The sequence below is a fragment of the Pseudophryne corroboree genome, chromosome 1, assembly GCF_028390025.1.
Source record: "Pseudophryne corroboree isolate aPseCor3 chromosome 1, aPseCor3.hap2, whole genome shotgun sequence".
Lineage (NCBI taxonomy): Eukaryota > Metazoa > Chordata > Amphibia > Anura > Myobatrachidae > Pseudophryne > Pseudophryne corroboree.
The window spans coordinates 900,208,555-900,280,643 of NC_086444.1; the positions used below are offsets into that span (position 1 = coordinate 900,208,555).

Here is a 72,089-nt window from a genome sequence, read left to right on the forward strand (position 1 = left end):
CGCAGGCACCACAATAGGTTGGTTCACATGAAAACTGATACCACCTTAGGAAGGAATTGGGAACGAGTCCTCAATTCCGCCCTATCAATATAAAAAAATTAGATAGCGGCTTTATCATGCAAAAGCCCTTAATTCTGATACACGCCTGGCCGACGCCAAGGCCAACAGCATGACCACTTTCCACGTGAGGTATTTTAGCTCCACGGATTTAAGTGGCTCAACCCAATGCGACTTCAGGAAATCCAACCCCACGTTGAGATCCCACGGTGCCACTGGAGGCACAAACGGGGGCTGACTATGCAGCACTCCCTTAACAAAAGTCTGAACTTCAGGCAGTGAAGTCAGTTCTATTTTGGAAGAAAATAGATAGAGCCGAAATCTGGACCTTAATGGAACGCCATTTTAGGCCCATAGTCACCCCTGACTGTAGGAAGTGCAGAAATCGACCTAACTGAAATTCCTCCGTTGGGGCCTTCCTGGCCTCACAGCACGCAACATAATTCCGCCATATGCGGTGATAATGGTTTGCGTTCACTTCTTTCCTAGCTTTAATTAGCGTAGGGATAACTTCCTCCAGAAAGCCCTTTTCCTTCAGGATCCGGCGTTCAACCGCCATGCCGTCAAACGCAGCCGCGGTACGTCTTGGAACAGACAGGCCCCCTGCTGCAGTAGGTCCTGTCTGAGCGGCAGAGGCCATGGGTCCTCTGAGATCATTTCTTGGAGTTCTGGGTACCAAGCTCTTCTTGGCCAATCCGGAACAATGAGTATAGTTCTTACTCCTCGCCTTCTTATTATTCTCATTACCCTGGGTATGAGAGGCAGAGAAGGGAACACATACACCGACTGGTACACCCACTGTGTTACCAGAGCATCCACAGCTATCGCCTGAGGGTCCCTTGACCTGGCGCAATATCTTTTTAGCTTTTTGTTGAGGCGGGACGCCATCATGTCCACCTGTGGCCTTTCCCAACGGTGTACAATCATTTGGAAGACTTCTGGATGAAGTCCCCACTCTCCCGGGTGGAGGTCGTGTCTGCTGAGAAAGTCTGCTTCCCAGTTGTCCACTCCGGGAATGAACACTGCTGACAGTGCTAACACATGATTTTCCGCCCATCGGAGAATCCTTGTGGCTTCTGCCATCGCCATCCTGCTTCTTGTGCCGCCCTGTCGGTTTACATGAGCGACCGCCGTGATGTTGTCTGACTGGATCAGCACCGGCCGGTGTTGAAGCAGGGGTCTAGCCTGACTTAGGGCATTGTATATGGCCCTTAGTTCCAGAATATTTATGTGTAGGGAAGTCTCCTGACTTTTCCATAGTCCTTGGAAGTTTCTTCCCTGTGTGACTGCCCCCCAGCCTCGAAGGCTGGCATCCGTGGTCACCAGGACGCAGTCCTGTATGCCGAATCTGCGGCCCCCTAGAGGATGCGCACTCTGCAGCCACCACAACAGCGACACCCTGGCCCTTGGAGACAGGGTTATCCGCCGATGCTTCTGAAGATGCGACCCGGACCACTTGTCCAACAGATCCCACTGGAAGATCCTTGCATGGGACCTGGCGAATGGAATTTCTTCGTAAGAAGCTACCATATTTCCCAGGGCTTGCGTGCATTGATGCACCGACACCTGTATTTGTATTAGGAGGTCTCTGTCTAGAGACGACAACTCCTTGGACTTCTCCTCCGGGAGAAACCCTTTTTTCCTGTTCTGTGTCCAGAACCATACCTAGGAACAGTAGACGCGTCGTAGGAACCAGCTGCGACTTTGGAATATTCAGAATCCAGCCGTGCTGTTGTAGCACTTCCCGAGATAGTGCTACTCTGACTAACAACTGCTTTCTGGACCTCGCCTTTATAAGGAGATCGTCCAAGTACGGGATAATTATTTCGGCCATTACCTTGGTAAATACCCTCGGTGCAAGGGGACAGACCAACGGCAACGTCTGGAATTGGTAATGACAATCCTGTACCACAATTTTGAGGTACTCCTGGTGAAGAGGGTAAATAGGGACATGCAGGTAAGCATCCTTGATGTCCAGTGATACCATGAAATTCTCCAAGCTTGCAATAATCGCCCTGAGCGATTCCATTTTGAACTTGAACCTTCGTATATAAGTGTTCAAGGATTTCAATTTTAGAATGGGTCTCACCGAACCGTCTGGTTTCGGTACCACAACATTCTGGAATAGTAACCCCGGCCTTGTTGAAGGAGGGGTACGTTGATTTCACCTGCTGGAAGTACAGCTTGTGAATTGCCGCCAGTACTACCTCCCTTTCTCCGAGGGCAGCAGGCAAGGCTGATGTGAGGTAACGGCGAGGGGGAGTCGCCTCGAACTCCAGCCTGTATCCCTGTGATACCACTTGCAGAAACTAGGGATCCACCTGTGGGCAAGCCCACTGGTCCCTGAAGTTCCCGAGACGCGCCCCCACCGCACCTGTCTCCACCTGTGGAGCCCCAGCGTCATGCGGTGGACTCAGAGGAAGCGGGGGAAGATGTTTGATCCTGGGAACTGGCTGTCTGGTGCAGCTTTTTCCTTCTTCCCTTGTCTCTGTGCAGAAAGGAAGCGCCTTTGACCCACTTGCTTTTCTGAAGCCGAAAGGACTGTACCTGAAAATACGGTGCTTTCTTAGGCTGTGAGGAAACCGGAGGTAAAAAATTTTCTTCCCAGCTGTTGCTGTGGATACGAGGTCCCAGAGACCATCCCCAAACAATTCCTCACCCTTATAAGGCAGAATCTCCATGTGCCTTTTAAAGGCAGCATCACCTGTCCACTGCCGGGTCTCTAATACCCTCCTGGCAGAATGGACATTGCATTAATTCTGGATGCCAGCCGGCAAATATCCCTCTGTGCATCCTTCATATATATGACGACGTCTTTAATATGCTCTATGTTAGCAAAATATTATCCCTGTCTAGGGTATTAATATTATCTGACAGGGTATCAGACCACGCTGCAGCAGCACTATTTATGCTGAGGCAAATGCAGGTCTCAGTATAGTACCTGAGTGTGTATATACAGACTTCAGGATAGCCTCCTGCTTTTTATCAGCAGGTTCCTTCAAAGTGGCCGTATCCCCAGACGGCAGTGCCACCTTTTTTGACAAACGTGTGAGCGCCTTATCCACCCTAGGGAATATCTCCCAACGTGACCTATCCTCTGGCGGGAAAGGGTACGCCAGCAGTAACTTTTTAGAAATTACCAGTTTCTTATCGGGGGAACCCACGCTTCTTTACACACTTCATTTACTCATCTGATGGGGGAACAAAACACTGGCTGCTTTTTCTCCCCAAACATAAAACCCCTTTTATGTGGTACTTGGGTTAATGTCAGAAATGTGTAACACATTTTTCATTGCCGAGATCATGCAACGGATGTTCCTAGTGGATTGTGTATATGTCTCAACCTCGTCGACACTGGAGTCAGACGCCGTGTCGACATCTGTGTCTGCCATCTGAGGTAACGGGCGTTTTTTGAGCCCCTGATGGCCTTTGAGACGCCTGGGCAGGCGCGGGCTGAGAAGCCGGCTGTCCCACAGCTGTTACGTCATCCAGCCTTTTATGTAAGGAGTTGACATTGTCAGTTAATACCTTCCACCTATCCATCCACTCTGGTGTCGGCCCCGCAGGGGGAGACATCCCATTTATTGGCCTCTGCTCCGCCTCCACGTAACCTTCCTCATCCAACATGTCGACACAGCCGTACCGACACACCGCACACACACAGGGAATGCTCTGACTGAGGACAGGACCCCACAAAGTCCTTTGGGGAGACAGAGAGAGAGTATGCCAGCACACACCAGAGCGCTATACAGGTTGAATATCCCATATCCAAATATTCCGAAATACGGAATATTCCGAAATACGGACTTTTTTGAGTGAGACTTAGATAGTGAAACTTTTGTTTTCTGATGGCTCAATGTACACAAACTTTGTTTAATACACAAAGTTATTAAAAATATTGTATTAAATGTCCTTCAGGCTGTGAATTGTGTGAATGTACACACACTTTGTTTAATGCACAAAGTTATAAAAAATATTGGCTGAAATGACCTTCAGGCTGTGTGTATATGAAACATAAATGCATTCTGAGCTTATATTTAGGTCCCATCACCATGATCTCATTATGGTATGCAATTATTCCAAAATACGGAAAAATCCCATATCCAAAATACCTCTGGTCCCAAGCATTTTGGATAAGGGAGACTCAACCTGTATAATGCAGGGATTAACACTATAACTGAGTGATTTTTCCCCCAATAGCTGCTTGTATACACATATTGCGCCTAAATTTAGTGCCCCCCCTCTCTTTTTAACCCTTTGAGCCTGAAAACTACAAGGGAGAGCCTGGGGAGCTGTCTTTCAGCTGCACTGTGAAGAAAAAATGGCGCCAGTGTGCTGAGGGAGATAGCCCCGCCCCTTTTTCGGCTGACTTTTTTCATGGATTCTGGCAGGGGTAATTTATCACATATATAGCCCTGGGACTATATATTGTGATGATTTGCCAGCCAAGGTGTTTATATTGCCCTCAGGGCGCCCCCCCCCAGCGCCCTGCACCCATCAGTGACCGGAGTGTGAGGTGTGCATGAGGAGCAATGGCGCACAGCTGCAGTGCTGTGCGCTACCTTGTTGAAGACAGAAGTCTTCTGCCGACGATTTTCCGGAACACTTCTTGCTTCTGGCTCTGTAAGGGGGCCGGCGGCGCGGCTCCGGGAACGAACACCAAGGTCGGGTCCTGCGGTCGATCCCTCTGGAGCTAATGGTGTCCAGTAGCCTAAGAAGCCCAAACTACCACCAGTTAGGTAGGTTCGCTTCTTCTCCCCTTAGTCCCTCGCTGCAGTGAGTCTGTTGCCAGCAGATCTCACTGTAAAATAAAAAAACCTAAAATATACTTTCTTTCTAGGAGCTCAGGAGAGCCCCTAGTGTGCATCCAGCTCAGCCGGGCACAAGATTCTAACTGAGGTCTGGAGGAGGGTCATAGTGGGAGGAGCCAGTGCACACCAGGTAGTCCTAAAGCTTTCTTTAGTTGTGCCCAGTCTCCTGCGGAGCCGCTATTCCCCATGGTCCTTACGGAGTCCCAGCATCCACTTAGGACGTCAGAGAAAGTTACATTAATTTTCTTATCTTTACAAAAGTAAGCCTTCTCCTGAGGTAAAGGAGGGGCCTCCGTAACTTCTAACACCTCCTTTATAGCAATCATCATATATTGAATGTTTTCTGCTAACTTTGGATCTATTCCCCTGGAATCACTAGTGTCGGCACAGGAATCAGAGTCTGTGTCGGTATCAGTCTGTACAACTTGTGTAAATGATCTTTTATGTGACCCAGAGGGGTCCCCTGTGGATGAAAAGGCAGAACTATTAAAAATCACATCTACGACAGATTTTCTACAGTTTTCTGCATGAGACTCAGACTTATCCAATCTCTTACTGATATGATTCACACTATCACGTAATTCTATCACCCATTCAGGCTCGTGGTGTGCCGGCAGCGCCACCACATTACAACTGTGTCCCTAAAATGGCTCCCTCAGGGGAAGAGCTCCCTGCCTCAGACATGTCACACACGTGCACAATCACACCACGGACACTCCGGGGCTTAATGGGGACAGACCCACAGTAAAGTCTGTCAGAAGGACACAGAAAGGAACAGCCAGCTCACAACTCAGCGCCAAAAGAAAAAATCCCTGTGTGGCATACTTTGTACACAGAGATCTTCAAGCGCTTTCTATTACGAATAATAGGTTTTAGCACCGAATATTACAACTTCCCCCCCCCTTTTTTTGCACCCCGATACTTGATTCAGAAGTGGAGAGGAGGATCAGCGTTTCTTGCCCTGTAGCTGCTGGGAGAAAATGGCGCTGAGCAGTGTGCTGGCTGCCTGAGGAAGAAGCGCGTTTTTCCTCAGCTTTAGAATAGATATTCATACTGGCAGGGGTGTAGGACAGTGTAAAAACAAAAAGGTATGCTACCTTTTGCCAGCGAGAGTAGGTTTCATGCAGCCCAGGGCGACCCCCCTCCCCCCGCACCCTGCTGTGCACTGCGTTAGGGATAGCATGTTCGCACACCGTTCCTGCTCGCTGCGCGGTACCTTGAGCCATCACGATGACCGGAGATCCCTCTCTGCAGGTCTCCGGTAATAATACTCACGCGTCTTCTGACTTCTGGCTTTGTTAGGGCGGTCACGGCGTGCTGTGGGAGTGAGCGCGTAGCCGCAGCTAGTGTTCAGTACTCTTCAGGAGCTAATGGTGTCCTGTCAGCAAGAAGCAGAGCCATGAAACTATTCAGAAAGTTGGTTCCTACTTCTTCCCCCTAAGTTCCACGAAGCAGGGAGACTGTTGCCAGCAGTCTCCCTGAAAATAAAAAACCTAAAAAAAGTCTTTCAGTGAAACTCAGTAGAGCTCCACTGGAGTGCGACCAGTCTGCCTGGGCACATTTTCTAAACTGAGGTCTGGAGGAGGGGCATAGAGGGAGGAGCCAGTTCACACTCTGAAAACGTCTTAAAGTGCCCATGGCTCCTGCAGAACAGTCTATACCCCATGGTACTGAAGTGGACCCCAGCATCCTCTAGGACGTATGAGAAACTAACTTTACCAAAAATTTTAGGAGGATGAACTTGAAAAGGTCACCCTTCTCAAACAGTACTTGTGATTTCAGTTCACATGTTCTGCTTTCATTATCTAGAGGAAGATGCATCAAACTATCTAAAACATGGAGAAACTGCCCATAGAAAAGGTGCTAAGAACTACTTCTTCACTCTTCAGAAGTTTTGATACATCTTCTCCATAGTCTTCTGTTAAATAAATTCAGATTAAAAGGTTTCACTTTGATCAGGCCTGGTCAACCTTTGCCTATCTAGCAGTTTTGAAACTACACATTCCAGCATACACTTCCACTGATCAGATGGTAAAGCATGCTGGGACATGTAGTTTCTAAACAGCTGGACAGCCACAGGTTGGCCATGCTGGACTTAAGGTGGGTAACACTAGGCGAGATGCTCTATGGGCGACGTGGCCTAGCGTTTCCCCCTCCTGGGCCGGGCGAGAGTACACACTGAGAGATATGACCGTTCATATCACTCAGTGACGTCACGCAGCGTACTGGCCCTTGCAGGCAGCTCCTGGACAACAGTCCAGATTGAGCTGCCTGCACAGCCGACAGCGAGGGTCATTAACGACTCGTGGGGCGCCCACGCATCGATCGTTGCTGGCGGCATACACGTTTGCCGAGAAAATGAGCGACGTCGCTCAGAAAAGGTGAAATGAGTGAGCCGCTCATTTTCTCAGCAAGTGTGTATGCACCTTCAGATCACCACATCATGTAAGGCCTTTGTAAAAAACTTACTTGGTTTGTTTGTAAAAAGTAAATACATGTAGTCATGTTTACACTTTATTTAATAAAAAAAAATGTTTAGAATCAGATAAACATTTGCAGAATAAGTGAAACTGGGGTGCCGAATTAAAGTTTACAGCCACCACAGTACATATAAATAAAATAATGTATACAATAAATGGGAACATGTTAATTCCTATACGGTAAGCAGCAGTAAATACAAACTGAATAAGACAAAATCAGTCTGAATCAGAACATTAATTGAGCATCTTCACACTTGAAATCGCATAAAACACTAGTTCATACTATACAACCATAAAAGGCCCACAAAGACCCCCAACAAATCTACAAATCCCAGCCGAGGGATAGCATATTAAAAGCTGCATCAGAAAAAACTGCGAATGACATTTGCAGTGCAGGAGGGGAAAAAGAAAACTCATCTGTGCACCAATAAAATATCAGTCACTATTAACAGTCTATCTTCTTGTATGCCACCATGCTGTTTACTTTGTGGATTGTAGTAGTGAATGAACGTAGACGGACTTCTTCAGAGTTAGAAACAAACTGAGGTCCAGATTCCTCCCATTTTTCTGGTACTTCCAAGTCTTTATCTGTGTAGATCAGCAAATCAAACGCACCTAGAAAACATATACAATTTTTTTTATTTTTAAATTGGGAAGGTGGGGTTAAGGAGATAAAAAATTAACACTAATACAGCTATAAGACAACAGATTAGCATTCAGGTCATAAGCCTTTTTTATTTTGGTGTACTGGTAACAAAGTACTAAAGTGGCAAAGAGCAGAGAATGGATAAATAAGATTTTTAACCTACCGGTAAATCTTTTTCTCCTAGTCCGTAGAGGATGCTGGGGACTCCGTAAGGACCATGGGGTATAGACGGGCTCCTCAGGAGACATGGGCACTCTAAGACCTTTTAATGGGCGTGAGCTGGCTCCACCCTCTATGCCCCTCCTTCAGACCTCAGTTATAGAACTGTGCCCAGAGGAGACGGACATTGAGGAAAAGGATTTTGTTAATTAAAGGTGAGATACATACCAGCCCACACCACAAACACACCGTATAACATGGTATATAACTAAACCAGTTAACAGCATGAACAACAGAAATCAGCAACAGTCTGATCTCAACCGTACACAACTGTCGTGTAACTACATCAGTAACTATGTACAAGTACTGCAGATTTATTCCGCACTGGGACGGGCGCCCAGCATCCTCTACGGACTAGGAGAAAAAGATTTACCGGTAGGTTTAAAATCTTATTTTCTCTTACGTCCTAGAGGATGCTGGGGACTCCGTAAGGACCATGGGGTTTATATCAAAGCTCCAGACCGGGCGGGAGAGTGCGGATGACTCTGCAGCACCGATTGAGCAAACAGGAGGTCCTCATCAGCCAGGGTATGAAACTTATAGAATTTTGCAAAAGTGTTTGAACCCGACCAAGTAGCTGCTCGGCAAAGCTGTAATGCAGAGACACCTCGGGCAGCCGCCCAAGAAGAGCCCACCTTCCTAGTGGAATGGGCCTTCACCGATTTTGGTAACTGCAATCCTGCCGTAGAATGAGCCTGCTGAATCGTGTTACAGATCCAGCGTGCAATAGTCTGCTTGGAAGCAGGAGCGCCAACCTTGTTGGCCGCATATAGGACAAACAGAGCCTCTGTTTTCCTAACACGAGCCATTCTGGCTACATAGATTTTTAAAGCCCTGACTACATCAAGTGACTTGGACTCCTCAAAGACATCCGTAGCCACCGGCACTACAATAGGTTGGCTCCTGTGAAACGACAAAACCACCTTAGGTAGAAATTGTGGACGAGTTCTCAATTCCGCTCTATCCACATGGAAAATCAGATAGAATTGGCGGCCTTGTCCCATAAGAGCCCTTTCACCCGCCTTACAGATGCCAAGGCCAATAACATGACCACTTTCCACGTGAGAAATTTTAACTCAGTTTGAAGTGGTTCAAACCAATGTGATTTAAGGAACTGCAACACCACGTTCAGGTTCCACGGTGCTACAGGGGGCACAAAAGGAGGTTGGATGTGCAGTACTCCTTTCACAAAGGTCTGTACTTCTGGAAGAGAGGCCAATTCCTTCTGAAAGAATATTGATAAGGCCGAAATCTGCACCTTAATGGAACCTAACTTTAGGCCCATATCCACTCCTGACTGTAGAAAATGGAGAAAACGACCCAGCTGGAATTCTTCCGTAGGAGCATTCTTGGATTCACACCAAGACACATACTTCCTCCAGATACTGTAATAGTGCTTCGTCGTTACTTCCTTCCTAGCTTTAAGTAGAGTAGGGATGACTTCCCCTGGAATACCTTTCCTAGCTAGGATCTGGTGTTCAACCGCCATGCCGTCAAACGGAATCGCGGTAAGTCTTGGAACACACACAGCCCCTGTTGTAACAGGTCCTCTCTGAGGCCAATCTGGGACAATGAGTATCGTCTGAACTTTTGTTCTCCTTATGATTCTCAATATTTTTGAGATGAGCGGAAGCGGAGGGAACACATAGACCGCTTGATACACCCATGGTGTTACTAGTGCGTCCCCTGCTATTGCCTGAGGGTCCCTTGCCCTGGAACAAATATGTCCGAAGCTTCTTGTTGAGGCGCGATGCCATCATGTCTATTTGAGGGAGTACCCAACAACTTGTCACTTCTGCAAAGACCTCTTGATGAAGTCCCCACTCCCCTGAAAGGAGATCGTGTATGCTGAGGAAGTCTGCTTCCCAGTTGTCCACTCCCGGAATGAATACCGCAGACAGAGCGCTTACATGATTTTCTGCCCAGCGAAGAATCCTGGTGGCCTCCGCCATTGCTGCTCTGCTCCTTGTTCCGCCCTGGCGGTTTACATGCGCCACGGCTGTGATATTGTCTGACTGGATCAGAACGGGTAGGTTGCGAAGGAGATGTTCCGCCCGTCTCAGGCCGTTGTATATGGCCCTTAATTCCAGCACGTTTATGTGCAGACAAGCCTCCTGGCTTGACCATATTCCCTGAAAGTTTCTTCCCTGTGTGACTGCTCCCCAACCCCGGAGGCTCGCGTCCATGGTCACGAGAACCCAATCTTGAATTCCAAACCTGCGACCCTCTAGAAGGTGAGCACTCTGTAGCCACCACAGGAGAGAAATCCTGGCCCTGGGGGACAGGCTTATCATCTGATGCATTTGGAGATGGGACCCTGACCACTTGCTCAGTAGGTCCCACTGAAAAGTTCTTGCCCAAAAACGACAGCCGAGTTGTGGGCCCAACTGCGACTTTGGCAAATTTAGAAGCCAGCCGTGTTGATGTAGCACCCTCAAAGAGAGAGCCACGCTCTTCAGTAATTGTACTCTTGATCTCGCTTTTATCAGGAGATCGTCCAGGTACGGGATTATTTTGACACCCTGCTTGCGCAGGAGTACCATCATTTCTGCCATTACCTTGGTGAAAATTCTCGGGGCAGTGGAAAGCCCAAACGGCAACATCTGAAACTGGTAATGACAATCCTGTACAGCGAATCTCAGGAACGCCTGATGAGGAAGGTATATGGGGGACATGAAGGTATGCATCCTTCATGTCTAGCGACACCATAAAATCCACCCCTTCCAGGCTGGAGATCACTGCCCAGAGAGATTCTATTTTGAATTTGAATCTCTTCAAATATAGATTTAGGGATTTTAGGTTCAGAATCGGTCTGACCGAACCGTCCGGCTTCGGGACCACAAACAGGGTTGAATAGAATCCCTTTCCCTGTTGCAACTGGGGAAACGGATAATCACTTACTGTTGACACAGCTTTTGTATAGCCGCCGAAACAATTGCTCTCTCTGGGAGAGAAGCTGGCAAGGCCGATTTGAAAAATCGGCATGGAGGCAACTCTTCTAACTCCAGTTTGTAGCCTTGGGACACAATTCCTATCACCCAAGGATCCAAGTCCGAATAAACCCAGACCTGGCTGAAGAGCTGAAGACGTACCCCCACCGGTGCGGACTCCCGCAGCGGGTCCCCAGCGTCATGCGGTGGATTTGGTAGAGGTCGGGGAGGACTTTTGTTCCTGGGAACTAGCCGAAGCTGGTGTTCTTTTCCCTCTACCTCTGGCGAGGAAGGATGAACCGCGCCGCTTTCTGAATTTATGAGACCGAAAGGACTGCATCTGGTATTGAGGTGTTTTCTTTTGCTGTGGGGGAATGTAAGGCAGGAAAGAAGACTTACCCACGGTAGCTGTGGAAACCAGGTCCGCAAGGCCTTCCCCAAACAGAACTTCACCCTTGTAAGGTAAGCCTCCATAATACCCCTTTCACACCGCAGCTTGAACCCGGTAAATTACAGATTTTTCAGGCTTCCTAAACAGTTCGAGCTGCGATGTGAAAGGGTCACCTTCAACTTACCGTTTTCAAGATTCCAGTATTTTGAAAAGGTAAAAAAGCAGGGTCCTACCCGTTTCAGACCCGTTTCATTGTGCAGTGTGAAAGGGTCTGAAACGGTATTTGCAAGCCCCAGAAGGTGATAGGCTGTCTCCATGTGTGATGTCACCAGAAGCAGGGAAAAAACATTTAAAATGACAACCACTGTTTTGTATGGGTGAAACAGGGTTCAGTGTGAAAGGTACCAAAACGGTAATGAAATGGTAATATACTGGTTACAACATGCAATGTGAAGGGGGTTTAACTGCTCAGACCCGTTTTAAGAACAGTTTCAAAAGCAGGTTTTGCGATGTGAAAGCAGCATAAGTCTCTTGGAGTCGGCATCCCCAGTCCTTTGTCGGGTCCACAGTGACCTCCTAGCTGAAATTGCCATGGCATTTGCTCTTGAACCCCAAGAGCCCAATATCTCTCGCAGCCTCCCTCATATATAACGCTACGTTCTTTGTGTGACCTAATGTCAACAAAACACTGTCTTTATCATGGGTGTCCATGTCAGATGACAAGTTATCTGCCCATGCTGCAATTGCGCTCCCCACCCATGCCGACGCTACCGCCGGTCTGAGCAGGGCTCCCGTAGTCGCATAAATTGATTTTAAGGTAGTTTCCTGCCTGCGATCCGCAGGATCTTTTAAGGTCGCCGTGTCCGGAGACGGTAGGGCCACCTTTTTGGACAAGCGCGTATGGGCCTTGTCCACCGTGGGTGAGGATTCCCACCGTAACCTGTCCCGTGAGGGGAAAATAAGAATTTACTCACCGGTAATTCTATTTCTCGTAGTCCGTAGTGGATGCTGGGGACTCCGTAAGGACCATGGGGAATAGACTGCTCCGCAGGAGACTGGGCACATCTAAAGAAAGATTTAGGTCTATCTGGTGTGCACTGGCTCCTCCCCCTATGACCCTCCTCCAAGCCTCAGTTAGAACACTGTGCCCGGAAGAGCTGACACAATAAGGAAGGATTTTGAATCCCGGGTAAGACTCATACCAGCCACACCGTATAACTCGTGATAGGAACCCCGGTTAACAGTATGAAAACAACGGAGCCTCTGAACAGATGGCTCGCAATAACAACCCGATTTGTGTAACAATAACTATTTACAAGTATTGCAGACAATCCGCACTTGGGATGGGCGCCCAGCATCCACTACGGACTACGAGAAATAGAATTACCAGCGAGTAAATTCTTATTTTCTCCGACGTCCTAGTGGATGCTGGGGACTCCGTAAGGACCATGGGGATTATACCAAAGCTCCCAAACGGGCGGGAGAGTGCGGATGACTCTGCAACACCGAATGAGAGAACTCCAGGTCCTCCTCAGCCAGGGTATCAAATTTGTAGAATTTTGCAAACGTGTTTGCCCCTGACCAAGTAGCAGCTCGGCAAAGTTGTAAAGCCGAGACCCCTCGGGCAGCCGCCCAAGATGAGCCCACCTTCCTTGTGGAATGGGCTTTTACAGATTTAGGCTGCGGTAGTCCCACCGCAGAATGCGCCAGCTGAATAGTGCTACAAATCCAGCGCGCGATAGTCTGCTTAGAAGCAGGAGCACCCAGTTTGTTGGGTGCATAAAGGATAAACAGCGAGTCAGTTTTCCTGACTCCAGCTGTCCTGGAAACAATAAGAATTTACTTACCGATAATTCTATTTCTCGGAGTCCGTAGTGGATGCTGGGGTTCCTGAAAGGACCATGGGGAATAGCGGCTCCGCAGGAGACAGGGCACAAAAGTAAAGCTTTTACAGGTCAGGTGGTGTGTACTGGCTCCTCCCCCTATGACCCTCCTCCAGACTCCAGTTAGGTACTGTGCCCGGACGAGCGTACACCATAAGGGAGGATTTTGAATCCCGGGTAAGACTCATACCAGCCACACCAATCACACCGTACAACTTGTGATCTAAACCCAGTTAACAGTATGATAACAGAGGAGCCTCTGAAAGATGGCTTCCTAAACAATAACCCAACTTAGTTAACAATAACTATGTACAAGTATTGCAGATAATCCGCACTTGGGATGGGCGCCCAGCATCCACTACGGACTCCGAGAAATAGAATTATCGGTAAGTAAATTCTTATTTTCTCTATCGTCCTAAGTGGATGCTGGGGTTCCTGAAAGGACCATGGGGATTATACCAAAGCTCCCAAACGGGCGGGAGAGTGCGGATGACTCTGCAGCACCGAATGAGAGAACTCCAGGTCCTCCTTTGCCAGGGTATCAAATTTGTAAAAATTTACAAACGTGTTCTCCCCTGACCACGTAGCTGCTCGGCAGAGTTGTAATGCCGAGACCCCTCGGGCAGCCGCCCAAGATGAGTCCACCTTCCTTGCGGAATGGGCCTTAACAGATTTAGGCTGTGGCAGGCCTGCCACAGAATGTACAAGTTGAATTTTGTTACAAATCCAACGAGCAATCGACTGCTTAGAAGCAGGTGCACCCAACTTGTTGGGTGCATACAGTATAAACAGCGAGTCAGATTTTCTGACTCCAGCCGTCCTTTAAATGTATATTTTTTAAGGCTCTGACAACGTCCAACAACTTGGAGTCCTTCAAGTCGTCTGTAGCCGCAGGCACTGCAATAGGCTGGTTCAGGTGAAACGCTGATACCACCTTAGGGAGAAAATGCGGACGCGTCCGCAGCTCTGCCCTATGTCGAATGGAAAATTAAATAAGGGCTTTTATAAAACAAAGCCGCCAGTTCAGATACTCTCCCGGCCGAAGCCAGGGCCAGTAACATAGTCACTTTCCATGTGAGATATTTCAAATCCACATTCTTTAGTGGTTCAAACCAATTGGATTTGAGGAAATCTAAAACTACATTTAGATCCCACGGTGCCACCTTAGGCACCACAGGAGGCTGTATATGCAGTACTCCTTTGATAAAAATCTGGACCTCAGGGACTGAGGCCAATTCTTTTTGGAAGAATATTGATAGGGCCGAAATTTGAACCTTAATAGATCCCAATTTGAGACCCATAGACAATCCTGATTGCAGGAAATGTAGGAAAACGACCCAGTTGAAATTCCTCCATCGGAGCACTCCGCTGCTCGCACCACGCAACATATTTTCGCCAAATACGGCGATAATGCTTCGCGGTGACTTCCTTCCTTGCCTTTATCAAGGTAGGAATGACTTCTTCTGGAATGCCTTTTCCTTTTAGGATCTGGCATTCAAACGCCATGCCGTCAAACGCAGCCGCGGTAAGTCTTGAAAAAGACAAGGACCCTGCTGAAGCAGGTCCCTTCTCAGAAGTAGAGGCCACGGATCGTCCGTGACCATCTCTTGAAGTTCCGGGTACCAAGTCCTTCTTGGCCAATCCGGAGCCACTAGTCTTACTCCTCTTTGCCGTATAGTCCTCAATACCTTTGGTATGAGAGGCAGAGGAGGAAACACATATACCGACTGGTACACCCAAGGTGTTACCAGCGCGTCCACAGCTATTGCCTGCGGATCTCTTGACCTGGCGCAATACCTGTCCAGTGTTTTGTTGAGGCGAGACGCCATCATGTCCACCATTGGTTTTACCCAACGGTTTAATAGCATGTGGAAAACTTCTGGATGAAGTCCCCACTCTCCCGGGTGAAGGTCGTGTCTGCTGAGGAAGTCTGCTTCCCAGTTGTCCACGCCCGGGATGAATACTGCGGACAGTGCTATCACGTGATTCTCCGCCCAGCGAAGGATCCTGGCAGCTTCTGCCATTGCCCTCCTGCTTCTTGTGCCGCCCTGTCTGTTTACATGGGCGACTGCCGTGATGTTGTCCGACTGGATCAACACCGGTCTTCCTTGAAGCAGAGGTTCCGCCTGGCTTAGAGCATTGTAGATTGCTCTTAGTTCCAGAATGCTTATGTGAAGAGACTTTTTCAGGCTCGACCACACTCCCTGGAAATTTCTTCCCTGTGTGACTGCTCCCCAGCCTCTCAGGCTGGCATCCGTGGTCACCAGGATCCAATCCTGCATGCCGAATCTGCGGCCCTCCAATAGATGAGCCTCCTGCAACCACCACAGAAGGGATACCCTTGTCCTCGGCGACAGGGTTATCCGCAGGTGCATCTGAAGATGCGACCCTGACCATTTGTCCAACAGATCCCTTTGCATGGAATCTGCCGAAAGGGATTGCTTCGTAAGAAGCTACCATTTTTTCCCAGGACTCTTGTGCATTGATGTACAGACACCTTTCCTGGTTTTAGGAGGTTCCTGACCAGGTCAGATAACTCCTTGGCTTTTTCTTCGGGAAGAAAAACCTTTTTCTGAACTATGTCCAGAATCATCCCCAGGAACAGCAGACGAGTTGTCGGCATTAATTTGGATTTTGGAATATTCAGAATCCATCCGTGCTGCTTTAGCACCTCTTGAGATAGTGCTAAACCCATCTCTAGCTGTTCTCTGGACCTTGCCCTTATTAGGAGATCGTCCAAGTATGGGATAATTAATACGCCTTTTCTTCGAAGAAGAAATATTATCTCGGCCATTACCTTTGTAAAGACCCGAGGTGCCGTGGACAAACCAAACGGCAGCGTCTGAAACTGATAGTGACAGTTTTGTACAACGAACCTGAGGTACCCCTGGTGTGAGGGGTAATTGGAACGTGGAGATACGCATCCGTGATGTCCAAGGATACCATAAAGTCCCCTTCTTCCAGGTTCGCTATCACTGCTCTGAGTGACTCCATCTTGAACTTGAACTTCTTTATGTACAGGTTCAAGGACTTCAGATTTAGAATAGGCCTTACCGAGCCATCCGGCTTCGGTACCACAAAAAGAGTGGAATAATACCCCTTCCCTTGTTGTAGAAGAGGTACCTTGACTATCACCTGCTGAGAATACAGCTTGTGAATGGCTTCCAAAACCGTCTCCCTTTCTGAGGGGGACGTTGGTAAAGCAGACTTCAGGAAACGGCGAGGTGGCTCTGTCTCTAATTTCAACCTGTACCCCTGAGATATTATCTGCAGGATCCAGGGATTTACCTGCGAGTGAGCCCACTGCGCGCTGTAATTCTTGAGACGACCGCCTACCGCCCCCGAGTCCGCTTGCGAAGCCCCAGCGTCATGCTGAGGCTTTTGTAGAAGCCGGGGAGGGCTTCTGTTCCTGGGAAGGAGCTGCCTGTTGCTGTCTCTTCCCTCGTCCTCTGCCTCGTGGCAGATATGAATAGCCCTTTGCTCTCTTATTTTTAAAGGAACGAAAGGGCTGCGGTTGAAAGGTCGGTGCCTTTTTCTGTTGGGGAGTGACTTGAGGTAGAAAGGTGGATTTCCCGGCCGTAGCAGTGGCCACCAAATCCGATAGACCGACCCCAAATAACTCCTCTACGCATCGCCTGTCCACTGTCGTGTCCATAAAGCTCTTCTGGCCGAAATGGACATAGCACTTACCCGTGATGCCAGTGTGCAGATATCTCTCTGTGCATCACGCATATAAAGAAATGCATCCTTTATTTGTTCTAACGACAGTAAAATATTGTCCCTGTCCAGGGTATCAATATTTTCGATCAGGGACTCTGACCAAACTACCCCAGCACTGCACATCCAGGCAGTCGCAATAGCTGGTCGTAGTATAACACCTGCATGTGTGTATATACCTTTTTGGATATTTTCCATCCTCCTATCTGATGGATCTTTAAGTGCGGCCGTCTCAGGAGAGGGTAACGCCACTTGTTTTGATAAGCGTGTTAGCGCTTTGTCCACCCTAGGAGGTGTTTCCCAGCGCTCCCTAACCTCTGGCGGGAAAGGGTATAAAGCCAATAACTTCTTTGAAATTAGCAGTTTTTTATCGGGGCACCCCACGCTTCATCACACACGTCATTTAATTCTTCTGATTCGGTAAAAACTACTGGTAGTTTTTTCACACCCCACATAATACCCTGTTTAGTGGTACCTGTAGTATCAGCTAAATGTAACATCTCCTTTATTGCCAAAATCATATAACGTGTGGCCCTACTGGAAAATACGGTTGATTCGTCACCTTCACCACCGGAATCAGTGCCTGTGTCTGGGTCTGTGTCGACCGACTGAGGCAAGGGACGTTTTACAGCCCCTGACGGTGTTTGAGGCGCCTGGACAGGCACTAATTGAGTGTCCGGCCGCCTCATGTCGGCAACGACTGCTTAAGCGAGTTGACGCTATCCCGTAATTCCACAAATAAAGGCATCCATTCTGGTGTCGACCCCCTAGGAGGTGACATCCTCATATTTGGCAATTGCTCCGCCTCCACACCAATAACGTCCTCATACATGTCGACACACACGTACCGACACACAGCAGACACACAGGGAATGCTCTATACGAAGACAGGACCAACTAGCCCTTTGGGGAGACAGAGGGAGAGTCTGCCAGCACACACCAAAAAGCGCTATATATGACAGGGATAGCCTTATGATTAAGTGCTCCCTTATAGCTGCTTTTATATTAATATATTGCCATTTATTTTGCCCCCCCTCTCTGTTATACCCTGTTTCTGTAGTGCAGTGCAGGGGAGAGACCTGGGAGCCTTCCTGACCAGCGGAGCTGTGACAGAAAATGGCGCCGTGTGCTGAGGAGATAGGCCCCGCCCCTTTTCCGGCGGGCTCGTCTCCCGCTATTTAGTACATTTAGGCAGGGGTAAATATCTCCATATAGCCTCTGGGGCTATATGTGAGGTATTTTTAGCCTTTTTAAAGGTTTTCATTTGCCTCCCAGGGCGCCCCCCCCCCAGCGCCCTGCACCCTCAGTGACTGCCGTGTGAAGTGTGCTGAGAGGAAAATGGCGCACAGCTGCAGTGCTGTGCGCTACCTTAAGAAGACTGCAGGAGTCTTCAGCCGCCGATTCTGGACCTCTTCTTGCTTCAGCATCTGTGAGGGGGCCGGCGGCGTGGCTCCGGTGACCATCCAGGCTGTACCTGTGATCGTCCCTCTGGAGCTTCATGTCCAGTAGCCAAGAAGCCAATCCATCCTGCACGCAGGTGAGTTCACTTCTTCTCCCCTCTGTCCCTCGTTGCAGTGATCCTGTTGCCAGCAGGAATCACTGTAAAATAAAAAAACCTAAGCTAAACTCTCTAAGCAGCTCTTTATGAGAGCCACCTAGAATTGCACCCTTCTCGGCCGGGCACAAAAATCTAACTGGAGTCTGGAGGAGGGTCATAGGGGGAGGAGCCAGTACACACCACCTGACCTGTAAAAGCTTTACTTTTGTGCCCTGTCTCCTGCGGAGCCGCTATTCCCCATGGTCCTTTCAGGAACCCCAGCATCCACTTAGGACGATAGAGAAATAAGTTTTCAGGGCCCTGACTACGTCCAGTAACTTGGAATCCTCCAAGTTCCTAGTAGCCGCAACCACAATAGGCTGGTTCAAGTGAAACGCTGATACCACCTTCGGGAGAAACTGAGGACGAGTCCTCAACTCTGCCCTATCCATATGGAAAATCAGATAAGGGCTTTTATAGGACAAAGCCGCCAATTCTGACACACGCCTGGCCGAAGCCAGGGCCAACAGCATGACCACTTTCCACGTGAGATATTTCAAATCCACAGTCTTAAGTGGTTCAAACCAATGTGATTTCAGGAACTCCAAAACCACATTGAGATACCAAGGTGCCACTGGGGGCACAAAAGGAGGCTGAATACGCAGAACTCCTTTGACAAAAGTCTGAACTTCAGGCAGTGAAGCCAGTTCTTTCTGGAAGAAAATCGACAGGGCCGAAATCTGGACCTTAATGGACCCCAATTTGAGGTCCAACGTCACCCCTGCTTGCAGGAAATGCAGGAATCGACCCAGTTGAAATTCCTCCGTTGGGGCCTTCCTGGCCTCACACCAAGCAACATATTTCCGCCAAATGCGGTGATAATGTTTTGCGGTGACATCCTTCCTGGCTTTGATCAGGGTAGGGATGACTTCCTCCGGAATGCCCTTTTCCTTCAGGATCCGGTGTTCAACCGCCATGCCGTCAAACGTAGCCGCGGTAAGTCTTGGAACAGACAGGGCCCCTGCTGCAGCAGGTCCTGTCTGAGCGGCAGAGGCCAAGGGTCCTCTGAAAGCATCTCTTGAAGTTCCGGGTACCAAGCTCTTCTTGGCCAATCCGGAACCACGAGTATAGTTTTCACTCCTCGCCTTCGTATTATTCTCAGTGCCTTGGGAATGAGAGGCAGAGGAGGAAACACAAACCGACTGGTACACCCACGGTGTTACTAGAGCGTCCACAGCGATCGCCTGAGGGTCCCTTGACCTGGCGCAATATCTTTTTGTTGAGGCGGGACGCCATCATGTCCACCTGTGGTCTTTCCCACCGGTTTACCAGCATTTGGAAGACTTCTGGATGAAGTCCCCATTCTCCCGGGTGGAGGTCGTGCCTGCTGAGGAAGTCTGCTTCCCAGTTGTCCACTCCCGGAATGAACACTGCTGTCAGTGCTAACACATGATTTTCCGCCCATCGGAGAATCCTTGTGGCTTCTGTGTGACTGCGCCCCAGCCCCGAAGGCTGGCCTCCGTGGTCACCAGGACCCAGTCCTGTATTCCGAATCTGCGGCCCTCTAGTAGATGAGCCCTCTGCAGCGACACCCTGGTCCTTGCTGACAGGGTTATCCGCTGTTGCATCTGGAGATGGGACCCGGACCATTTGTCCAACAGGTCCCACTGGAAAGTCCTTGCGTGGAACCTTCCGAATGGAATTGCTTCGTACGAAGCTACCATTTTTCCCAGGACTCGTGTGCATTGATGTACCGACACCTGTCCCGGTTTTAGAAGGTCTCTGACTAGAGATGACAACTCCTCGGCTTTTTCCACTGGAAGAAACACTTTTTTCTGGTCTGTGTCCAGAATCATTCCCAGGAACAGAAGACGTGTCGTCGGGACCAGCTGTGACTTTGGAATATTGAGAATCCAGCCGTGCTGTTGTAGCACTTCCCGAGAAAGTGCTACCCCCACTACCAACTGTTCCTTGGACCTCGCCTTTATCAGGAGATCGTCCAAGTACGGGATAATTAAAACTCCCTTCTTGCGAAGGAGTATCATAATTTCGGCCATTACCTTGGTAAAGACCCTCGGTGCCGTGGATAACCCAAACGGCAGCGTCTGGAACTGATAGTGACAGTCCTGTACCACAAATCTGAGGTACTCCTGGTGAGGAGGGTAAATGGGGACATGCAGGTACGCATCCTTGATGTCCAGGGAGACCATGTAATCCCCCTCGTCCAGGCTCGCAATAACCGCCCTGAGCGATTCCATCTTGAACTTGAACCTTTTGATATAAGTGTTCAAGGATTTTAAATTTAAGATGGGTCTCACCGAACCGTCCGGTTTCGGTACCACAAACATTGTGGAATAGTAACCCTTCCCTTGCTGAAGGAGGGGTACCTCAACAATCACTTGCTGTGAATACAGTTTCTGGATAGCCACCAACACTGCCTCCCTGGCAGAGGGAGTTGCTGGTAAGGCAGATTTTAGAAAACGGCGGGGGGGAGTCTCGAATTCCAGCCTGTACCCCCCTGAGATACTACTTGAAGGGTCCAGGGATCCACCTGTGAGAAAGCCCACTGTGTGCTGAAATTTCTGAGACGGGCCCCCACCGTACCCTGATCCGCCTGTGCAGCCCCAGCGTCATGCTGTGGACTTACCGGACGCGGGGGAGGACTTTTGCTCTTGGGAACTGGCTGTATGTTGCAGCTTTTCCCTCTACCTTTGCCTCTCGGCAGAAAGGATGCGCCTCGAGCCCTCGTGTTTACAGTGCCTTCTTTTGCTGTGGGGTAGCCTGTGGCAAAAATGTCGATTTCCCAGCCGTAGCTGTGGAAACGAGGTCTGAAAGACCATCCCCAAACAGTTCCACCCCCTTATAAGGCAAAACTTCCATGTGCCTTTATGAATCGGCATCACCTGACCACTGCCGAGTCCATAACCCCCTTCTGGCGGCAATGGACATTGCGCTTATTTTTGATGCCAGCCGGCAAATATCCCTCTGTGCATCACGCATGTATAAGACAGCGTCTTTTATATGCTCTACTGTCAGCAAAATGGTGTCCCTATCCAGGGTATCAATATTATCCGACAGGGAATCTGACCACGCAGCAGCAGCACTGCACATCCATGCTGATGCAATCGCTGGTCGCAATATAATGCCCGTGTGTGTATATATAGCTTTTAGGGTAGCCTCCTGCTTTCTATCAGCAGGATCCTTTAGGGCGGCCGTATCCGGAGACGGTAGTGCCACCTGTTTTGATAAACGTGTTGGCGCTTTATCTACCCTAGGGGATGTTTCCCAACGTGACCTATCCTCTGGCGGGAAAGGGTACGCTGCCAATAACCGTTTAGAAATTATCAATTTCTTATCGGGGGAAGTCCAGGCTTCCTCACACACCTCATTTAATTCCTCAGATGCAGGAAAAACTACTGGTAGTTTTTTCTCACCGAACATAATACCCTTTTTTGTGGTACTATCAGAAATGTGTAATACATTTTTCATTGCCTCAATCATGTAACGGGTGGACCTATTGGAGGGTACACTAGTCTCATCGTCGTCGACACTGGAGTTGGTATCCGTGTCGACATCTGTGTCTGCCATCTGAGGTAGCGGGCGTTTTAAAGCCCCTGATGACATTTGAGACGCTGGAACAGTCACAAGCTGAGTAGCCGGCTGTCCTATGTCGTCAAACCTTTTATGTAAGGAGCTGACACTGTCACGTAATTCCTTCCATAAGTCCATCCACACAGGTGTCGACCCCTCAGGGGGTGACAACACATTTACAGGCATTTGCTCTGCCTCCACATCATTTTCCTCATCATACATGTCGACACAGCGGTACCGACACACAGCACACACACAGGGAATGCTCTGACAGAGGACAGGACCCCACAAAGCCCTTTGGGGAGACAGAGGGAGAGTATGCCAGCACACACCAGAGCGCTATATACCACAGGGATATCACCTATAAAGAGTATTTTCCCTTATAGCTGCATATATATATTATACTGCGCCTAAATTTGTGCCCCCCCTCTCTTTTTTACCCTTTCTGTAGTGCAGGACTGCAGGGGAGAGCCAGGGAGCGATCCTTCCAGCGGAGCGGTGAGGGAAAATGGCGCCAGTGTGCTGAGGGAGATGGCTCCGCCCCTTTTTCGGCGGGCTTTCTCCCGCTTTTTGTGTTATTCTGGCAGGGGTAATTTACACCTATATAGCCTCTGGGGCTATATATGGTGTCAGTTTTGCCAGCCAAAGTGTTAATATTGCTGCTCAGGGCGCCCCCCCCAGCGCCCTGCACCCATCAGTGACCGAAGTGTGTGGTGTGCATGAGGAGCAATGGCGCACAGCTGCAGTGCTGTGCGCTACCTTGGAGAAGACAGAAGTCTTCAGCCGCCGATTTTCCGGACCTTCTTGCTTCTGGCTCTGTAAGGGGGACGGCGGCGCGGCTCCGGGAACGGACGACGAGGTCGGGTCCAGTGTGCGATCCCTCTGGAGCTAATGGTGTCCAGTAGCCTAAGAAGCCCAAGCTACCACCACTTAGGTAGGTTCGCTTCTTCTCCCCTTAGTCCCTCGCTGCAGTGAGCCTGTTGCCAGCAGGTCTCACTGTAAAATAAAAAACCTAAACTATACTTTTTTTCTAGGAGCTCAGGAGAGCCCCTAGTGTGCATCCAGCTCGGCCGGGCACAGAAATCTAACTGAGGCTTGGAGGAGGGTCATAGGGGGAGGAGCCAGTGCACACCAGATAGACCTAAATCTTTCTTTAGATGTGCCCAGTCTCCTGCGGAGCCGTCTATTCCCCATGGTCCTTACGGAGTCCCCAGCATCCACTAGGACGTCAGAGAAAGGATACGCCATTATAATTCTATTGGGAATCTGCAGCCTCTTGTCTGGAGTTTCCCAAGCCTTTTCAAATAAAGCGTTCAGCTCATGTGATGGGGGAAATGTTACCTCATGTTTCTTCCCCTTAAACATACAGACCCGTGTGTCCGGGACAGATGGGTCCTCTGTGATATGTAATACATATCGCAATAATCATGTATTGAACACTTTGCCACCCTTGGGTGCAACTTTGCCTCATCATAGTCAACACTGGAGTCGGAATCCGTGTCGGTATCAGTGTCTGCTATCTGGATAAAGGGACGTTTTTTGGGACCCTGAAGGGTCTTGTGCCACAGTAAGAGCCATGGAGTGACTCCCTGGTTGGCATTTGGACTCTGCTTTGTCCAATCTCTTATGTAATAAAGCCACATTCGCATTCAAAACATTCCACGTCAACCCAATTAGCCGTCGGCGGTGCCTCCGGAGAAAATACTACCATCTGCTCTGCATCCTCCCTAGAAGAGCCTTCTGCTTCAGACATGTCGACACACACGTACTGACACCCCACACACACTGGGATATATGGATATGGGGACAGACCCACAATAAGGCCCTTTGGAGAGACAAAGTATGCCAGCTCACACCCAGCGCCCTGTGGTTCTGAAACAAAGTACCAGACTAGTAAGCGCTTTCATAATAACTTTTGCACCAAATTAATGTGCCCCCCCCCCCTCGTTTTGCACCCTTTTACTTGTGTACAGAAGCGGAAGAGTCTGGGAGCAGCTTCTCTGTGGAGAAAATGGCGCTGGTTAGAGCTGAGGGAACAAGCTCCCCCCCTCGATGGCGGGCTTCGGTCCAGCTGTTTCTTTATACTGGCGGGGCTTTATATACTGCCTCAGCAGTATCTATACTTGTGCCAGTCTATATATGAGGTAAAGATTGCTGCCCAGGGCACCCCCCCTGCGCCCTTGCTGTGCAGTTGTGTGCGTGGGAGCAATGGCGCGCTGCGCGGTACCTCACGAAGATCTGAAGTCTTCTGCCGCCTTTGAAAGCTTCTTGCTTCCTATACTCACCCGGCTTCTATTTTCCGGCTCTGCGAGGAGGACGGCGGCGCGGCTCTGGGACGAACAGCAAGGACGACACCTGTGTTCCGACCCTCTGGAGCTAATGGTGTCCAGTAGCCTAAGAAGCAGAGCCTATCCGTAAAGTAGGTCTGCTTTTCTCCCCTCAGTCCCACGAAGCAGGGAGCCTGTTGCCAGCAGTGCTCCCTGAAAATAAAAAACCTAACAAAAGTATTTTCTAGAGAAACTCAGTAGAGCTCCCCTAGTTTGTGACCAGTCTCCTCTGGGCACAGAATCTAACTGAGGTCTGGAGGAGGGGCATAGAGGGAGGAGCCAGCTCACGCCCATTAAAAGGTCTTAGAGTGCCCATGTCTCCTGCGGAGCCCGTCTATACCCCATGGTCCTTACGGAGTCCCCAGCATCCTCTAGGACGTAAGAGAAATATAAGTTAATAAGATTTTACTTACCGGTAAATCTATTTCTCGTAGTCCGTAGTGGATGCTGGGGACTCCGTAAGGACCATGGGGAATAGACGGGCTCCACAGGAGACAGGGCACCCTAAGAAAGAATTTGGATACTGGTGTGCTCTGGCTCCTCCCTCTATGTCCCTCCTCCAGACCTCAGTTAGAGAAACTGTGCCCGGAAGAGCTGACAGTACAAGGAAAGGATTTTGGAATCCAGGGCAAGACTCATACCAGTCACACCGTATAACTTGTGATAAACTTACCCAGTTAACAGTATGAACAACAACGGAGCATCAGATCAACCCTGATGCAACCATAACATAACCCTTATTTAAGCAATAACTATATACAAGTATTGCAGAAGAAGTCCGCACTAGGGACGGGTGCCCAGCATCCACTACGGACTACGAGAAATAGATTAACCGGTAAGTAAAAATAAGATTTTACTTACCGATAAATCTATTTCTCGTAGTCCGTAGTGGATGCTGCGGACTCCGTCAGGACCATGGGGATTAGCGGCTCCGCAGGAGACAGGGCACAAAAATAAAGCTTTAGGATCAGGTGGTGTGCACTGGCTCCTCCCCCTATGACCCTCCTCCAAGCCTCAGTTAGGATACTGTGCCCGGACGAGCGTACACAATAAGGAAGGATTTTGAATCCCAGGTAAGACTCATACCAGCCACACCAATCACACCGTACAACTTGTGATCTGAACCCAGTTAACAGTATGACAAACGTAGGAGCCTCTGAACAGACGGCTCACAACAATAACAACCCGATTTTTTTGTAACAATAACTATGTACAAGTATTGCAGACAATCCGCACTTGGGATGGGCGCCCAGCATCCACTACAGACTACGAGAAATAGATTTATCGGTAAGTAAAATCTTATTTTCTCTGACGTCCTAGTGGATGCTGGGGACTCCGTCAGGACCATGGGGATTATACCAAAGCAACGGGCGGGAGAGTGCGGATGACTCTGCAGCACCGAATGAGAGAACTCCAGGTCCTCTTTAGCCAGGGTATCAAATTTGTAGAATTTTACAAACGTGTTCTCCCCCGACCACGTAGCTGCTCGGCAGAGTTGTAATGCCGAGACCCCTCGGGCAGCCGCCCAGGATGAGCCCACCTTCCTTGTGGAATGGGCCTTGACAGATTTAGGCTGTGGCAGGCCTGCCACAGAATGTGCAAGTTGAATTGTGCTACAAATCCAACGAGCAATCGTCTGCTTAGAAGCAGGAGCACCCAGCTTGTTGGGTGCATACAGTATAAACAGCGAGTCAGATTTTCTGACTCCAGCCGTCCTTGAAATATATATTTTCAATGCCCTGACAACGTCCAGCAACTTGGAATCCTCCAAATCGCTAGTAGCCGCAGGCACCACAATAGGCTGGTTCAGGTGAAACGCTGACACCACCTTAGGCAGAAACTGAGGACGCGTCCGCAGTTCTGCCCTGTCCGAATGGAAAATCAGATATGGGCTTTTATACGATAAAGCCGCCAATTCTGACACTCTCCTGGCTGAAGCCAGGGCCAGTAGCATGGTTACTTTCCATGTAAGATATTTCAAATCCACCGATTTGAGTGGCTCAAACCAATGGGATTTGAGAAAATCCAAAACTACATTAAGGTCCCACGGAGCCACTGGGGGCACAACCGGGGCTGTATATGTAGTACTCCTTTTACAAAAGTCTGGACTTCAGGAACTGAAGCCAATTCTTTCTGGAAGAAAATCGACCGGGCCGAAATTTGAACCTTAATGGACCCCAATTTGAGGCCCATAGACAATCCTGTTTGCAGGAAATGTAGGAATCGACCCAATTGAAATTCCTCCGTGGGGGCCTTCCTGGCCTCACACCATGCAACATATTTTCTCCAAATGCGGTGATAATGTTGTGCAGTCACATCCTTCCTGGCTTTTACCAGTGTAGGAATGACCTCTTCCGGAATGCCTTTTTCCCTTAGAATTCGGCGTTCAACCGCCATGCCGTCAAACGCAGCCGCGGTAAGTCTTGGAATAGACACGGTCCCTGCTGAAGCAGGTCCCGTCTTAGAGGTAGAGGCCACGGATCTTCCGTGAGCATCTCCTGAAGTTCCGGGTACCAAGTTCTTCTTGGCCAATCCGGAGCCACGAGTATCGTTCTTACTCCCCTTTGCCGTATAATTCTCAGTACTTTTGGTATGAGAGGCAGAGGAGGAAACACATACACTGACTGGAACACCCACGGTGTTACCAGAGCGTCCACAGCTATTGCCTGAGGGTCTCTTGACCTGGCGCAATACCTGTCCAGTTTTTTGTTGAGGCGAGACGCCATCATATCCACCTTTGGTTTTTCCCAACGGTTCACAATCATGTGGAAGACTTCTGGATGAAGTCCCCACTCTCCCGGGTGTAGATCGTGTCTGCTGAGGAAGTCTGCTTCCCAGTTGTCCACTCCCGGAATGAACACTGCTGACAGTGCTATCACATGATCTTCCGCCCAGCGAAGAATCCTTGCAGCTTCTGCCATTGCTCTCCTGCTTCTTGTGCCGCCCTGTCTGTTTACGTGGGCGACTGCAGTGATGTTGTCCGACTGGATCAACACCGGCTGACCCTGAAGCAGGGGTTTTGCCAGGCTTAGAGCACTGTAAATCGCTCTTAGCTCCAGTATATTTATGTGAAGAGACATCTCCAGGCTTGACCATACTCCCTGGAAGTTTCTTCCCTGTGTGACCGCTCCCCAGCCTCTCAGACTGGCATCCGTGGTCACCAGGACCCAGTCCTGTATGCCGAATCTGCGGCCCTCTAACAGATGAGCACTCTGCAACCACCACAGAAGAGACACCCTTGTCCGTGGCGATAAGGTTATCCGCTGATGCATCTGCAGATGCGATCCGGACCATTTGTCCAGCAGATCCCACTGAAAAGTTCTTGCGTGAAATCTGCCGAATGGAATCACCATTTTTCCCAGGACCCTTGTGCAATGATGCACTGACACTTTTCCTGGTTTTAGGAGGTTCCTGACTAGCTCGGATAACTCCCTGGCTTTCTTCTCCGGGAGAAACACCTTTTTCTGGACTGTGTCCAGAATCATCCCTAGGAACAGCAGACGTGTCGTCGGAAACAGCTGCGGTTTTGGAATATTTAGAATCCACCCGTGCTGTCGTAGAACTACTTGAGATAGTGCTACTCCGACCTCCAACTGTTCTCTGGACCTTGCCCTTATCAGGAGATCGTCCATTTTCTTTGAAGAAGAATCATCATTTCGGCCATTACCTTGGTAAGGACCCTGGGTGCCGTGGACAATCCAACCGGCAGCGTCTGAAACGGATAGTGACAGTTCTGTACCACGAACCTGAGGTACCCTTGGTGAGAAGGGCAAATTGGGACATGGAGGTAAGCATCTGTCCCGGGACACCATATAGTCCCCTTTTTCCTGGTTCGCTATCACTGCTCTGAGTGACTCCATCTTGATTTGAACCTTTTTATGTAAGTGTTCAAATATTTCAGATTTAGAATAGGTCTCACCGAGCCGTCTGGCTTCAGTACCACAATATAGTGTGGAATAATACCCCTTTCCTTGTTGTAGGAGGGGTACTTTGATTATCACCTGCTGGGAATACAGCTTGTGAATTGTTTCCACTACTGCCTCCCTGTCGGAGGGAGACGTTGGTAAAGCAGACTTCAGGAACCTGCGAGGGGGAGACGTCTCGAACTTCCAATCTGTACCCCTGGGATACTACTTGTAGGATCCAGGGGTCCACTTGCGAGTGAGCCCACTGCGTGCTGAAACTCTTGAGACGACCCCCCACCGCACCTGAGTCCGCTTGTACGGCCCCAGCGTCATGCTGAGGACTTGGCAGAAGCGGTGGAGGGCTTCTGTTCCTGGGAATGGGCTGCCTGCTGCAGTCTTCTTCCCTTTCCTCTATCCCATGGCAGATATGACTGGCCTTTTGACCGCTTGCCCTTATGGGGACGAAAGGACTGAGGCTGAAAAGACGTTGTCTTTTTCTCCTTTATACGGCAATACTTCCATGTGCCGTTTGGAATCTGCATCACCTGACCACTGTCGTGTCCATAAACAACTTCTGGCAGATATGGACATCGCACTTACTCTTGATGCCAGAGTGCAAATATCCCTCTGTGCATCTCGCATATATAGAAATGCATCCTTTAAATGCTCTATAGTCAGTAAAATACTGTCCCTGTCAAGGGTATCAATATTTTCAGTCAGGGAATCCGACCAAGCCACCCCAGCGCTGCACATCCAGGCTGAGGCGATCGCTGGTCGCAGTATAACACCAGTATGTGTGTATATACTTTTTAGGATATTTTCCAGCCTCCTATCAGCTGGCTCCTTGAGGGCGGCCCTATCTGGAGACGGTACCGCCACTTGTTTTGATAAGCGTGTGAGCGCCTTATCCACCCTAAGGGGTGTTTTCCAACGCGTCCTAACTTCTGGCGGGAAAGGGTATACCGCCAATAATTTTCTATCGGGGGAAACCCACGCATCATCACACACTTCATTTAATTTATCTGATTCAGGAAAAACTACAAGTAGTTTTTTCACACTCCACAAAATACCCTTTTTTGTGGTACTTGTAGTATCAGAAATATGTAACACCTCCTTCATTGCCCTTAACAAGTAACGTGTGGCCCTAAAAGAAAAATACGTTTGTTTCTTCACCGTCGACACTGGAGTCAGTGTCCGTGTCTGTGTCGACCGACTGAGGTAAAAAGACGTTTTAACGCCCCTGACGGTGTTTGAGACGCCTGGACAGGTACTAATTGGTTTGCCGGCCGTCTCATGTCGTCAACCGACCTTGCAGCGTGTTGACATTATCACGTAATTCCTTAAATAAGCCATCCATTCCGGTGTCGACTCCCTAGAGAGTGACATCACCATTACAGGCAATTGCTCCGCCTCCTCACCAACATCGTCCTCATACATGTCGACACACGTACCGACACACAGCACACACACAGGGAATGCTCTGATAGAGGACAGGACCCCACTAGCCCTTTGGAGAGACAGAGGGAGAGTTTGCCAGCACACACCAAAACGCTATAATTATACAGGGACAACCTTTATATAAGTGTTTTTCCCTTATGATTATATATATTAAGATGCTATATCGCCAAATAAGTGCCCCCCCTCTCTGTTTTAACCCTGTTTCTGTAGTGCAGTGCAGGGGAGAGCCTGGGAGCCTTCCCACCAGCATTTCTGTGAGGGAAAATGGCGGTGTGCTGAGGAGAATAGGCCCCGCCCCCTTTTCGGCGGGCTTCTTCTCCCGTTTTTCTGAGACCTGGCAGGGGTTAAATACATCCATATAGCCCCAGGGGCTATATGTGATGTATCTTTTAGCCAGTATAGGTATTTCATTGCTGCCCAGGGCGCCCCCCACAGCGCCCTGCACCCTCAGTGACCGCTGGTGTGAAGTGTGTGACAACAATGGCGCACAGCTGCAGTGCTGTGCGCTACCTCATGAAGACTGAAAAGTCTTCTGCCGCCGGTTTCTGGACCTCTTCACTTTTCGGCATCTGCAAGGGGGTCGGCGGCGTGGCTCCGGGACCGGACTCCATGGCTGGGCCTGTGTTCGATCCCTCTGGAGCTAATGGTGTCCAGTAGCCTAAGAAGCCAATCCATCCTGCACGCAGGTGAGTTCACTTCTTCTCCCCTAAGTCCCTCGTTGCAGTGAGCCTGTTGCCAGCAGGACTCACTGTAAAATAAAAAACCTAAAAACTTTTTCTAAGCAGCTCTTTATGAGAGCCACCTAGATTGCACCCTGCTCGGACGGGCACAAAAACCTAACTGAGGCTTGGAGGAGGGTCATAGGGGGAGGAGCCAGTGCACACCACCTGATCCTAAAGCTTTATTTTTGTGCCCTGTCTCCTGCGGAGCCGCTAATCCCCATGGTCCTGACGGAGTCCCCAGCATCCACTAGGACGTCAGAGAAATCTTATTTTCTCTAATGTGCTAATGGATGCTGGGGACTCCGTAAGGACCATGGGGATTATACCAAAGCTCCCAAACGGGCGGGAGAGTGCGGATGACTCTGCAGCACCGAATGAGCAAACACAAGGTCCTCCTCAGCCAGGGTATCAAACTTGTAAAACTTTGCAAAAGTGTTCGAACCTGACCAAGTAGCTGCTCGGCAAAGCTGTAATGCCGAGACCCCTCGGGCAGCCGCCCAAGAAGAGCCCACCTTCCTTGTGGAGTGGGCTTTTACTGATTTTGGTAGCGGCAATCCAGCCGCAGAATGAGCCTGCTGAATCGTGTTACAGATCCAGCGAGCAATAGTTTGCTTTGAAGCAGGAGCACCCAGCTTGTTGGATGCATACAGGATAAACAGCGACTCAGTTTTCCTGACTCTAACCGTTCTGGCTACATAAACCTTCAAAGCCCTGACCACATCTAGTAACTCGGAATCCTCCAAGTCACGAGTAGCCACAGGCACCACAATAGGTTGGTTCATATGAAAAGATGACACCACTTTTGGCAGAAATTGTGGACGGGTCCGCAATTCTGCCCTGTCCATATGGAAAATCAGATAGGGGCTTTTATGTGACAAAGCCGCTAATTCTGACACACGCCTAGCTGAAGCCAAGGCTAATAAAATTTCTCACGTGGAAGGTGGTCATGCTAATTCCGCGGTTTTAAGTGGCTCAAACCAGTGTGACTTCAGGAAACTCAACACCACGTTAAGATCCCAAGGTGCCACTGGAGGCACAAAAGGGGGCTGAATATGCAGCACTCCCTTTACAAACGTCTGAACTTTAGGTGGAGAAGCCAGTTCTTTTTGAAAGAAAATGGATAGGGCCAAAATCTGGACCTTGATGGAACCCAATTTTAGGCCCAAAGTCACTCCCGACTGTAGGAAGTGAAGAAAACGGCCCAGCTGGAATTCCTCCGTAGGGGCATTCCTGGCCTCACACCAAGCAACATATTTTCGCCATATACGGTGATAATGTTTAGCCGTCACGTCCTTCCTAGCCTATCAGCGTAGGAATAACCTCATCCGGAATGCCTTTTTCTGCTAGGATCCGGCGTTCAACCGCCATGTCGTCAAACGCAGCCGCGGTAAGTCTTGGAACAGACAGGGCCCCTGTTGCAACAAGTCCTGTCTTAGAGGCAGAGGCCATGGGTCCTCTGAGCATTTCTTGCAGCTCTGGATACCAAGTCCTTCTTAGCCAATCCGGAACAATGAGTATTGTTCTCACTCCTCTTTTTCTTTTGATTCTCAGCACCTTGGGTATGAGAGGAAGAGGAGGAAATACATAAACCGACTGGAACATCCACGGTGTCACTAGTGCGTCTACAGCTACTGCCTGAGGGTCTCTTGACCTGGCGCAATACCTCTGTAGCTTTTTGTTGAGGCGGGATGCCATCATGTCCACCTGTGGCAGTTCCCACCGACTTGCAATCTGCGCGAAGACTTCATCAAGAAGTCCCCACTCTCCCGGGTGGAGGTCGTGCCTGCTGAGGAAGTCTGCTTCCCAGTTGTCCACTCCCGGAATGAACACTGCTGACAGTGCTCTTACGTGATTCTCCGCCCAGCGAAGAATTCTGGTGGCTTCCGCCATCGCCACCCTGCTCCTTGTGCCGCCTTGGCGGTTTACATGAGCCACTGCGGTGATGTTGTCTGACTGAATCAGCACCGATTGGTCGCGAAGCAGGGTCTCCGCTTGACTTAGGGCGTTGTATATGGCCCTTAGTCCCAGGATATTGATGTGAAAGCAAGTCTCCTGACTTGACCACAGACCTTGGAAATTTCTTCCCTGTGTGACTACCCCCCATCCTCGGAGGCTTGCATCCGTGGTCACCAGGACCCAGTCCTGAATGCCGAATCTGCGGCCCTCGAGAATGTGAGCACTCTGCAGCCACCACAGGAGAGACACCCTGGCCCTGGGGGATAGGGTGATCAGCCGATGCATCTGTAGATGTGATCCGGACCACTTGTCCAACAGATCCCAGTGAAAGGTCCTCGCATGGAACCTGCCGAAGGGAATGGCCTCGTATGATGCCACCATCTTTCCCAGGACTCGCGTGCAGTGATGCACCGACACCTGTTTTGGTTTTAATAGGTCTCTGACCAGTGTCATGAGCTCCTGAGCCTTTTCCATCGGGAGATAAACCCTCTTCTGGTCTGTGTCCAGAATCATGCCCAGGAAGGGCAGACGAGTCGTAGGAATCAACTGCGACTTTGGAATATTTAGAATCCAGCCGTGCTGTTGTAACACTTCCCGAGAGCGTGCTACGCTGATCAGCAACTGCTCTCTGGACCTCGCCTTTATGAGGAGATCGTCCAAGTATGGAATAATTGTGACCATTTGCTTTCGCAGGAGCACCATCATTTCCGCCATCACCTTGGTAAATATTCTCGGTGCCGTGGAGAGACCAAACGGCAACGTCTGGAATTGGTAATGACAATCCTGTACCACAAATCTGAGGTACGCCTGATGAGGTGGATAAATGGGGACATGAAGGTATGCATCCTTTATGTCCAGAGACACCATAAAATCCCCCCCTTCCAGGCTTGCGATGACCGCTCTGAGCGATTCCATCTTGAACTTGAACCTTTTCAGGTATATGTTCAGGGATTTTAAATTCAATATGGGTCTGACCGAACCGTCCGGTTTCGGTACCACAAACATGGTCGAATAATAACCCTTTCCTTGTTGAAGGAGGGGAACCTTGACCACCACCTGCTGAAGATACAATTTGTGAATTGCAGCTAACACTATTTCCCTCTCTAAGGGGGAAGCTGGCAGGGCCGCTTTGAGGTATCGGTGAGGGGGCATCTCTTCGAATTCCAGCTTGTATCCCTGAGACACAAGCTCTATTGCCCAGGGATCCACCTGGGAGTGAACCCACTTGTGGCTGAAATTTCGGAGACGTGCCCCCACCGGGCCTAGCTCCGCCTGTGAAGCCCCAGCGTCATGCGGTGGATTTAGTAGAAGCCGGGGAGGACTTCTGTTCCTTGGAACTAGCTATGTTGTGCAGCTTCTTTCCTCTGCCCCTGCCAAGAAAGGACGCACCTCGGACTTTCTTGCTTTTGTGTGATCGAAAGGACTGCATTTGGTAATACGGTGCTTTCTTAGGTTATGAGGGAACATATGGCAAAAAATTGGACTTTCCAGCAGTAGCTGTGGAGAACAGGTCCGAGAGACCCTCCTCAAACAATTCCTCAACCTCGTAAGGTAAAACCTCCATGTGCCTTTTTGAGTCGGCATCGCCTGTCCATTGCAGAGTCCACAGGACCCTTCTGGCAGAAATCGACGTTGCATTTATTCTAGAGCCCAGAAGGCTAATGTCTCTTTGAGCATCTCTCATTTATAGGACAGCGTCTTTTATATGCCCCAGGGTCATTAATATAGTATCCTTGTCCAAGGAATCAAGTTCCTCAGATAAGGTATCCGTCCATGCTGCTACAGCACTACACATCCAGGCCGACGCAATTGCCGGCCTTAGTAAAATACCTGAATGTGTATAAATGGACTTCAGGGTACCCTCTTGCTTTCTATCCGTAGCATCTTTTAGGGTAGTATCCTGTGACGGCAGGGCTACCCTCTTGGATAAGCGTGTTACAGCTTTGTCCACCCTAGGGGAGGATTCCCAGCGTAACCTGTCCGTTGGCGGGAAAGGATACGCCATAAACATCCGTTTGGAAATCTGCAGTTTTTTATCTGGAGATTCCCAAGCCTTTTCACATAACTCATTTAGCTCATGTGAAGGGGGAAAGGTCACCACCTGCCTTTTTTCCCCATACATATGAACCCTCTTGTCAGGGACTGGGGTTTCCTCTGTGATGTGCAACACATCATTTATTGCTATAATCATATATCGGATGGCTTTAGCCAATTTAGGCTGTAACTTTGCATCATCGCAATCGACACTGGAGTCAGAATCCGTGTCGATATCTGTGTCAACAATTTGGGATAGTGAGCGCTTTTGAGACCCTGACGGCCTCTGCGACATAGGATCAGGCATGGGCTGCGACCCCGACTGTCCTAAGGTTTCAGCTTTATCCAACCTTTTATGTAAGGAATTCACATCATCATTTAAAACCTTCCACATATCCATCCAATCAGGTGTCGGCGCCGTCGGCGGCGACCCCACATTAATTTGCTCCCGCTCTGCTTCCACATAGCCTTCCTCGTCAAACATGTCGACACAAGCGTACCGACACCACACACATACAGGGGATGCTCTTTTTGAAGACAGTTTTGGAGAGACAGGCCTTTTGGAGAGACAGAGAGTATGCCAGCACACACCCCAGCGCTATATGTCCCAGGAATCACACAGTAACTTAGTGTTAACCCAGTAGCTGCTGTATAGAATGTTTTTGCGCCTAATTTATGTGCCCCCTCTCTCTTTTTACCCTCTTCTACCGTGAATCTGCAGGGGAGAGCCTGGGGAGCTTCCTCTCAGCGGAGCTGTGGAGAGAAAATGTCGTTGGTGAGTGCTGAGGAAAAAGCCCCGCCCCCTCAGTGGCGGGCTTCTGTCCCGCGTTTCTGTGTAAAATTATGGCGGGGGCTCATGCATATATACAGTGCCCAACTGTATATATGCCCACTTTTTGCCAAGATGTCCTAATTGCTGCCCAGGGCGCCCCCCCCTGCGCCCTGCACCCTACAGTGACCGGAGTATGTGAGTTTAGTGTGGGAGCAATGGCGCACACCTGCAGTGCTGTGCGCTACCTCAGTTTGAAGACTGGAGTCTTCTGCCGCCGATTTTAAAGTCTTCTTGCTTCTTTCACCCAGCTTCTGTCTTCCGGCTCTGCGAGGGGGGCGGCGGCGCGACTCTGGGATCGGACGACAAAGGGTGAGATCCTGTGTACGATCCCTCTGGAGCTAATGGTGTCCAGTAGCCTAAGAAGCAGGACCTATCTTCAGTGAGTAGGGCTGCTTCTCTCCCCTCAGTCCCACGTAGCAGAGAGTCTGTTGCCAGCAGATCTCTCTGAAAATAAAAAAACCTAACAAAATACTTTCTTATAGCAAGCTCAGGAGAGCTCACTAAGCAGCACCCAGCTCGTCCGGGCACAGATTCAAACTGAGGTCTGGAGGAGGGACAGAGGGAGGAGCCAGAGCACACCAGTATCCAAATTCTTTCTTAGGGTGCCCTGTCTCCTGCGGAGCCCGTCTATTCCCCACGGTCCTTACGGAGTCCCCAGCACCCACTAGGATGTTAGAGAAAAATGGATAGGCCCCTTAGATCATTCACTATAAGCCACAGAGTGCAGGAGACAAAAGCAGAAATACAATGGGCAATACCACATGAGTGAAGGATGGGGAATATTGGTCTCCATTTAGAGGACTGTGTGTGTCAGATGAGTCAGCCAATAGTTACTTTTATTATATCATGCGCTGGGTTACAAAAATAACTTGTTGTTTTTTATGTAGTTATCTTTTTCTATACAAAGAAGATGTATATATCAGCTATCATTATAGTAACTTACAAAGAACACACAAATGATGGTTTACAAACTACTTACAGGCTGTTTCCAGTAATGGTAGAAAGGTTACGGTGGCTGTGATTTGTCGGATGACTGATCGGATTTCTTCTTGAATAACCTTTGGGGACTTGTCTCGGACAATGCTGAAATACATATTGCATACAGACATTAACAAACAAAACTATAACATAGCAAGTAAAACAAGAATATATAAAAATATATTGTTCTGCTGTATTATTCCTCCTGAAAGAAAAAGCAAGTTATTACACCCACCACGGCATTACAGGTACCGAAGATCAATCCCCCAACTATCACAGTTTTTCTATTAACATATACCAGTCAAAAACAAAAAAAACACAAGACAGTCTTACCAGCAGTTATGACATCACCAGCCCCATCAAAGTATAAAAAACCCTCACAAGACCGCACAAATCTTAAAAAGAATATACACTAGCATTTTTGACCAGGCATATGCTGGGGATGGCGGTCATTAGGTTGACCAAGTTTCGTCAACATGCAATAGGTTGCCATGATCACTAGGTCAACATGAGTTTTTCACAAATTTTTCTCATACTTACCGATCCACATGGACAATTGTGAACGGTAACCTGTACCGAGCGCAGTGGTAGCGGAGCGAGGAACCTTGCTCGAAGTATAGCGAGCCATGCGAGGGGACACGGTGCACTAATTGGGGTTCCCAGTCACTTTACGAAGAAAACACCACTAAAAAAAATATATATTTTTTTTTTAAAAAGGTAAAAATCTCATGTCAACCTAATGACCATGTCGACAAAACGTGGTTGACCCAATGAACCACACCAATATGCCGGGCCAATAGCCATCAGTGATGTGTGCGAGTCCGCAGAAGTGGAGGGGTGGTTGCATCGGCTTCAAGCTATGACAGGGATCTTTTAGCACCTTCTTATCTCTTCCCTATGCGGAACATGCCATAATTAGGTGCACTATAAGGGCCCTTCAGAGACCACACTCCACAGATAAAGACTGATCTGTGCTTAGGTGTACTGTACCATGATAGGCAAGCACATTTCTCCAATACCTTAATAAATCGGTACACTACAGAAGACATTTCTTATACAGTAACGTTCTGATTTTACTTGTGACTATTACTATTTGCCCACCCTATAACATTGTGTTTACTCACCTGTCATCTTTGACCGTTTTGTCACACTCTATATCAAATTGCCAACGTTCAAGTATTTCATTGCTGTCAATACTGGAGATCACCACAACCAGTTTCTGTACCTGGCAATTGTACAGCCAATCTGCAATAATTGTAAAGTATTAATTTAAAAGAACAAACTTTAAGTTGCTTAAGTACATTGTTTTGAAGTGGTGTGAATCCTTGTGTTAACATAAGACATAAATATCCCTACCTCAAAATGACTTTCTGATTGCACTAGTCATATTTCACGATGGTGCAAATGTTAGGATTGAGCAATGGTTAATACAGAAGTCTCATATACTGTACATAAGAATTCCCTATGACAGTACCAGCTGAAAAGGGATTAATATGAAGTCATCTACAGTTGGGATCTAGTAAGCTCATTCCATACAAAGGTTTTCAAAGTGGCTGTTTCCGGACTGTCTCTTTGCTGCCCTTGGAAGTGTACTGCTTTTCTTCAAGCATTTTAGAGTGCACCACGTGGGTGCTTATTAGGATTAACTGTATTAAACTGTTTTCCTTTGTGTTTGCTATTGAGGAAAAACAGCTTTCTGAAGATATCAGGAATCAAGGGAAGATTTGATGACGTGTTGGTAGTTTTTGTATTTTGAATAATTTCTTTATAATAACGTGAATACAGCAACCGCCGGTCGGTATCCGTTTGGATGGTCGACCATGTTAAAGGTCAACAGTCATTAGGTCGACACTGACTTGGTCGACACATGAAAATGGTCGATATAGCTTTTTTTTTTTTAATTAGATTTTCAACTTTTTCATACTTTACCATCCACGTGGACAATGATTGGGAATGGTAACCTGTGCCGAGAGCAGCTGCAGCGGAGCGAGGCACCTTGGGGACGCAGTACACTAATTGGGGTTCCTGGTCATGTTAAGGAAAATACTACACAACAGACAGTTAAAAAATCCATGTTGACCTTTCATATGTCGACTATTAGTCCATGTCAATCATGTCTATGTCGACCAATAGCGGTCGACCATTCATACCAGAACCCCGCCGATCACAACACCTCCCCCTACATCCCGATCACAGCAAATCCAGACAGTCGGCATGCCGACTACAAGGGACTGTTACCACTCGCAGGTGTCCACGACACCCATAAAGTGGGAATAGAACATGTGGCAAGCGCAACTCACCACTGAGCTCGCAAGGGGCTTCATTGCGCTCGCCCCCCGCCAGCCTTCTGTGGCTGGGATCCCGGCGTCAGCATGCTGCCTATCGGGATCATGGCCACCGGTAACGCATACCCTACCCAATATTTCACCCAGTTTAAAAATATATATATTATATTATATATATACTGTGTATATATATATATATATATATATATATATATATATATATATATATATATATATACACATACACACACATATCTTATACACACACATACACATCTATACTGTATATGCAATTTTGAAAATGGATTGTGAGTATGCTTTTCTTTACATGTACAGCGTTGTTCGGACTAGTACCTTTTAACTGATCCGCCACCGTACTCAAGTAGTTTTTTAGATCTGGATCTGTAGAAACTAGTAGGGTAAGCCCATATTTTTGGGCACGGGTGAAAGTCTCTGATGGATAAATCCCACGTTGATATAAAATACTATTGATGCCAAAATCTAAAGAGAAAATGTGCTTGTAAAATACTCATTGCAACCAATAGAAATAAAACATGAGTTTCAGACTACGTATCCTTAGATTAAAATCAATCGTTATCTAAATCCATTTATAAACATTGCAGCAAAGAACATTTGATGATAAAAATGTAGTACTGTATACGGCAGTTACTGATCATTGACCTTCATTTTTATTTTAACATTCAGAAAACAGCAGTGTAATTGGACGTTATTACAAAATACAGACAAATCTTGAATTTCTTGTAGTGCACCTGGAAAATAGCTTGAGAAACAGGTTACTACATATCACCAGATGTCACATGATTCTGTATTTGGCAAACCAGTAACCCACACGTCCATCACTGATAACTAGCAGTACAGGTTGAGTATCCCATATCCAAATATTCCGAAGTACGGACTTTTTTGAGTGACAGTGAGATAGTGAAACCTTTGTTTTTTGATGGCTCAATGTACACAAACTTTGTTTTATACACAAAGTTATTAAAAATATTGTATTAAATGAACTTCAGGCTGTGTGTATAAGGTGTATGTGAAACATAAATGAATTGTGTGAATGTACACACACTTTGTTTAATGCACAAAGTTATAAAAAATATTGGCTAAAAACTACCTTCAGGCTGTGTGTACAAGGTGTATATGAAACATAAATGCATTCTGTGCTTAGATTTAGGTAACATCACCATGATATCTCATTATGGTATGCATTTATTCCAAAATACGGAAAAATCCGATATCCAAAATTCCTCTGGTCCCAAGCATTTTGGATAAGGGGATAAGGGATACTCAACATGTATACGTATGCTAGCATGTGATATATATGTGCATGTACTGTATAATGCATCTCATAAGATGGGCATATAGCTGCCCGAAACATTGTGGTCATAAATATGCTGTATGTCTAAAGCAGGGAACTTTTTTTTTTTTTTTACCTGTTACCCCTTAATATATTTAGATACGCCGACAGTAGCCCCTTAATTTGAAAGGAAGGACATCATATTATTGTGCATATATACTGGCTATAACTGTTTATATGGCGAGAGAGAGAGAGAGAGAGAGAGAGAGAGAGAGAGAGAGAGAGAGAGAGAGAATATATATATATATATATATATATATATATATATATATATATATATATATATATATATATCTCTCTATCTCATTATTTTCGCCAATTATTTTTTGCCAATGAATGGGTTAATTAACACTTTCTTCCCAGAATGAATGCAAGAAAGATGGATGAGGGGGGAAGGGGGGTCAGTGGGAGTTTCAAACTGTTGTGTGTGTGGGTTGGCGGGCCGTGGGCAGGAGGACAGAATAGCGCCGGGCGGGCACAATGAGCGCGGTGCGACGTCAGCATGTCACACCGCGGCCAGGAACACAGCGCAGGGCGGGCAGGAGGGAGCGCGGTGTGACGTCAGCACGTCACCTCGCAAGCTGGCCAGTGCTGGACGGGGCTGTGTCTCGGCAGCGCGACCGTCCATTACCCCCAAGAATTTCATTTTTACCCCATTTGGAGTAATTTACCCCTGTTCCCTGACCACTGGCCTAAAGCAACATTTTTGGTGCCTGGAACCTGAACATGGAGTGATTTTTCTTCTTGTGTACTCAGACATTACTGCTCTAATTATTTTGGAGTGCACATATACATACATACGGGATTTAGTCATGTGACCAGCAGTCGGGATCCCGCCGGTTACTATACAGATGCCAGAATCCCGATCTCTGACCAGTCTGACAGTGAACATCAAGCCACCAAGACCGCAAGGGGCTTCCTCCAATATATACAAAGTTCCAGTATGCCAACACACTGGCAAACAAGTTGATATAGCTAGGGTAGCTACCCAAACTCAGCATCAGTATGGGGTACACTCACCAGACTTGTATAGCAGCAGAGTTTTATTTAATGAGAAGCCATCCAGTATAGATCTGAACTTTTAATTAAATAAAACTCTGCTGCTTCTATACAGGTCTGGTGAGCGCACCCCATATGCATAAGGCAATGGACACCCTTGCTGTGGGAGGCAGGTGACTGCTGCCATCAGGAATAGGTGATGTGGCTTCCAAGTGCCAGCACGGTTTACAAGCAGGGCATACTGAGACTTGTGCTCCCACAGACTGCAGCTAGTGTGTAGCTACAACAAGCCTCTAGTTTTAGGTACATTTGGCCACGCCCACCGCACAGTAACTCGTGCTCCTACTGGTTAGTGCCTCTGCAGTGACCACCCCCTCCTCCTATACTGAAGGGTCACCCCACCGTGACCCGCACAAGGTCCCCTAAACAAACACCCTGGTGACATGCTAGCCAACCGCGCAGTCAGTCCTCTCACAGAAAAACTCGGATACGATCTCCGCGCTGCCCTTCAGTGTGATGCCTTCCCGAGTCAGCTGGGCCGCCATCTCTCCGGTATACCCCCTGCTGCGGCTGTGCCGGATCCCACCTGCACCACTAGAGAAAATGAACGCCACTCGCGCCTTCCGCTTCAAACACCGCCACGTGACCTGTAACAAGCCGCCGGGGGGCCTTCTGATTGGCTGCCCGCGAGCAGGGCGATGATGACGAAGGAGCACTTAATGTGTTCGAGGTGTAGGTGGCCATGATTACTGAGGGCAAAAGACCATAGTTGCCAATAGCCCACCTCGCAATATCCCAGGTTGTGCTGTTAGCAAGCTGGTTATTTTTTATTGAATAATAAATAAATGTCAAGTTATGAGCACGACCTGTCCTGGACAATACTATTCTCATACCTCCCAACATTCGGTGAGGCGGCTCTCATCCCTCGTCCTGTCAAAAGCGGAAATAGTTTGGAGGTATGCTATTTTAAATATCGTTATCGTTTATTATATCGTCAGCGGTGTAATTGGATCGCATCTTTAGTTATATTCGCAAAAATCCAACAAGAAAGAGCCACTTCTTACCCTGAGCCCGTTAGGGCTCTTTTCAGAGAAAAATTCGATATTGTCCCGATCGGGCAATATCGATGCAATACATTTTTTTTCACTTTCTTTTTTCTTCACAACTATTCAGCAAAAAACATAAAAGTTAAAACGGTTGCAGTAACACTCTGGGCCTTATTCAGATCTGATCGCAGCAGCAAATTTGTTAGCAAATGGGCAAAACCATTGGGGTAATTCTGAGTTGATCTCAGCAGGAATTTTGTTAGCAGTTGGGCAAAACCATGTGCACTGCAGGGGAGGCAGATATAACATGTGCAGAGAGAGTTAGATTTGGGTGGGTTATTTTGTTTCTGTGCAGGGTAAATACTGAAAATGGGTAGGTGAGGTAGGTTCCTGCGCACTCTCTATGCTGCCTAGCGTAAGGTCCTATCCTGATGTGTCACCACACACCTATACCAGATTAAATACACAAAAAGAAAAATTGGATAGAACCTGCTGTGGGCGCAACGTGTGGATGATGATGGTGTTACACCGTGGGGTCAAAGTACAAAGTTTTTTGGGTGAGAGAATCCTTCGCTGTTCTTGAAAAAAGTCCCTCGTCCGGTAAGTTCTTCTCCCTCAAACGATGTTATATGCGGAGAAAACACAATGCTCTGCTTCTGGACTTCCCTCTTAATTTATGATTCTAAAATCATGTGAATGTTTGGAGCGTACCCACTTTCGGTACCAAGAATACCCTTAGGGGGCTATAAAGAAACCTTTATAGGCTTTTTCCATTTGCATGAAAGTAAGCACACATGTGGGAGGCCACGTCTATTTTGAAACACCAGGGTGAACCCATACGGATATCTCCACATCTTTCCACCACACCATAGTCCATAGAGTCCGGGGAGAAGTCACCATCACTCTGAACTATCTGCATTGGGAGAAATTCCCTTTTTGAACTCTTGTGCACAATTTTTGTTTTCTCCGCATATAACATCGTTTGAGGGAGAAGAACTTACCGGACGAGGGACTTTTTTCAAGAACAGCGAAGGATTCTCTCACCCAAAAAACTTTGTACTTTGACCCCACGGTGTAACACCATCATCATCCACACGTTGCGCCCACAGCAGGTTCTATCCAATTTTTCTTTCAGGGTAAATACTGGCTGCTTTATTTTTAAACTGCAATTTAGATTGCAGATTGAACACACCACACCCAAATCTAACTCTCTCTGCACATTTTATATCTGCCCCCCCCCCCCCCCCCCCCCCCCTGCAGTGCACATGGTTTTGCCCAACTGCTAACAAAATTCCTGCTGCGATCAACTCAGAATTACCCCCTATGTGCGCTCCAGGAGGATGGGGGGGGGATGTCAGAGAGAGGTCGATTTGAGTGGGGTGTGTTGAAGCTGAACATTTAATTGCAGTGTGAAAATAAAACTGCCAGTATTTACCCAGCACAGAAACAATATAATCCGTCCAAATCTAAGGGCCCATACACACTTGACGATAAAATGAGCGACGTCGTTCATTTCAGCCCTCATCAACGACGTCGCTCATTATATCGTCAAGTGTGTATGCATCCGACGACCACCGATGCGCGGCCCCGTGGGACGTTAACGACCCTCGCTTATCTGTAGAGCATGTATGCTCAATTTCCACTATGGTCGTTACCGACCAGAGACGTCGTTGAATGTGTATGGTGTGAACGACCAACGACCAAGCCACTGTTCACCAGCCCTGTTCCCAGCTCATTATTTTAATAAACTGTTCAGCTTGGATGCTTCAACGATGAATGGTCTTTGGTCGTTGGTAGTGTGTATGCTCATGTCGTTTGCTCAGCTGTTGAAGGGAAGTTCAAGGGAAGTTGTTAACGACGTGTGCATCGTCAAGTGTGTATGGGCCTTAACTCTCTCTGCACGTTATATCTGCCCACCCCCGCAGTGCACATGGGGGGTAATTCCAAGTTGATCGCAGCAGGAATTTTGTTAGCAGTTGGGCAAAACCATGTGCACTGCAGGGGAGGCAGATTTAACATGTGCAGAGAGAGTTAGATTTGGGTGTGGTGTGTTCAATCTGCAATCTAATTTGCAGTGTAAAAATAAAGCAGCCAGTATTTACCCTGCACAGAAATAAAATAACCCACCCAAATCTAACTCTTTCTGCACATGTTATATCTGCCTCCCCTGCAGTGCACATGGTTTTGCCCAACTGCTAACAAAATTCCTGCTGCGATCAACTTGGAATTACCCCCATGGTTTTGTCCATTTGCTAACAAATTTGCTGCTGCGATCATATCTGAATTAGGCCCTCTGTTCCTGTGAAGCTCTAGAAATCCTAAAACAAAACTTTCTATTTTTGGTTTTGCGCATGCTCAATCATGCTCTCCTATTCACATTATTAAGTCTGCAGTGTGACGAGTGGCAATTGTACGTATGCTCAGTGCCAGATTAAGGTCCACATGGGCCTGGAGCTGAAATTCATGAAGGGCCTATTGTGTGTCGCCGCAGCAGAGCCGGATTAAAGGTGGCCGGGTGGCTAGAGATACATTATTTCTTCGGTGCCTCCTCGTGCCTGCCGTCAACCATCGGCTGATTGCATGTATTTTTTTTTTCATTAAGACATTCAGTAGCCTGAGGGCCAGGCACCCATGTGTTCAGTGGTTTCCCTAACTCTTCCATCATGTATTTTGAAGATGAGTATCCAACTTGCACAGCTCACATCAGTGGTGGGCATTGATTTACATTTGCCATTTGAGGAGACTATCACATAGAAGGAGCAGTGAAGGACAGCTGTGCTCTTCTGCTGCGTAAGTGAGTTATGCAGCAGGAGAGCAAGCACAGCTGTCACATAACAGGAGACTCATTACAGCCCCAGCGGTGGCCACCCACCTGCGCTGACCAAAGTGCAGCTCCATGACGTCTCTATAGAACAGCAGAGGACTTCAAATGTAGGATCTCTCTATGGAGAGCATAGATGGTGCCTACCTTCAAATACCTTATAGTGTAGCTACTGTATAACAAGAAAAAGTTTTTTTGTTTTTTTTGTGTGAAAGGGTGAGAACTGTATTGTCTGCCTTTCCTTGAATGCTAGAATAGTTTTAATTAAAAAAAGAAAAAAAAATCCAAAATTGTTCCCTGATTATTGCCATATTTATTGAAGTGTTCATTCCACATTTATAGCCACTGCCGTAAATTATAAAATTAACTCTTTCTTAGCTGTTGTCTTTTTAGAAAAATAAATATGGCAATACTGCACCAGGGCGGTAATGGTTAACTTAATGCTTTATAGATGTGCATGCATGAGGCAGGTTTGGCCTCTCAGTTTAATTTTTTTATTAAAAAAAATACAAATACATTTTTAAATAAAAAATATTTAAGATGATAAAAAAAATCTTAAAAAACTTTTTAGATACAAAAATATATTTAAAAAAAATTACAACTACAATACTACAATACTAGTTAATTACACTTCCCCCAGCAAAGGCTATGGGAAGCCTTCATCAGATAGCAGTGTCATCACTTCCCAGTGGTACATTTTATGTTTATAGAAAAAGTCACTTATTAGAATTTTTGTTTAGATTATTATTATTATTATTATTATTAGCGATAGCTAAAACTTTTTTTAATAACCTTATATGAATATGGCAAAGCAAATCTATGCCTTTGAAAAATCAGCTCTTTGTACCTTGAAATCACACTCTCTGCAAATGTTCTTAATTTTCAACCTTTGTATTATTAAATGTTTAGTATAATACATATAATATAGACAGCACCACAGTGACCACCATATATTACAGAAAGCATTGCAGTGACCACCGTATATTACAGAGAGCATCGGTGACCACCGTATATTACAGAGAGCATCGGTGACCACCATATATTACAGAAAGCAACAGTAACCACCGTATATTACAAAGCGTATCGGTGACCACTGTATATTAGAGAGCATTGCAGTGACCACCGTATATTACAGAGAGCATCAGTCACCACAGTATATTACAGAGAGCATCAGTGACCACCGTATATTACAAAGCGTATCGGTGACCACTGTATATTAGAGAGCATTGCAGTGACCTCTGTATAGTACAGAGAGCATCAGTCACCACAGTATATTACAGAGAGCATCGGTGACCACCGTATATTACAGAGAGCATCAGTTACCACAGTATATTACAGAGAGCATCGGTGACCACCATTTATTACAGAGAGCATCGGTGACCACCATATATTACAGAGAGCATCAGTCACCACAGTATATTACAGAGAGCATCAGTGACCACCATATATTACAGAGAGCATCAGTGACCACCATATATTACAGAGAGCATCAGTCACCACAGTATATTACAGAGAGCATCAGTGACCACCATATATTACAGAGAGCATCGGTGACCACCATATATTACAGAGAGCATCAGTCACCACAGTATATTACAGAGAGCATCGGTGACCACCATTTATTACAGAGAGCATCGGTGACCACCATATATTACAGAGAGCATCAGTCACCACAGTATATTACAGAGAGCATCGGTGACCACCATTTATTACAGAGAGCATCAGTCACCACAGTATATTACAGAGAGCATCCGTGACCACCATATATTATAGACAGCATCAGTGACCACTGTATATTACAGAGAGCATCGGTGACCACCGTGGCAGAGAGTGCCACATGATACAGCGAATTTCAACAACCACCACAAAATACACAGGACATCATAGTCACGCACTATGTATGGCCCCTGGAATGGGATAAGTCAGACAGGAAGCTGCAGGCAGATCTATATAGACAGACAAGGAGGTACAAAGGAGCAAAGTTACCTCTAAACGCAGAACGCTCTCTATATTACCTGTGTTAGGATCATTTATGAACCACCAAAAAATATGCACAAGTTACACAGAACTTTTTCCCAGAGATGCCTATTATAGGAGCACACTCCATTGCACACCATAAGTATGGCCCATTAAAAAACATTTTACCTGTCATTATGTTCTGCGCTCCTCTAACTGTGCCTCAATAATTATATTTACTGCTACGGACACAGGGCAATTGTCATTCCTGTTAAAAGCCCTGACATACAGAGCATGGAGCCTCCAATCGGGGAAGGCAACAAATATTTCTGGAAAGAGAGAGAGAGAGAAACATCTGGGACAGAGAGAGTGAGAACACCTGGGGCAGAGCGAAAGAGACAGATACCTGGAGCAGAGAGAGAGAGATATATAGAGCTGAGAAAGAGAGAGAGACTTGGAGCAGAGAGAGAGACGTGGAGAAGAGAAAGAGTGAAAGACACCTGGAGCAGAGAGAGAGCGAGAGACATCTGGAGCAGAAAGAGAGCAAGAGACACCTGGAGCAGAGAGAGAGAGACGTAGAGCAGAGAGAGAGAGAGACGTAGAGCAGAGAGAGAGAGTTGTGGATCAGAGAGAGAGCGAGAGACACCTGGAGCAGAGAGAGAGACATAGAGCAGAGAGAAAGAGTTGTGGAGCAGAGAGAAAGCGAGAGACACCTGGAGCAGAGAGAGAGAGACGTAGAGCAGAGAGAGAGAGTTGTGGATCAGAGAGAGAGCGAGAGACACCTGGAGCAGAGAGAGAGACGTAGAGCAGAGAGAAAGAGGTGTGGAGCAGAGAGAAAGCGAGAGACACCTGGAGCAGAGAGAAAGACGTGGACCAGAGAGAGAAAAACAGAGCTGTGAAACAGAGAGAGAGAGAGAAATGTGAAGCTGAGAGAGACACTTGGGGGTAAATTTACTAAGGTGGGAGGTTTTTTTTAGAACTGGTGATGTTGCCTATAGCAACCAATCAGATTCTATCTATTATCTTCTAGAAGCAGCTTGATAAATGTTACGTAGAATCTGATTGGTTGCTATGGGCAACATCACTAGTTCTAAAAAACTCCCACCTTAGTAAATTTACCCCTTGGAGCAGAGAGAGAGAGAGAGATGCCTGGAGCAGAGATAGAGACCAGGGGCAGACAGAGAGAGATAGAGAGGCAGTGCATGAGGAAATAAATATTGGGAGTGTATCTGAGGCAGTGAATGAGGGATGGGAGAATGATAAGTAACAAGGCAGGCAGAGAGGTACTGATGATGGGAGGGTGATAGGCTGGGTGGAGTACACGGGACACCGTAGGGGGAGACTGCTGTATAGGGGGGATGGCGCTGCATGAGGCCGGCGCAATGCATACCCCAGCTTACTGCTTTGCGCTGGCCTGGGTATGGTTAACAAGCCTTGCTCCAGCGCCCCACACAGGCCAGCTCCCAGGGCACATGCCCTGCTCGGCCTGCCCTCATTACGCCACTGCTGCCATGATGTTGCTACCAGATACCTATTTTAGATGTGGAGCATAGAGCAGCCAATGGCAAACAGCAGCTGCAGCACAAATCACAATACTGCTTGTCTGTATTTTTAATCTTTTCAAGTACAGGACTGGCATCTCTAACAACCAGAAAACCCCAATAGTGCAACCACAAGCAGCTATTCCAAGGAGTGTGTTAGGCTCCTTAATATATATAAGAAAACTGTGAACAAGTTGAATAGTGCTTTGGGTTTAAGGATACGTAAAAAATAATAGGTACTTCCTCACCTTTGCTGCCCCCTGCTAGTTTCCCTTCGTGGAGAGCACCTTTCCATGCACCATTGGACCCTCGCGGGCTCGGTGTCTCGCTCCGCTCTGCTTGCCACAGGTTACTATTCCAAATAGTTTGTGACATGGACCCAGGCAGGGCCGGCTCCAGGCACGTTCGACTAGAGCGGCCGCGCGGGGCGCCACCCTTAATGGGCGCCGCGCGCTGGCGCCGCCATCTTTGTGCCTGGAGCCAGCCTGCAGTGCTCCCTGTATGCGGCTGTGCGGCGCCGGCGTCTGACGATAGACGCCGGGCAGCCGCGTACACGAGTTTTAGAAGAGCCGCCCGTGTCCTCAGCGGCACTCCCCCTCCCGCCACCACCGCAGGTATCGTGAAACAGTATATGGATTGGGCTCTGTGTGGGGGCACTGTGGGGGCATATCTTTCACTGTGGGGGCAATTATGTGTCTGGAAATGTGGGGGCATGTCTGCACTGTGGGGGTATGTCTTTCACTGTGGGGGCGTTTATGAATCTGGCACTGTGGGGGCATATCTGTCACTGTGGGGGCATTTATATATCTGGCACTGTGGGGGCATTTATGTATCAAGCACTGTGGGGGCATTTCTGCACTGTGGGGGCATTAATGTATCTGGCACTGTGGGGGCATATCTGCACTGTGGGGGCATATCTGCACTGTGGGGCATTTATGTATCTGGCGCTGTGGGGGTATATCTGCACTGTGGGGGCATTTTATGTATCTGGCACTGTGGAGGCATTTATGTATCTGGCACTGTGGGGGTATATCTGCACTGTGGGGGCATTGATGTATCTGGCACTGTGGGGGCATATCTGCACTGTGGGGGCATATCTGCACTGTGGGGGCATTTATGTATCTGGCGCTGTGGGGGTATATCTGCACTGTGGGGGCATTAATGTATCTGGCACTGTGGGGGCATATCTGGCACTGTGTGGCCATTTATGTAGCTGGCACTGCTGGGGGGGGGGCATGTCACGTGTAGCTGGCACTGCTGGGGGGGGGCATGTCGCGTGTAGCTGGCACTGCTGGGGAGCATGTCGCGTTTAGCTGGCACTGCTGGGGGGCATGTCGCGTGTAGCTGGCACTGCTGGGGGGCATGTCGCGTGTAGCTGGCACTGCTGGGGGGCATGTCACGTGTAGCTGGCACTGCTGGGAGGCATGTCACGTGTAGCTGGCACTGCTGGGGAGCATGTTATGTAGTGTTCCCGCTAGGCGTCTGTGGCTAGGCAATGTGTCTCAGTTATCTCCCTGGTGCAATGTGTCTCAGTGCTGTGCCTGGCGCAAAGTGTATAGGAGGTTCTACCTGGTGCAGTGTGTATTAGCTGCACTACTGTGTGGTGTAATGCAAATTGCCACTATTATGTGGCCACGTACCTTCCCCACGAAGTAACTCCCCTTAATTTTTGCTGCGCGCCTTCAGCGCGCACTGTCCATGCTTTGACATATAGGTATGGGAACAACAAGCAGTATGTACATCATTTTGCCCTTCTAACTTAAAAATCTGCCCTCCCTGTGATCAGCACCATGCCCTAAAAAGTGAACACTATCATGTGTAGCTGGCACTGCTGGGGGGCATGTCATGTGTAGCTGGCACTGCTGCGGGGCATGTCATGTGTAGCTGGCACTGCTGCGGGGCATGTCATGTATAGCTGGCACTGCTGCGGGGCATGTCATGTGTAGCTGGCACTGCTGGGGGGCATGTCATGTCTATCTGGCACTGCACATTATGTGTATCTGGCACTATACTGGAGACATTGTGTGTAAGGAACACTACTGTGGCTATGTGTAAGGCTGCTAATTGTGTGAAAATATGTTCATAGTTTGATGATATGAAGTTACGAGGCCACGCCCACTTTTCCAGAGGCCACACCCACTTTTACGGGAACGCGCGCCATGGGCAGGGGGGGGGGGGGGGCGCTTTTACATTTTCTCACTCAGGGTGCTAGTAGGCCTGGAGCCGGCCCTGGACCCAGGGGCTTATGGCAAAGGTCCTCTCCACAAAGAGAAACTAGCAGGGGGCTTAAAGATGAGGAAGTACCAAATACTATATATATATATATATATATATATATATATATATACATACACAGTGGTTAATGTTAAATTATCATTTTTGTTTTTCATTAAAAATTACAATAGAAAATAACCCGCATGCAAAAGTATCACAAATACAAAATTAATCTCAGACTCAAAGTTATTGATATGCCTGTCTGTAATTAGAAGCTCCCTTCCTATTAACTGGTTAGGAGTACTGGGGAAAAATTCTCCTTTAAAGAAGCATAGGTCACTTTGAAATAAACAGTTCAACATACCAATCGGTTTGGCTTAGTAACCAGCAAATTGAGGGTATTACCCAGTCACTTGTACAGTAAGTAGGGCTGACAGCTGAAGGAGCAGGACTTGAGATGAAGCAGGGAGAGCTGAGACACTGCACACCGTTCGGGAAACGGGGAGCTCAGGATCACATAGCCCGGGGGCGGAAGGACCAGGGGGCGGGGCTTATGAACTTTGGACTATCAGGTACAGCTGCAGCAGGGCTAGGGGTGGGGCTTATCACGGACTGGGGCGGAGCTTATCACGGATGGGGCGGAGCTTATTATTGCGGCTCTGAGGAGGAGTTTCGGCCGACACAGGGGAGGTGTTGTGCGGGTTGCTAGCGGCTTGGGAGGGATAGGCAAAGCTTTAGCCAGTCGTGTCTGAAGATGAATGGGGGAATATTATTTGTGAGGAGAGGAAAAATATTTTCTCTAACGTCCTAAGTGGATGCTGGGGACTCCGTCAGGACCATGGGGTTTAGCGGCTCCGCAGGAGACAGGGCACAATAATAAAAGCTTTAGGATCAGGTGGTGTGCACTGGCTCCTCCCCCTATGACCCTCCTCCAAGCCTCAGTTAGATTTTTGTGCCCGGCCGAGAAGGGTGCAATCTAGGTGGCTCTCCTGAGCTGCTTAGAATAAAAGTTTAAGTTAGGTTTTTTTATTTTCAGTGAGTCCTGCTGGCAACAGGCTCACTGCTACGAGGGACTTAGGGGAGAGAAGTAAACTCACCTGCGTGCAGGATGGATTTGCTTCTTAGGCTACTGGACACCATTAGCTCCAGAGGGAGTCGGAACACAGGTCTCACCCTGGGGTTCGTCCCGGAGCCGTGCCGCCGACCCCCCTTGCAGATGCCGAAGTTGAAGAGGTCCAGAGGTCCAGAAACAGGCGGCAGAAGACTTTCAGTCTTCATAAGGTAGCGCACAGCACTGCAGCTGTGCGCCATTGTTGTCAGCACACTTCATACCAGCGGTCACTGAGGGTGCAGGGCGCTGGGGGGGGGGCGCCCTGGGCAGCAATGTATTATACCTTTTTTATGGCTAAAATACATCACATATAGCCCTTGAGGCTATATGGATGTATTTAACCCCTGCCAGATCTCACAAACTCCGGGAGAAGAGCCCGCCGTTTTAGGGGGCGGGGCCTATTCTCCTCAGCACACGGCGCCATTTTCCTGCTCAGCTCTGCTGTGAGGAAGGCTCCCAGGCTCTCCCCTGCACTGCACTACAGAAACAGGGTTAAAACAGAGAGGGGGGGCACTTATTTGGCGATATGATTACATATGTGAAAATGCTATAAGGGAAAACACTTGTATAAGGGGTTGTCCCTGTATAATTATAGCGTTTTTGGTGTGTGCTGGCAAACTCTCCCTCTGTCTCCCCAAAGGGCTAGTGGGGTCCTGTCCTCTATCAGAGCATTCCCTGTGTGTGTGCTGTGTGTCGGTACGTGTGTGTCGACATGTAGGAGGACGATGTTGGTGAGGAGGCGGAGCAAATTGCCTGTATTGGTGATGTCACTCTCTAGGGAGTCGACACCGGAATGGATGGCTTATTTAGGAATTACGTGATAATGTCAACACGATGCAAGGTCGGTTGACGACATGAGACGGCCGGCAAACAAATTAGTACCTGTCCAGGCGTCTCAGACACCGTCAGGGGCTTGTAAAAACGCCCATTTACCTCAGTTGGTCGACACAGACACGGACACTGACTTCAGTGTCGACGGTGAAGAAACAAACGTATTTTCCTTTAGGGCCACACGTTACATGTTAAGGGCAATGAAGGAGGTGTTACATATTTCTGATACTACAAGTACCACAAATAAGGGTATTATGTAGGGTGGGAATAATCTACTTGTAGTTTTTCCTGAATCAGATAAATTAAAGTGTGTGATGATACGTGGGTTTCCTCCGATAGAAAATTATTGGAGGTATACCCTTTCCCGCCAGAAGTGAGGGCGAGTTGGGAAACACACCTTAGGGTGGATAAGGCGCTCACACGCTTATAAAAACAAGTGGCGTTACCGTCTCCAGATACGGCCGCCCTCAAAGAGCCAGCTGATAGGAAGCTGAAAAATATCCTAAAAAGTATATACACACATACTGGTGTTATACTACGACCAGCAATCGCCTCAGCCTGGATGTGCAGCGCTGGGGGGGCTTGGTCGGATTTCCTGACTGAAAATATTGATACCCTTGACAGGAACAATATTTTATTGACTATAGAGCATTTTAAGGATGCATTTCTATATATGCGAGATGCGCAGAGGGATATTTGCATTCTGGCATCAAGAGTAGATGTGATGTCCATATCTGCCAGACGATGTTTATAGACATGACAGTGGGCAGGTGATGCAGATTCCAGACGGCACATGGAAGTATTGCCGTATAAAGGGGCGGTCCATCGGACCTGGTGGCCATGGCAACAGCTGGAAAATCCACTTTTGTTACCCCAAGTCACATCTCAGCAGAAAAGGACACAGTCTTTTCAGTCTCAGTCCTTTCGTACCCATAAAGGCAGGCGGGCAGCCAGTCATATCTGCCCAGGGTTAGAGGAAAGGGAAGAAGACTGCAGCAGGCAGCCCATTCCCAGGAACAGAAGTCCTCCACAGCTTCTGCCAAGTCCGCAGCATGACGCTGGGGCCATACAAGCGGACTCAGGTGCGGTGGGGGGTCATCACAAGAGTTTCAGCACGCAGTGGGCTCACTCGCAAGTGGACTCCTGGATCCTACACGTAGTATCCCAGGTGTACATTGGAAATTCGAGACGTCTTCCCCTCACAAGTTCCTGAAGTCTGCTTTACCAACGTCTCCCTCCGACAGGGAGGCAGTATTGGGAAAAAATTCACAGGCTGTATTTCCAGCAGGTGATAATCAAAGTACCCCTCCTACAACAAGGGAAGGGGTATTATTCCACACTATATTGTGGTACTGAAGCCAAACGGCTCGGTGAGATCTAAAAGATTTGAACAAATTACATACAAGGGTTCAAATCAAGATGGAGTCACTCAGAGCAGTGATAGCGAACCAGGACGATATGGTGTCACTGGATATCAGGGACGCTTACCTACATGTCCAAATTTTGCCCTTCTCACCAAGGGTATCTCAGGTTCGTGGTACAGAACTGTCACTATCAGTTCAGACGCTGCCGTTTGGATTGTCCACGGCACCCCGGGTCTTTACCATGGTAATGGCCGAAATGATGATTCTTCCTAAAAGAAATATGGACGCTTTCCTGATAAGGGCAAGGTCCAGAGAACAGTTGGCGGTCGGAGTAGCACTATCTCAAGTAGTTCTACGACAGCACGAGTGGATTCTAAATATTCCAAAATCGCAGCTTTTTCCGACGACACGTCTAATGTTCCTAGGAATGATTCTGGACACAGTCCAGAAAAGGATGTTTTCTCCCGGAGAAGAAGGCCAGGGAGTTATCCGAGCTAGTCAGGAACCTCCTAAAACCAGGAAAAGTATCAGTGCATCATTGCACAAGGGTCCTGTGAAAAATGGTGGTTTCTTACAAAGCGATCCCATTCGGTAGATTTCACGCAAGAACCTTTCAGTGGAATCTGCTGGGAAAATGGTCCGGATCGCATCTTCAGATGCATCAGCGGATAACCCTGTCTCCAAGGACAAGGGTGTTTTCTTCTGCGGTGGCTGCAGAGTGCTCATCTATGAAAGGGCCGCAGATTCGACATTCAGGACTGGGTCCTGGTGACCACGGATGCCAGCCTGAGTGGCTGGGGAGCAGTCACACAAGGAAAAAATTTCCAGGGAGTGTGATCAAGTCTGGAGACTTCTCTCCACATAAATATACTGGAGCTAAGGGCAATTTACAAGGCTCTAAGCTTAGCAAGACCTCTGCTTCAAGGTCAGCCGGTATTGATCCAGTGGGACAACATCACGGCAGTCGCCCACGTAAACAGACAGGGCGGCACATGAAGCAGGAGGGAAATGGCAGAAACTGCAAGGATCCTTCGCTGGGCGAAAAATCATGTGATAACACTCTCAGCAGTGTTAATTCCGGGAGTGGAAAACTGGGAAGCAGACTTCCTCAGCAGGCATAACCTCCACCCGGGAGAGTGGGGACTTCAGCGGGAAGTCTTCCACATGATTGTAAACCGTTGGGAAAAACCAAAGGTGGACATGATGGCGTCCCGCCTGAACAAAAAACTAGACAAATATTGCGCCAGGTCAAGGGACCCTCAGGCAATAGCGGTGGACGCTCTGGTAACACTGTGGGTGTACCAGTCAGGGTATGTGTTCCCTCCTATGCATCTCATACCAAAAGTACTGAGAATCATAAGAAGGAGATGAGTAAGAACGATACTCGTGGTTCCGGATGGGTCAAGAAGGACTTGGTACCCGGAACTTCAAGAGATGCTCACGGAAGAACCGTGGCCTCTACCTTTAAGAAAGGACCTGCTCCAGCAGGGGCCTTGTCTGTTCCAAGACTTACCGCGGCTGCGTTTGACGGCATGGCAGTTGAACGCCGGATCCTGAAAGGGCATTCCAGATGAAGTCATCCCTACCCTGGTCGAAGCCAGGAAGGATGTAACCGCAAAACATTTTCACCGCATTTGGCGAAAATATGTTGCGTGGTGTGAGACCAAGAAGGTCCCTACAGAGGAATTCCAACTGGGTCGTTCCTACATTTCCTGAAAACAGGACTGTCTATGGGCATAAAATTAGGGTCCATTAAGGTTCAAATTTCGACCCTGTCGAATTTCTTCCAGAAAGAACTGGCTTCAGTGCCTGAAGTTCAGACGTTTGTAAAAGGGGTACTGCATATACAGCCTCCCTTTGTGCCCCCAGTGGCACCTTGGGATCTCAATGTTGTTTTGAGTTTCCTAAAGTCACATTGGTTTGATCCACTCACCACTGTGGAATTAAAATATTTCACATGGAAGGTGAAGATTCTATTAGCCCTGGCTTCAGCCAGGCGTGTGTCAGAATGGGCGGCTTTATCATATAAAAGCCCTTTCTTAATTTTTCATTCTGACAGGGCAGAATTGAGGACTCGTCCTCAATTTTCTCCTTAAGGTGTTTTCTGTTTTTCACATGAACCAACCTATTGTGGTACCTGCGGCTACTAGGGACTTGGAGGACTCCAAGTTACTTGACGTTGTCAGGGCCCTGAAAATATATGTTTCCAGGACGACTGGAGTCAGAAAATCTGACTCGCTGTTTAGCCTGTATGCACCCAACAAGATGGGTGTTCCTGCTTCTAAGCAGACGAGTGCTCGCTGGATTTGTAGTACAATTCAGCTTGCACATTCTGTGGCAGGCTTGCCACAGCCAAAATCAGTAAAAGCCCATTCCACAAGGAAGTGGGCTCATCTTGGGCTGCTGCCCGAGGGGTCTCGGCTTTACAACTTTGCCGAGCTGCTACTTGGTCAGGGGCACACCCTGACTGAGGAGGACCTGGAGTTCTCTCATTCGGTGCTGCAGAGTCATCCGCACTCTCCCGCCCGTTTGGGAGCTTTGGTATAATCCCCATGGTCCTGACGGAGTCCCCAGCATCCACTTAGGACGTTAGAGAAAATAAGAATTTACTTACCGATAATTCTATTTCTCGTAGTCCGTAGTGGATGCTGGGCGCCCATCCCAAGTGCGGATTGTCTGCAATACTTGTACATAGTTATTGTTACAAAAATCGGGTTATTCTTGTTGTGAGCCATCTTTTTCAGAGGCTCCTTCGTTGTTATCATACTGTTAACTGGGTTCAGATCACAGGTTGTACGGTGTGATTGGTGTGGCTGGTATGAGTCTTACCCGGGATTCAAAATCCTTCCTTATTATGCACGCTCGTCCGGGCACAGTATCCTAACTGAGGCTTGGAGGAGGGTCATAGGGGGAGGAGCCAGTGCACACCACCTGATCCTAAAGCTTTTATTATTGTGCCCTGTCTCCTGCGGAGCCGCTAAACCCCATGGTCCTGACGGAGTCCCCAGCATCCACTACGGACTACGAGAAATAGAATTATCGGTAAGTAAATTCTTATTTTTTTTCTCCTATCATTCACTATCTGCACAGCAGTGGATCCTGTGGGCCTATTTTCAGTGGGGGGCCTGGAGCTGCAGCTCCATCCGCCCCATTGTTAATCTGGCCCGTATGCTTCCCAAAAGTGTATACATTGATTAAAATGTGTACATAGGCTTAGTTAGTCTGTATGCAGTTATATTTATGTGGTTCATATAAAAATGTGTATATAAAACCACAGAAATATAAATGTATACAGACTAACTAAGTCCATGAACACATTTGAATCAATTTATACACTTTTGGGGGGGCTGGAGCACTGGCGTATTTATAATGGGTGAAGGGTGTGCGGTGCACCACACACCCCGCGCCCATTATTTTTAATACCCAGGCTCCAGAGTCCTGCAGCAGCACTGCAGAAATCACTGGGAAAATGGTGTGGTGCAATTTTCCCAGTGTTTTTTGCATGCGCTGTAGGAAAATCACTGGAAAAATGGCCACCGTGCCATTTTCCCGGAGATCTGCGAATGCGCTTTAGGCTCTGGTCCAGAGCTACAGCGCTGCCGGCTAGAGAGAAGGGGGCCCAGATGGAGCCTGCACACAAGCTTCCTCCTCTCTAGATACACTCCTGGGCTGGAGATATATAATTGACGCTCGATTTAAGATCCTGCAGAGACCGATGGGGAAATTTCCCTCTTTCCCTGCAGATTTCGTGATTTTTAAGGATTTTATTTATATAAAGCCATTCTTAAATGGTGTTATATAAAGTAAACTTTTCTTAGCAAGTTTAACGTTTTGACGTTGCTGAATAGCATAAACCGTTAAACCACAATAGAGATCAATGGGTTGATCACTACTGTACGTTGTTAAGCGAGATGGGTATGAATGGAGAATATAATTGTGTTATCTTCTCCATTAACTCTTTGCTGAATAAAGGGGTTACATTAAAAATGCGGGAACACTCCTTTATAATAAACGTCCTGAATAGAGCCCTTAGCCACATTACTAGGAACTTGCTTTTTAAGTACTTTGGGGCTGATTTATCATCGAGTTTATCATATGCAATCAGCTTAAAAATTCATGATAAAACTTGATAAATCAGCCCCTAAATTCTTAGCCATGTTGTAAAGATTTGTTCCTTGAATCATATGAATGTATATGTCCCACTTTTATATTGACCAATTGCATACTACAGTTTCCCTTATTCTGTACACACAACCCTCTTCTTTTCATCTAGGCTCTATATATTATTGCAGTGGTTCTCAAACTCGGTCCTCAGGACCCCACACAGTGCATGTTTTGCAAGTCTCCCAGCAGGTGCACAGGTGTCTTAATTACTCACTGACACATTTTAAAAGGTCCACAGGTGGAGCTAATTATTTCACTTGCGATTCTGTGAGGAGAACTGCAAAACATGCACTGTGTGGGGTCCTGAGGACCGAGTTTGAGAACCTATGTATTATTGTATTAGTATTTTGGGGACAGTTCAATTGTATATCGTGAAAGATCTCACAACTGTGTTTAGCCGTCTAAAATGGCTAAAGCTGACCAAAGTGTTAGGAGCGACGTAAAAAGTGCTGAAATGAGTCTCCCCACTGCTCAGCGTGCCCAAACAGAACAACAATTTAATTGCTTCATTGGGCTCCATCTAGTGGCAGACGTGGGTAAAACAACTGAATTCCCCCTTAGAATACAAAACGAAAAAGAACATAATGACTTCAAATTCAAACGTCAAAACAAAACAGTGGGGTACACATCAGAACGGAGGGGACTTTGTGTCATTGGGACATTTGTAACACTGAAAAACACTCTGCTGTAGGGATGGCCATTGGAAGGAGGCTATTGTACAATACTGACAACCCCTGCATTGAATTGAAAAAGCTTATTCATCGGATCGGAAACATGCCATGTGGTTTATCAATCGCCATCCCTGCTAGTCTGACCCTTATCCTTCTCCAGAGGCCTTCCTACTACCCTTTCAACACCCATTTACTTTGCTGGAAAGATCTCCTAACTGCTCAAACTGGAATGGTTAGGCTAAGTTAACATACCTCCCAGATATTCACATGAAAGTGGGTGGAACTTCATATAAAAAAAATCGGCATTTCTGGGTGGGTCTGGATGAGGGCAGTGGTTCATTGCTTATTATGGGGCCAATTCAGTAAGGATAGCAAATTCTGCTAATCAGCAGAATTTGCTATCCTTTTGCACGCATGCTGGGGGCCGCCCAGTGCTGGGCAAGGCCGGCCATCATGCTGACCGGCGCCTTCCCCCCTGCTACAAGCAGAAATTGCGTTCGCCTTGCAATTTCTGCTTGTTAGAAGAAATTAAGGTTGACTCCAGCCGGCGCAGCTTATCTGCGGCCGCAGGAGTCCCAGCGCCATTTTACCTGTCGCGACGGCTGCGTGTGATGTCATGCAGCTGCCGCGACCGCGCCCCCGACACGCCCCTGTTCGCGATGCACAACCCACCATTTGGGTTGCCCCGCCCCCGCAATGTTCCGTTTCCTCCCTGAAAACGGATCGTTGCCGCCCCGCGACCGCCTCTGCTTGATCGGCAGGCAGAGGCGCTCGCATTTTCTGCGCCCCCCCCCCGGCAGAAAATGCGGACACATGCGCAGTATGGCTCGCTGCGCATGCTCCCGCGGCACCCCCACAATAATTCCGTGCGAATCGCGACTTGCGATCCGTACTGAATTAGCCCCTATGTCCTAAGTTCAGATGTTGGAAAGTATGAGTTTACTAAATATAGGAGTGTATTTACCATATGCTTTACTAGGATATACAGTATATCCTAGAAGCTGGTTGCCTCACAATTCTGCCTGATGTCTTTTATTATTATTATTATTATTATTATTATTATGTGATTTTTGTTTTATATTACTAGAATGCTCTCTGATGTATGGCCATCACTTGGACGCTCATTTGGTCACTGAGAAGTGATTACACTGAGTTCCCAATTATGTGGAACCTTTTTAAAAAAAAATGTGACTCCTAATTTACGGTTTCAGGGTTGTAACGTAATTTATGGTTTTGTGTGCGAAGGAAGATGTACACTGTGTGTCGCTGACTAGGATGTGTGTCGCTAACTAGGATGCTGTCTGAATCACTAGGAATTTATGTGTAATGTATGGTGATCACAAGGAGGCTCTTTATTGCAGGGTGGTCAATAAAATGCTCTCTGGATTCTGTGTATCCATAACTAATATGTGTGACCTTCACTAGGATGTTTTCTGTATTTAATTAGCCATTTCTAGGATACTTGGTATTATATGGTGGTCAGTAGTATTCCCTCTGCATTGGCAGATAATAGGAAACTTTTCCACTAGCGTACTTTCTGTATTGAATATCTGTAATTAGGATACATTTTGTATTTTATCTTGTCTATTGTATATATATTGTATATTGGGGCATCGCACACTCCCCAATTTTAAACTTACAAAATGTGCCCTTCCATTATGCTGGCGCTCTTCTGGAACAGCCTGTCTTCTACTGTCCCCAACCGCGGGCTGCAGTGTCCCACGGGTGGTGGTTACCGTTTACCGATAGTGAATAGATGCAGTGGGGGAAGAGCTTGGGGGCTGCCCACGTACACCCCTCTCCGAGAGGCCACGCCTCCTTTTCAGCCATGTGTGCACAGAGGGCAGAGCCGGTCCTAGGCATAGGCAGAATAGGCAATTGCCTAGGGCATCTGCCTTCACCTTTGCATATCAGAGCAGAGCTGCCTGCTGTAGTGCCGGAGCGGGTGTAGAGTGAACTTAACAATGCAGGCTGCATTGCGGACATCGCTGGCGCTTATAAGGGGCAGTGTGGGTGTTCCAGCTGATTTCATAATCAAAGCATTCCGTTGATAACAGTTTCAATACAGGCAGCAATGTTACACAAGTGTTAAAACAAGAGATTAGAAAGAAACAAGCGGTAGCTGAGAATTTAGAGCAGAATAATACATTAAGGATGCTTGAATACCTCCAAAGCATCTATATATCAGGTCCGTGCAGTCAGGGGAGGTGCAGTCACGGTCATAAGTATCTTAGTTATATTATTCTGATAATTTTAATACATTTAAATAATTTAGGTGGCACTGATAACAGTGCCTCCCGTTGACAACAGGAATGAGGATAAAGCGGGGGGCGGGGCCAAGCACTGGGCTATAAAAACCCATTGAAAAACGTGTGGAAAACGGCACTAATGTAAGTGCCTCGTTGACAGGGATAGATGTGATTGGACAGCGGATCCAGTGCTGGTTCCGCTGGTCCAATCACCCATACGCGCCGGCATCAGTGATCACCTCCCTCTCCTGCTCCTCATTTTCCCTTGTCTCCACGCTGCTGGTGGTGGGAGCCTTACCCCTGCAGCAGCCATGCAGTAACCTCCTCCGTTACCCCACCGGGATGTGATGCACCCGCTTCCTGCTGTATCTGTGTCAGAGCCGCATGTTTCGAGCCTTCCTCCGCCTCCCTCTCCTGTGTCGCTCCTTCCCTGCCCCGATGATCAGGTAGAAGAGCCACTCCCTCAGCCGCCAAGACAAGGAGCTGCTGGCGGACTGCACTTACTCAGTCACTGGCTGATCCGCATCCCCCTCCCAGCTGACACTGAACGGCAGGACAGGAAGCCCAGCAGCACTGAAGAATGTGTCTCTGTGGCTGTTCTCCCCTTCATCCAGAGCCACCACAGCATCCACCAGAAGGACACCACGGTCAGTGCCTCGCACCTCAGCAGGAGGTTCTGCAGCAGCTGCACCTCCCTAGTTGTGAGTATGAAAGTCCTTTTACTTTGTGAAAAAATCCAGGGATAGACTAAAACCCAATATATATATATATATATATATATATATATATATATATATATATGTTTTGGAAAGAGGCACTCAAACATGGGCTAAATGGGCTTTCCAGCTCTATTCGTTTTACATTTAATGTTCAGTCTGACTGGATAGAGTTCCTTGTTGTTTTGGTGTTCAGGGATGGAAATCGGTTAGGGACTACTTTGTATCGTAAAAGCACGGATAGAAATACGTTCTTATACTCTACGAGCTACCACCCTAGTTCCCTCAAAAATGGTTTGCCAATTTCTCATTTTTTGCGCGTAATGCGCAATAATACACAATCTGATTTACGTGAACTACAATTTGTTGAAATGGCGACCAGGTTTGAGGAAAGAGGGTATGGATCAGGAATGATCAAAAAGGCCCTTAAAAAGGCACGTTTTATCTTTGAGGGGAGACAAAAACCTCCCCTCAAAAACCTTGGATAGAATGGTGGTCACTACCCAATATGACATCAATGCACCAATTTTTGCAAGTTCGGTGAAAAAACATTAACCTATCATTGCCACTGACAAAGCATTACGAAAGGTTGTGAAGAAGCCATTAATATCTTTTGTCCAGGGGCCCTAATCTGAAACAAATACTGATGCAACCCATGAAGAATTTTAGCACAAAACCAAGGGACACTTGGCTCACCACTGGGCTGTTTTAGGTGCTCTGGATGTACAACATGCAACAGTATGCTAACAGGAAAAGTGTTTGCTCATCCGCATACGGGTAAAAAAATTTAAATTAAACATCAAGTTGCATGCACAACGGACTTTGTTGTTTATATTTTAATATGCCCATGTGGACTCTATTATGTGGGCAAGACCACTACCACATTTAGAGAAAGGATGGTGAACCATCGCCTCTCCATTCGACAGGCTATCTTGAACCAAAAGAGTGACAAGCCGGTGGCTCAGCATTTTTTTCAAAATGGACATCAACTTGCAACATTAAAGTGCATGATCATAGACCATATTCCTAAATTGTCTTGGGGTGGAGACCGAGGAAGAAAGCTACTTCAATCTGAATCCCGGTGGATTCATTCATTGGACACTAAGTCCCCTAAGGGCTTGAATGAGAGTAATAACTTTCGGTGCTTTTCATAATGTTGAGTTATAGCTGGACACTTTAACTTGTTCTGCGTATGATTGGCCCCCTATTAGGGTTCATTGCCTTATGTAATATTAATTAATATGTTATGTGTTTATTAATTGTGGTTGTCATGTTTTGCATTTTGGAATAGGATCACTATCCTGCAGTTTATTCTGCAAGCAGAAACTTTGTGACATATATCATTAAGTTATTCATTGATTAATGCTTTGATATAATATATCATCAATAACGTAGGTATTGATTTGGTCACTTGTTTCAAGCTGTATGATCATGTCCCTCACACCTGCGTTGATGTGCTATCTTGCTTCACACAATGTATAGCTTGTTCTTGCTGAATCAGTGTACTTAATTGTACATATTACTAATATAACACAGTTTGGGTGATAGTGCATATGCGATTCCCCGTGATGAGACAAGGAGGCGGTGGTCTGATGTGCTCGTCACGGGGTAGTCATGGCAACAGCCCTGTTTATACATGTGTTGGTTAATAATGTCCCGTCATTTGTGGCGGTGAGATAGTTGTGTTACGTGACACCCGGAAGCCTGCCAAGCCTCGGAACGCACAGGCGTGAAAGGCATTGGCGGGATGGGTGATTACGTGCTGTACCCGGAACCCGTAGCGCTGTGGAACGCATGAATGCTCGGCGCGGTGACGTAGTGTGATGATGTGTTAGGGTCTGTTGGTACATGCGCATTGAGGTGAGACGCACGCCGCGGGTGTTTGAATTGGTGATCGTGATCAGCTGCAGTAAGTAATGATAACTATGATGGGTATAAAGCTGGCTGTGTCTGCTATGTGTCTGCTTGCAGATGGCTCTGGAAGGTGGAAGGTGACAGTAACATGATGTGCGGGTCTTGAACGGTCCATACGGGACCGAGGTCGACGGACTGATTGGTTTTATTTTTCATGTCCTTCTAATGAGCAAACACTCTTTTTCATCAAAAGCACTTTGTAGTGCTATATACATTGTGAATTTTGTTCAAGATTTTATGCTGAGCCACCATCACTTTTGTGATCCTACTTGAAATGCCCATCTTTGGGTGAAAATAAATTTATAAGACTTTTTTTCATATATTTCTGATGTTTGAGTGCCTCTTTCCAAAACATATCTTTACTGGATAATTGAGGAACAGACTTGAGGGAGCACCTACTTTTATTAGTATTTAGAAGTGTGCAAATGTTTATATACATTTTTATATGTATATATATATATATATATATATATATATATATATATTTCTCTGACGTCCTAGTGGATGCTGGGGACTCCGTAAGGACCATGGGGAATAGACGGGCTCCGCAGGAGACTGGGCACTCTAAAAGAAAGATTAGGTACTATCTGGTGTGCACTGGCTCCTCCCTCTATGCCCCTCCTCCAGACCTCAGTTAGAATCTGTGCCCGGCCAGAGCTGGATGCACCTAGTGGGCTCTCCTGAGCCTGCTAGTAAAGAAAGTAATGTTAGGTTTTTTATTTTCAGTGAGATCTGCTGGCAACAGACTCACTGCTACGTGGGACCGAGGGGAGAGAAGCAAACGTACCTGTTCACAGCTAGGTTGCGCTTCTTAGGCTACTGGACACCATTAGCTCCAGAGGGTTCGAACACAGGCAAAGGTCCTCGGTCGTCCGTTCCCGGAGCCGCGCTGCCGTCCCCCTCGCAGAGCCAGAAGATCAGAAGTTGGTAATGAAATCGGCGGCTGAAGACTCCTGTCTTCTTTAAGGTAGCGCACAGCACCGCAGCTGTGCGCCATTACTCCCACTGCACACCACACACTCCGGTCACTGTAGGGGGGGGCGCCCTGGGCAGCAATAAGAATACCTTTGGCATAAAAAAGACACATAATACAGTCTGTGGCTGTATATGTGTAAAACCCCCGCCATTTTTTTTAAGTCAGAAACAACGGGACAGAAGGGGCAGGGCCTTCATCCTCAGCACACCAGCGCCATTTCTCTTCACAGCTCCGCTGGAAGGATGCTCCCCAAGCTCTCCCCTGCAGTCTCCTGGCACTAAGAGGGTAAAAAGAGAGGGGGGGCACATAAATTTAGGCAAAAGGTGTATTGATACAGCAGCTATTGGGAAAAATTCACTTCTGGTAGTGTGTATCCCTGTGTATATAGCGCTGTAGTGTGTGCTGGCATACTCTTTCTCTGTCTCCCCATAGACCTTGTGGGGTCCTGTCCTCAGTCAGAGCATTCCCTGTGTGTGTGCTGTGTGTCGGTACGGCTGTGTCGACATGTTTGATGAGGAGGGTTACGTGGAGGCGGAGCAAGTGCAGATAAATGTGGTGTCGCCCCCGTCGGTGCCGACACCTGATTGGATGGATATGTGGAAGGTCTTAAATGACAATGTAAACTCATTACATAAGAGATTTGATTATGTTGCTGCCGGGGGACAGCCGGGCTCTCAACCCGGGCCTGCCCAGGCGCCTCAGAGGCCGTCAGCGTCTCAAAAACGCCCACTATCTCAGTTGGTTGACACAGATGTCGACACGGAGTCCGACTCCAGCGTCGACGAGGATGAGGCACTATTACAGCCCAAAATGACTAAGGCCATCCGATACATGATTATTGCAATGAAAAATGTATTACACATTTCAGAGGCTGACCCTGTCCCTGACAAGAGGGTAAATATGTTTGGGGAGAAAAAGCAGCCAGTGACTTTTCCCCCGTCACATGAATTAAATGAGTTATGTGAAGAAGCGTGGTCTTCCCCTGATAAGAAAGTGGTGATTCCCAAGAGAATACTAATGGCGTACCCTTTCCCGCCAACGGATAGGTTACGCTGGGAATCCTCCCCTAGGGTTGACAAGGCCCTGACGCGCTTATCTAAAAGAGTGGCCCTGCCGACTCAGGATACGGCCGCCCTAAAGGAACCTGCGGATAGGAAGCAGGAAGGTATCTTGAAGTCTGTGTATACACACTCTGGTACTCTACTGAGACCGGCTATTGCTTCAGCTTGGATGTGCAGTGCTGTTGCAGCATGGACAGATACTCTGTCAGAGGGGTTGGATACCCTGGACAGGGATATCGTATTGCTAACACTTAGCCATATTAAAGATGTCGTCTTATATATGCGGGATGCCCAGAGGGACATTTGCCTGCTGGGCTCTCGAATAAATGCAATGTCCATTTCTGCCAGGAGGGTCTTATGGACTCGGCAATGGACAGGGGATGCCGACTCTAAAAAACACATGGAGGTTTTGCCTTATAAGGGTGAGGAATTGTTTGGGGACGGTCTCTCGGACCTCGTATCCACAGCAACAGCTGGAAAGTCGACTTTCTTGCCACAGGTTTCCTCACAGCCTAAGAAAGCACCGTATTACCAAATGCAGTCCTTTCGTTCTCAAAAAAGCAAGAGAGTCAGAGGTGCATCCTTTCTTGCCAGAGGCAGGGGTAGAGGAAAGAAGCTGCACCATGCAGCCAGTTCTCAGGAACAAAAGTCCTCCCCTGCTTCCACTAAGTCCACCGCATGACACTGGGGCTCCACAGGCGGAGCCAGGAGCGGTGGGGGCGCATCTCCGAATTTTCTGCAACCAGTGGGTTCGCTCAGAAGTGGATCCTTGGGCTATACAAATTGTATCTCAGGGATACAAGCTGGAATTCGAAGTGGCGCCCCCTCACCGTTACCTAAAATCCGCCTTGCCAGCTTCTCCCACGGGGAGGGAGATAGTCCTGACGGCTATTCACAAGCTGTACCTCCAGCAAGTGATAATAATGGTACCCCCCCTTCAGCAGGGAAGGGGTTACTATTCCACACTGTTTGTGGTACCGAAACCGGACGGTTCGGTAAGACCCATTCTAAATTTAAAATCCTGGAACATTTACATGAAAAAGTTCAAGTTCAAAATGGAATCGCTCAGAGCGGTCATTGCCAGCCTGGAAGAGGGGGATTTTATGGTATCTCTGGACATCAAGGATGCGTACTTGCATGTCCCCATTTATCCGCCTCACCAGGAGTACCTCAGGTTTGTGGTACAGGACTGTCATTAACAATTCCAGACGTTGCCATTTGGTCTATCCACGGCACCGAGAGTCTTTACCAAGGTAATGGCGGAGATGATGGTACTCCTCCGGAAGCAAGGAGTTACAGTTATCCCGTACTTGGACGATCTCCTCATAAAGGCGAGGTCCAGAGAGCAGTTGTTGGTCAGCGTAGCGCACTCTCAGGAAGTGTTGCTACGGCACGGCTGAATTCTGAATATTCCAAAGTCGCAGCTGATTCCTACGACGCGTCTGCCCTTCCTGGGCATGATTCTGGACACAGAACAGAAGAAGGTATTTCTCCCGGAGGAAAAGGCTCAGGAGTTAGTGACCATGGTAAGGGATCTCCTGAAACCAAAGCAGGTGTCGGTGCATCAATGCACGCGAGTCCTGGGAAAGATGGTAGCGTCATACGAAGCCATGCCTTTCGGCAGGTTCCATGCCAGGATCTTTCAGTGGGATCTGTTGGACAAGTGGTCCGGATCGCATCTTCAGATGCATCGGCTGATCGCCCTGTCCCCGAGGGCCAGGGTGTCTCTTCTGTGGTGGCTGCAGAGTGCTCATCTTCTCGAGGGCCGCAGGTTCGGCATACAGCACTGGGTCCTGGTGACCACGGATGCAAGCCTCCGCGGATGGGGGGCAGTCACTCAGGGAAGAAACTTCCAGGGGCTGTGGTCAAGTCAGGAGACTCGTCTGCACATACTGGAATTAAGGGCCATATACAACGCCCTGAGTCAAGCGGAGCCCCTGCTTCGAGACCAACCAGTGCTGATTCAGTCAGACAACATCACGGCAGTCGCCCATGTAAACCGACAGGGCGGCACAAGAAGCAGGGTGGCGATGGAGGAAGCCACAAGGATTCTTCGTTGGGCGGAGAATCATGTACAAGCACTGTCAGCAGTGTTCACTCCGGGAGTGGACAACTGGGAAGCAGACTTCCTCAGCAGGCACGACCTCCACCCGGGAGAGTGGGGACTTCATCAAGAAGTCTTCGAGCAGATTGCAAATCGGTGGGAACAGCCACAGGTGGACATGATGGCGTCCCGCCTAAACAAAAAGCTAAAAAAAATATTGCGCCAGGTCAAGGGACCCTCAGGCGATAGCTGTGGACGCACTGGTAACTCCGTGGGTGTTCCAGTCGGTATATGTGTTTCCTCCTCTTCCTCTCATACACAAGGTACTGAGAATAGTAAGAAAAAGAGGAGTGAGAACGATACTCATTGTTCCGGATTGGCCAAGAAGGACTTGGTACCCAGAACTTCAAGAGATGGTCACAGAGGACCCATGGCCTCTGCCTCTCAGACAGGACCTGTTGCAGCAGGGGCCCTGTCTGTTCCGAGACTTACCGCGGCTGCGTTTGACGGCATGGCGGTTGAACGCCGGATCCTAGCGGAAAAGGGTATACCGGATGAAGTAATTCCTACGCTGATGAGAGCTAGGAAGGATGTGACAGCAAAGCATTATCACCGCATATGGCGGAAATATGTTGCTTGGTGTGAGGCCAGGAAGGCCCCTACAGAGGACTTCCAGTTGGGTCGTTTTCTGCATTTCCTACAGTCAGGTGTGACTATGGGCCTCAAATTAGGGTCCATAAAGGTTCAGATCTCGGCCCTATCCATTTTCTTTCAAAAAGAACTGGCTTCACTGCCTGAGGTTCAGACGTTTGTAAAGGGAGTGCTGCATATTCAGCCTCCTTTTGTGCCACCAGTTGCACCTTGGGATCTTAACGTTGTGTTGGATTTCCTGAAATCCCACTGGTTTGAGCCACTTAAGACTGTGGAGCTAAAATATCTCCCGTGGAAAGTGGTCATGCTATTGGCCATAGCTTCGGCTAGGCGTGTGTCAGAATTGGCAGCTTTGTCATGTAAAAGCCCCTATCTGATCTTCCATATGGACAGGGCAGAATTGAGGACTCGTCCCCAATTTCTCCCTAAGGTGGTATCATCGTTTCATTTGAACCAACCTATTGTGGTGCCTGCGGCTACTAGGGACTTGGAGGATTCCAAGTTGCTGGACGTAGTCCGGGCTTTGAAAATTTATGTTTCCAGAACGGCGGGAGTCAGAAAGTCTGACTCGCTGTTTATTCTGTATGCAGCCAACAAGGTTGGCGCTCCTGCTTCGAAGCAGACTATTGCTCGCTGGATCTGTAGCACGATTCAGCTGGCTCACTCTGCGGCTGGATTGCCGCATCCAAAATCAGTAAAAGCCCATTCCACAAGGAAGGTGGGCTCTTCTTGGGCGGCTGCCCGAGGGGTCTCGGCTTTACAGCTTTGCCGAGCTGCTACTTGGTCGGGTTCAAACACATTTGCTAAGTTCTACAAGTTTGATACCCTGGCTGAGGAGGACCTTGAGTTTGCTCTTTCGGTGCTGCAGAGTCGTCCGCACTCTCCTGCCCGTTTGGGAGCTTTGGTATAATCCCCATGGTCCTTACGGAGTCCCCAGCATCCACTAGGACGTCAGAGAAAATAAGAATTTACTCACCGGTAATTCTATTTCTCGTAGTCCGTAGTGGATGCTGGGCGCCCGTCCCAAGTGCGGACTTCTTCTGCAATACGGGTATATAGTTATTGCTTACTAAAGGGTTATTGTTATGAGCCATCCGTTGATTGAGGCTCCGTTGTTGTTCATACTGTTAACTGGGTATGGTTATCACAAGTAATACGGTGTGATTGGTGTGGCTGGTATGAGTCTTACCCTGGATTCGTAATCCTTTCCTTGTAGTGTCAGCTCTTCCGGGCACAGTTTCCCTAACTGAGGTCTGGAGGAGGGGCATAGAGGGAGGAGCCAGTGCACACCAGATAGTACCTAATCTTTCTTTTGGAGTGCCCAGTCTCCTGCGGAGCCCGTCTATTCCCCATGGTCCTTACGGAGTCCCCAGCATCCACTACGGACTACGAGAAATAGAATTACCGGTGAGTAAATTCTTATTATATACAGGTTGAGTATCCCTTATCCAAAATGCTTGGGACCAGAGGTATTTTGGATATCAGATTTTTCCGTATTTTGGAATAATTGCATACAATAATGAGATATCATGGTGATGGGACCTAAATCTAAGCACAGAATGCATTTATGTGTCATATACACCTTATACACACAGCCTGAAGGTCATTTTAGCCAATATTTTTTATAACTTTGTGCATTAAACAAAGTGTGTCTACATTCACACAATTCATTTATGTTTCATATACACCTTATACACACAGCCTGAAGGTCATTTATTACAATATTTTTAATAACTTTGTGTATTAAACAAAGTTTGTATACATTGAGCTATCAAAAAATAAAGGTTTCTCTTACGTCCTAGAGGATGCTGGGGACTCCGTAAGGACCATGGGGTATAGACGGGCTCCGCACGAGACATGGGCACCTATAAAGAACTTTTAGTATGGGTGTGCACTGGCTCCTCCCTCTATGCCCCTCCTCCAGACCTCAGTTAGATCCTGTGCCCAGAGGAGAAGGGTGCACTGCAGGGAGCTCTCCTGAGTTTTCTGTGGGAAAAAAAAAGAATTTTGTTAGGTTTTTTTATTTTCAGGGAGCACTGCTGGCAACAGGCTCCCTGCATCGTGGGACTGAGGGGAGAGGAGCAGACCTACTTAAATGATAGGCTCTGCTTCTTAGGCTACTGGACACCATTAGCTCCAGAGGGAGTCGGAACACAGGTCTCACCCTGCGGTTCGTCCCGGAGCCGCGCCGCCGTCCTCCTCACAGAGCCGGAAGATGGAAGCCGGGTGAGTATGAGAAGCAAGAAGACGTCAAAGGCAGCAGAAGACTTCAGATCTTCATGAGGTAAAGCGCGCAGCGGTAAGCTGTGCGCCATTGCTCCGACACACAGAAAGCACTGATGGGTGCAGGGCGCGGGGGGGGGGGGGGGGCGCCCTGGGCAGCAATAAACCTCGTTTTTGGGCATAAAAGGTCACATTAGGCTGCGGAGGCAGCAAATAGATGATCCCCCGCCATTTTATTAAAATTGAAGAGGGACCGAAGCCCGCCGCTGGAGGGGGCGGAGCTTGACCCCTCAGCACTAACCAGCGCCATTTTCTCCACAGAGGCTGCAGAGAACGCTGGCTCCCCGGACTCTCCCCTGCTGAACACTTCAGAGGGCTGAAAAAGAGGAGGGGGGCACATTGGAGCGCAGTGAGTGGGAAGATTGGCATTATATAATAATATAAAAGCGCTGTCTGTATTTTCCAGTGTCAGTTTGGCGCTGGGTGTGTGCTGGCATACTCTCTCTCTGTCTCTCCAAAGGGCCTGGTTGGGGATTTGTCCCCTTATAGGTATATCCCTGTGTGTGTGGGGTGTCGGTACGTGCGTGTCGGCATGTCTGAAGCGGAAGGCTTCTCCAAAGAGGAGGTGGAGCAGATGAGTGGTGTGTCCCCGTCGGTAGTGCCGACTCAGGAATGGATGGACATGTGGCATATGTTGAATGCAAGTGTGGAATCTTTACATAAAGCTGAATCCAGGGAGGCATCAGGGGGTCAATCCTTGGATTGGACCGACTCACAGGGCCCGTCGGGGTCTCAAAAGCGTCCCTTGTCACTAATTGTGGACACTGATACTGACACGGACTCTGATTCCAGTGTCAACTATGATAAAGCTAGATTGCACCCTAAGGTGACAAAGAGTATTCAGTGTATGATTATTGCAATAAGAGATGTGTTGCATATTGCTGATGAACCCTCTGTTCCAGACACGAGGGTACACATGTTTAAGGGAAAGAAACAGATAATAAACTTTCCCCCATCTCATGAACTTAACGAGTTATTTGAAAAAGCTTGGGAGACTCCAGATAAGAGGCTGCAGATTCCCAAAAGAATTAATATGGCATACCCTTTCTCTACGCAGGACAGGGTACGTTGGGAATCCTCTCCCACTGTGGACAAGGCTTTAACACGCCTGTCCAAGAAAGTGGCGCTGCCGTCTCCAGACACAGCGGCCCTCAAGGACCCTGCGGACCGCAGGCAGGAGACTACATTAAAGTCTATTTATTCACATACTGGTGCTTTGCTCAGACCGGCAATTGCGTCGGCATGGGTATGTAGCGCAGTTGCAGCTTGGACAGATACCCTGTCAGCTGACCTTGATACCCTAGATAGGGATGCTGTTTTGTTAACTCTAGCCCATATTAAAGACG

The 72,089-nt window shown here is 48.0% G+C and overlaps 1 protein-coding gene across 1 annotated transcript; it reads right to left on the reverse strand.

The window, feature by feature from the left end:
• Positions 1 to 7,369: 7,369 nt before the first annotated feature.
• MAD2L1 (mitotic arrest deficient 2 like 1) lies at positions 7,370 to 41,814 on the reverse strand. The gene is made up of 5 exons (XM_063920242.1): positions 41,606 to 41,814; positions 39,114 to 39,260; positions 37,599 to 37,719; positions 36,476 to 36,579; positions 7,370 to 7,963 (listed from the first exon to the last, which is right to left on the reverse strand). Exons 1-5 carry the CDS (start codon positions 41,673 to 41,675, stop codon positions 7,794 to 7,796), a joined length of 612 nt encoding a protein of 203 aa, XP_063776312.1. The 5' UTR covers positions 41,676 to 41,814; the 3' UTR covers positions 7,370 to 7,793.
• Between the last annotated feature and the right edge of the window lie 30,275 nt (positions 41,815 to 72,089).

Excerpts from the sequence above, each read along its gene's own strand:
- MAD2L1 (XM_063920242.1), bottom strand. The coding sequence starts at position 41,675 with ATGGCGGCCCAGCTGACTCGGGAAGGCATCACACTGAAGGGCAGCGCG. Across the intron at positions 36,580-37,598 it reads AAAACGGTCAAAGATGACAG|CATTGTCCGAGACAAGTCCC; the intron begins GTGAGTAAACAC and ends TATGTATTTCAG. Across the intron at positions 7,964-36,475 it reads ACCATTACTGGAAACAGCCT|GTGCGTTTGATTTGCTGATC; the intron begins GTAAGTAGTTTG and ends TATGTTTTCTAG.